Genomic DNA, 72089 nt, shown 5'->3' with positions numbered 1-72089 from the left:
CTTCCCTTTCCCTAGACACAGGGTTTCCCTTCCCTTTCGTGTTCATTTGGTACTTCCCCGTACCTAGCATGACACCCCCACTCTATATACTTGAAAAAGGAGCAAAAACGGCTTCTAAAGCACCAGCAAAGCACATACAACTCTTTGATTTCAGCAGCCACCATGCAATACTTCATTACCCTGCGGGGGCAGTGCTGAGGAGCTGAACACTTGCTCGATTTACTCATAAAAGTGATTGACCAAAGTTCCTTTAAGAACTAAAAAAAAATATTGATTGACGGCCATAAACACAGCAAAGTGATCCGTCCATCCCATTTTATTATTACCCAGCAAGATTGGATGGATCTGCGTTTATACGTGAAGTGCTTATACAGGAAGGTTACCCCTTCCCCCCTGGATTTCTATGAAGGGGGATACCTCTAAAATTGCACCCCTTTTTTAATATAGAGATTATGTTATTTTTTCAGTACGGTCTCGGCCATACGTGGGTTAATAGCACTTGGCACAGTAAGGGAAGCAGGTAATGGAGATTAGACGTAGATGAATAGTCCCGGAGGGGCCGGGCCGGTGGGCTGGCAATGTGTGGGCTGATCAGGACACCCCGCCTCGAGCTGCTGCAATACAGGGTTGGGGCGTTGGAGCTGCAGATTGAGCAATGTTGAGTCATCCATCCTCCCAGAGGACGCAGCAGAATCATTCAGCTCTTTCTCTGCATTGGCAAAACACGTGGCTGCGTTCTGCGGGAAGCACGGAGGAGAGCAGATCTGCAATCGCACTCCTAAGAGGTCCAATTACAGATCAAACACTCCGCGAATATGGGACCTCTAATATGAATTAGGGGAGACTAAATGGGGAGTGGGCGTCCGTCAGTTTACATGACAGCTCCCTGGGGTCATCAATTACCACAGGTTAATTTATAGGCTCTACTACGGCAATGTTCACCATCTCCAGTCCTCCAGGCCCACCAACACGTCATGTCTTCAGGATTTCCTTAGCAATTCACAAGGGTGGAATCATCGCCTGGGCAGGTGATTAATTTATCATCTCAGAGGCGTAGCTCGGGGTTCAGCTCAGGGGGGCAACATAACTGAGTGGGCCCCTAACCATGTAACCATGGTAACAACTACAGTGGGGCTGAGGCATAGCTCGGGGTTCAGCTCAGGGGGGGCAACATAACTGAGTGGGCCCCTAACCATGTAACCATGGTAACAACTACAGTGGGGCAGAGGCATAGCTAGGTGTTCAGCTCAGGGGGGCAACATAACTGAGTGGGCCCCTAACCATGTAACCGTGGTAACAACTACAGTGGGGCTAATGCGTAGCTCGGGGTTCAGCTCAGGGGGGCAACATAACTGAGTGGGCCCCTAACCATGTAACCATGGTAACAACTACAGTGGGGCTGAGGCATAGCTCGGGGTTCAGCTCAGGGGGGGCAACATAACTGAGTGGGCCCCTAACCATGTAACCATGGTAACAACTACAGTGGGGCAGAGGCATAGCTAGGTGTTCAGCTCAGGGAGGCAACATAACTGAGTGGGTCCCTAACCATGTAACCGTGGTAACAACTACAGTGGGGCTAATGCGTAGCTAGGGGTTCAGCTCAGGGGGGCAACATAACTGAGTGGGCCCCTAACCATGTAACCGTGGTAACAACTACAGTGGGGCAGAGGCATAGCTAGGTGTTCAGCTCAGGGGGGCAACATAACTGAGTGGGCCCCTAACCATGTAACCGTGGTAACAACTACAGTGGGGCTGAGGCGTAGCTAGGGGTTCAGCTCAGGGGGGGCAACATAACTGAGTGGGCCCCTAACCATGTAACCATGATAACAACTATAGTGGGGTCACAGGCGTAGCTAGGGGTTCAGCTCAGGGGGTGACATAACTGAGTGGGCCCCTAACCATGTAACCATGATAACAACTATAGTGGGGTCACAGGCGTAGCTAGGGGTTCAGCTCAGGGGGTGACATAACTGAGTGGGCCCCTAACCATGTAACCATGATAACAACTATAGTGGGGTCACAGGCGTAGCTAGGGGTTCAGCTCAGGGGGTGACATAACTGAGTGGGCCCCTAACCATGTAACTGTGATAACAACTACAGTGAGGCAGAGGCATAACTAGGGGTTCAGCTCATGGAGGCAACATAACTGAGTGGGCCCCTAACCATGTAACCATGGTAACAACTACAGTGAGGCAGAGGCATAGCTAGGGGTTCAGCTCAGGGGGGTGACATAATTTCATGGGCCCCTAATCAGGTAACCGTGGTAGCAACTACGGTGGGGCACCCTGATAATAGATACAGGGGAACCTCAGCAGATGACCAGACTATTACGAAAAACGACTATACAGTGCCTACAAGTAGTATTCAACCCCCTGCAGATTTAGCAGGTTTACACATTCGGAATTAACTTGGCATTGTGACATTTGGACTGTAGATCAGCCTGGAAGTGTGAAATGCACTGCAGCAAAAAAGAATGTTATTTCTTTTTTTATTTTTTTTTTTAAATTGTGAAAAGTTTATTCAGAGGGTCATTTATTATTCAACCCCTCAAACCACAAAAATTCTGTTTGGTTCCCCTAAAGTATTAAGAAGTATTTCAGGCACAAAGAACAAAGAGCTTCACATGTTTGGATTAATTATCTCTTTTTACAGCCTTTTCTGACTAATTAAGACCCTCCCCAAACTTGTGAACAGCACTCATACTTAGTCAACATGGGAAAGACAAAGGAGCATTCCAAGGCCATCAGAGACAAGATCGTGGAGGGTCACAAGGCTGGCAAGGGGTACAAAACCCTTTCCAAGGAGTTGGGCCTACCTGTCTCCACTGTTGGGAGCATCATCCGGAAGTGGAAGGCTTATGAAACTACTGTTAGCCTTCCACGGCCTGGTCAGCCTTTGAAAGTTTCCACCCGTGCCGAGGCCAGGCTTGTCCGAAGAGTCAAGGCTAACCCAAGGACAACAAGGAAGGAGCTCCGGGAAGATCTCATGGCAGTGGGGACATTGGTTTCAGTCAATACCATAAGTAACGTACTCCACCGCAATGGTCTCTGTTCCAGACGAGCCCGTAAGGTACCTTTACTTTCAAAGCGTCATGTCAAGGCTCGTCTACAGTTTGCTCATGATCACTTGGAGGACTCTGAGTCAGACTGGTTCAAGGTTCTCTGGTTTTATGAGACCAAGATCGAGATCTTTGGTGCCAACCACACGCGTGACGTTTGGAGACTGGATGGCACTGCATATGACCCCAAGAATACCATCCCTACAGTCAAGCATGGTGGTGGCAGCATCATGCTGTGGGGCTGTTTCTCAGCCAAGGGGCCTAACCATCTGGTCCACATCCATGGGAAGATGGATAGCACGGCCTACCTGGAGATTTTGGCCAAGAACCTCCGCTCCTCCATCAAGGATCTTAAGATGGGTCGTCATTTTATCTTCCAACAAGACAACGACCCAAAGCACACAGCCAAGAAAACCAAGGCCTGGTTCAAGAGGGAAAAAATCAAGGTGTTGCAGTGGTCTCCTGACCTTAACCCAATTGAAAACTTGTGGAAGGAGCTCAAGATTAAAGTCCACATGAGACACCCAAAGAACCTAGATAACTTGGAGAAGATCTGCATAGAGGAGTGGGCCAAGATAACTCCAGAGACCTGTGCCGGCCTGATCAGGTCTTATAAAAGACGATTATTAGCTGTAATTGCAAACAAGGGTTATTCCACAAAATATTAAACCTAGGGGTTGAATAATAATTGACCCACACTTTTATGTTAAAAATTTATTAAAATTTAACTGAGCAACATAACTTGTTGGTTTGTAAGATTTATGCATCTGTTAATAAATCCTGCTCTTGTTTGAAGTTTGCAGGCTCTAACTTATTTGCATCTTATCAAACCTGCTAAATCTGCAGGGGGTTGAATACTACTTGTAGGCACTGTACATAGGTTAACACTGATATTACCGCCACATGTTGACCGTATGGTGGTAGATACCAGTCCTTCAGAGCATGTAAGAGGTTACAGCACAGTATAGTGACTTACAGATGACGTTATTTATAATGGAGTCGTTCACTTGCCCCATTTTTTCCATCTGGCCCAGACCATCATAACAGCTCATCAAAAAAGACACATCTGACTTCTCACGTTTCCGGCACCGTCCCTGTCTAATCCTAAGGCTGATGTGTTAAAAATGCATATGTCCCTCCATGTGCTGTGATTCACAGCACACGTGTGAGTTATCCATGTTCTAACCGTGATCAGTGATCCGTCATCTGTGATAGCACATGGACGTATACTCACCTGTCCCGGCTCCTGCTGTCCGTGGTACTGAAGTCTTCGGCTCTGCTGTGTTTCCAGCCGCTGTTGACCCCCACTGCAGCTTCTTCCGGGTCGCGGTGCCGTGCATAAATGCATATGTATGAGCATAATGAGCCGGCCTGGAAGCAGCAGGCAGCAGCGGCCGGAGACAGCAGCGCTGGAGAAGGTGAGTATAAAATGCTTTTTATTTTCAATGTACGTGTTTCATGGATCGCACCATAGTGTGGTCCGTGGGACATCAGTGATGCCAGAAAAAAACGGATATGTCTCCGTGCGTAAATTATGCACACGTATGCCGCACTGAGACACGGTCAGTGAAAAATCACTGATGTGTGCAGACCCATTGATTATAATAGGTCTGCATATGTTCATGATTCTGGTACGTATAAAAACTGTCACATTCATGCCATGATCACTGACGTGTGAAAGAGGCCTAACAGGCACAAACGCCTCATCCTGCTCATCCCCCAATACTGAGCCGCCGCTGCCATATATGCCCCCATTACTGCTACTCCTAGTACCCCACATATTGCCGACCACTGTGCCTCTTACAAAGTAAAATGCCTCCTTTGTGCCCTCTAAATGGTAAAATTGCCCTGTTAGTAAAAATATTAATGCCCTGCGCAAGTGCCATATAAAACGGTGCCCACCCTAGAAACTAATAATGGCCCCGGTGTGCCCACTTCACAATTCACTGAGCCCCTATAACACTAAGAGTGCCCCCATATATAGTTCCCCTCTACACAGCATGATGCCCCCCACAGCTCCCACATACACAGTATGATATGTAGCTCGCTATGCACTACATGATGGGTCCCACAGTAGACCCCTCCCGCTGTATGATGGATCTAGTATCCCCCATAGTGTATGATGCCCCTCAGTAGCCACCACTATATCATGGCCCTCAGTAGCCCTACTCACACTCTATGATTTCCCTCAGTATTTCCCCCCACTGTAATATGACCCCTAGTATTCCCCCACACTGTAATATGGCCCCCAATATTTCCCCACATTGTAATATGGCCCCCAGTATTTCCCCCATACTGTAATATGGCCCCAAGTATTCCCCAGACACTATATTATGGCCCCCAGTATTCCCCCCACAATGTAATATGACCCCCATTATTTCCCCTCACTGTAATATGGCCCCCAGTATTTCCCCCACACTGTAATATGGCCCCAAGTATTTCCCCACACTGTAATATGGCTCCCAGTATTTCCCCCTCAATGTAATATGACACCGATTATTTCCCCCACATTATAATATGCCCCCAGTATTTCCCCCACACAGTAATATGGCCCCAGTATTTCCCCCACACTGTAATATGACCCCATTATTTCCCCACACTGTAATATGGCCCCCAATATTTCCCCCACACTGTAATATGGCCCTCAGTATTTCCCCACACTGTAATATGGCCCCCAGTATTTCCCCACACTGTAATATGGCCCTCAGTATTTCCCCCACACTGTAATATGGCCCCAGTATTTCCCCCACATTATAATATGCCCCCAGTATTTCCCCCACACTGTAATATGACCCCATTATTTCCCCCACACTGTAATATGACCCCATTATTTCCCCCACACTGTATCAAGGCCTCCAGTATTTCCCCCACACTGTAATATGGCCCTCAGTATTTCCCCCACACTGTAATATGGCCCCCATATTTGAAGGGAGGAGCAAAGGGATGGAGGCGGAGACCCCTGCCCTTTTCTAGTTAGTGTTTTATCTCACCGAGAGCTGTGCTGTATAATATCCTCTGTGCTGCTGCTTTTAAACAAAATAGTCACAAACTTTGCATAATTCAATAACATAAGGAAATTATCATATTTTAACAAAAATATGTATGCATCTTTCTCCACTTGTGAGCCACTTCTCATCCTCACTGTCTCCCAAATTCATCATTTACTCTGGAACACTGCTAAAATCCATTCTGGCCAAGTTAAGATGGACTCCCAACACGCTGATTGGTCAGGTTACAGTTGCCTTTTATAGTCTATGAGGAGTGGTGAAGGAGCTGAGTGAGAGAGATAGAGAAACATTTGTGCTGTTACTTTCTAGTAAGTGTTTTATCACACTCCAGAGCTGAATTCTCATCTACAATGCTCACTACTGCTGTATAATGCTTCTTTCTCCACTTATGAGCCACTTTTCATCACCACCCGCCTCCTGAATTCCTCGTTTACTCAGAAAAACCACTAACATCCATTTTGGTCAATAAAAGTTGGATTCCCAACACGCTGATTGGTCAGGTTACAGTTGCCTTTTGTAGGCTATGAGGAGTGATGAAGGAGCTGAGTGAGAGAGATAGAGAAAAAATTGTGTTGTTACTTTCTAGAAAGTGTTTTATCACACTCTGTAACGCTCGCGGCCAGTGTAGGGGCAGCGAGTGGAATTAGTGGACCCACTGGACCACAGGGGGGACCCGGGCTTACCCTTTAGTGGCAGGGGATTAACTAAATGCTCACCATGAGGCGAATGCCAGGCACCACTCCCAGGGCAGTGACCGGGACTTTTGCAGTTGACCCCCAAGGCAAGGGATGAACTCAGGAATGGACGGGTACAGGCACGGTGACTGAGGCAGGCTTAACAGGTGGGTGTGGCGCCCCTGACCTGGTCAGGCACCACTGAGTACTGCACCCATGCTGGGGACAGTACAACACAGGTAATCCAGAAGGCTGACCGAGGTGTGACTACACAGGCGCATAGTGATCAGGTCTCACACATGTACCTTTGAGAGGACCCCTGGGGATCCCAGGAGGGGGCAAAGCCTTCACCTTCACTGGAATAGTGGAGGGGGTAAAAAGCCTCCATCTCCACTCAAGGGGTGTGGTGGAGAGCCTGGTTGCTAGGTGGCGTAGGCAAGAACAGGAGAGGAGGAGCAGTGAGCCGGTTCAGTGTGCAGTTCAGGGGGAGCAGACGTCAGGAGCAGACCCCTGGGGCTGTTGCAGTCTGACAGCGTCCGCGCAGTGGCTACCGACGGGGGAGAACGGTCACCTAGTAGTGCTACCCGAAATCCATCTTCAGCTAAAGAGAGAGCAACGGAGTGGGAAGTAAGGAGACTGCTAGGGAGTTACCAGGCCCAAACGGGTAGTAGGTCCCAGTGCAGGGATAGATCCACCTTTCCTTGCCAAACCTGCTTGAGGGGGCACTTCACACCCCCAAGATCACACTACAAAGTCCGCAGCCACGTCGCCACAGTTAGGGCCCATAGTTCACAGGAGGCAAGCAGCCGGAGTGTCCTGGTCCAGGCTACAAGCAAACGGACAAAACGAAGGGGAGAGAGGCTTCAGCAACTTCCCTGGGTGACCCCCATAGGGACTAAAAGTCGGGGTTACCCCAAAACGCAAAGGGCTAAGGAAGGCGAGTCGGTAGTCACCCTCATCAGTCAGCCTGAAGGATACCTGGTTCCAGCCTGGTTCATCCCAGCTACGCCCGGGTTACTCACTCTGCCACCTTCTGTGAGTAAAACCCCTGAAAGACATTCTGCTTGTGTGGAGTTATTCTGCGCCTTGTGGTTCTACACACCTACACAGGGCCCTGGGGCTTGCCTCACTCTCAGGAGGCTATTACAACCGACGGCACCCACCATCAGCCCCAGGCGTCCCTTAATCTGCAGTGGCGGTCCCCACTGACCGCAATTCTGAGAGTGGCGTCACGACAAATAGAAGATTTCCTACCTGTGACAAGATCCAGCCGAGTGGAGTCCCTGAAGGTAATGCACCGACACTGCACTTGTGGGGCTTCACATCTGGCGTCACGAACAGGATAAGAACTAGACCTGTTCAGACAGGTGACCATGTGCCTGGGCGGTCCGCTTGAAAAATTGGAAGCGCCGCCATATTGCCACCATGAAAAGCGCGCTGAAAAACAACAGCAGCCCGCGCTGGGAGAAGTTACCGCCCACGAAGAGGTGTGGCTACCCAGAGATCCCCTGCAGAGTCCTGACCTCGCAAGTGAAGAGAGCGGAAGCGTTCAGAGACGTCGGGACAGAAAGGGAGCCAGAAGCCTGCTGCTAGAGGAAATGGCGTCTGAACACAGAGACCCAGAGCCAGGCTCCACTGCCTGGTGGTGTCGGGAGCTTGCCGAGTTCTGCGATCAACTGGAGGCCAGGGTCGGAAGGCAGATCAGAGAGGGACGTACGGAGTTTCTGGAAATGGCCGCGGCGGTTCAGGCCTATGAGGGGAGAGCCGCGCGCCGAGTGCCAGACCGGACGGTGACGACTCAGACCCCGATGCTGCCAACGATGGGTGAGTCCAGTGTTGCCCCTGCCAGCGCGAGTGCCCCGATCCCTGCTGCCATGCCCGCGGTCCCTGAAGAGGCGTCCGGCGCGGCGACGCTGAAGCAGGCCGCAGCCATGCCAGGTGCAGCCCGCCAAGCCCAGGCCGCCGCAGCGATGCCCTGCTCGGCCCACCGAGACCCGGTCCCTGCAGCAACGCCCAGTCCGGCCCGCAAAGATCCGGCTGCCGCCGCGACCCTTATCCACGCCGCAGGTGTGACGCTGACCCAGGCCGCCGCCATGCTAGGCCCGGCCCACCAAGCCCAGACTACGGCAGCAACGCCCAGCCCGGCCCGCCAAGAACCGGCCATAGTAGCGAAGCCCGCTAAGACGCCAGCTGCAACAGCGACGCTGATCCAGGCCGCCGCCATGCAAGGCGCGGCCCGCCAAGACCAGGCCGCCGCCATGCCAGGCGCGGCCCGCCAAGACCAGGCCGCCGCCATGCCAGGCGCGGCCCGCCAAGAAAAGACAGACGTACCATTGTTTAACCCGGCCTGCAAGGTCAGAGCAGACACCGCTCCCCAGTCTAAGGAAGTCCCTGCTAGGAAGTCCCTGATAGGTGCGGACCCCGAATACTGGAGACTGAAGGCTGACCTGGAGGCCAAGTTCCCACAGGAGATGGTGGACCGGTATCTGCTCCCTCCGCACACCCCCAAGGCGACTTCTGCAGCAACCACGCCAAAGAGTCCCCCGCCCGGGCCTGCTGATGAAAGTCCATCCCCAGCACTGCCACGACAGGAGTGTTCAGAAGAACTAAGGGGGAGGGGAGGCCAGAAGGCTGAGGAGCTGACTCCGGAGCCATCAGCAGTGGATTCATACCCCGAGCCAGAGATGTTGCCATACTCCCGCTGGGACGAGGAAGACCCGATACCCTCCGCTGAAGAAGATCTGCCCAAAAGCCTCACCTGGGAGCTTGTGAGCTGTACCTCGCAGAATCCAGTCCGCAAGACACGGCGCCGTAGCAGATCCAAGTTCGCCCCTGCACCACAGTCTCCAGAGCAGAAAGATGAAATAACGGCCAGAGACTTGGAGGAGAAACGGTTCCTGAGAAGGGCCAAAGCCCAGGTCAGAGGACCCCTTTGTCGAGGAGTAGTAGAAGATTTCAGCCTAAAATCAGGATACGGCTTTATAGTTGCACCTGGTATGAAAGAAGGCATCTTTGTCAATAGAAGGGACGTGAGAGCCCATTTGCCCAGAGGACATCCTGGAAGAAACCTACGGATGGGAGACTCAGTAGAGTTTACAATGCATCAAGGAGAAAGAGGCTGGTATGCACTAGATGTTACGCCATGTCCTAAAGAAAAAGAGACAGACACAGAGGAAGAAAGGAAAGACAGAGACAGAGAAAGAACAGACAAAGAACCCACTGATGAGACCACCACGGATGATGAAAAAGATCGAGAAACCAACAGGTGCCGCAGCCCTACAGGCCCAAGCCCTGGTATGGAGGAATCCAAGTAAAGCAAGAAAAGTAAAGATAGAAGTTACCAGTTGATAAGTTTTGAAAAGTTTTTTGCAACGTTCACAAGTTTAAGCAATGTGCCCACATAAACTAATGTGAGAAATGAACCTTAAGGCTATGAACTGGCTATAGCCACAAACTTTCGCAGTGTAAATAGTTACACCAGAGGGTACCACCACCAGAGCCAGCCTGTTTAGGGGCTTGGCTCGCCTGCAACCAGGGAGCACGTCCATTATGGGGCCTTGGCTTACCTGCAACCAGAGAGCATGCCTGTTTATGGGGCCTGGCTCTCCACCACAAAGAGGGTACCTGGTCAGCACCAACTGTGGAGGCCGCCTCTACATCCTGCCAGAAGAGGCTGAAGGCGCGGATCCACCAGGCCAGGTATACCCTGAAAACCACCAGACCATGAAAGCCGCCTCTACATCCTGCCAGAAGTGGCTGAAGGCGCGGCCAACGGGAGAGGCAGATTGGAGGAAAGGTCTGGGGAAGTAGATGGCCCAGATCTGGTTACCAAAAGGACCGGTGACCTGCCTCCTGAAAGGGTTTGGGTGGGTTAACGGACTTGTGGGTGGAGGGTGGTGATGTATGGTACCTGGTGGTTTAAAATGTTTTACCATGTTTTAATGTTTTATGCATTTTAAAATGTTGTCTTGCAGCCCGAGGACGTGCTGGTGATAACTAAGGGGGAATGTGGCGCCCCTGACCTGGTCAGGCACCACTGAGTACTGCACCCATGCCGGGGACAGTACAACACAGGTAATCCAGAAGGCTGACCGAGGTGTGACTACACAGGCGCATAGTGATCAGGTCTCACACATGTACCTTTGAGAGGACCCCTGGGGATCCCAGGAGGGGGCAAAGCCTTCACCTTCACTGGAATAGTGGAGGGGGTAAAAAGCCTCCATCTCCACTCAAGGGGTGTGGTGGAGAGCCTGGTTGCTAGGTGGCGTAGGCAAGAACAGGAGAGGAGGAGCAGTGAGCCGGTTCAGTGTGCAGTTCAGGGGGAGCAGACGTCAGGAGCAGACCCCTGGGGCTGTTGCAGTCTGACAGCGTCCGCGCAGTGGCTACCGACGGGGGAGAACGGTCACCTAGTAGTGCTACCCGAAATCCATCTTCAGCTAAAGAGAGAGCAACGGAGTGGGAAGTAAGGAGACTGCTAGGGAGTTACCAGGCCCAAACGGGTAGTAGGTCCCAGTGCAGGGATAGATCCACCTTTCCTTGCCAAACCTGCTTGAGGGGGCACTTCACACCCCCAAGATCACACTACAAAGTCCGCAGCCACGTCGCCACAGTTAGGGCCCATAGTTCACAGGAGGCAAGCAGCCGGAGTGTCCTGGTCCAGGCTACAAGCAAACGGACAAAACGAAGGGGAGAGAGGCTTCAGCAACTTCCCTGGGTGACCCCCATAGGGACTAAAAGTCGGGGTTACCCCAAAACGCAAAGGGCTAAGGAAGGCGAGTCGGTAGTCACCCTCATCAGTCAGCCTGAAGGATACCTGGTTCCAGCCTGGTTCATCCCAGCTACGCCCGGGTTACTCACTCTGCCACCTTCTGTGAGTAAAACCCCTGAAAGACATTCTGCTTGTGTGGAGTTATTCTGCGCCTTGTGGTTCTACACACCTACACAGGGCCCTGGGGCTTGCCTCACTCTCAGGAGGCTATTACAACCGACTGCACCCACCATCAGCCCCAGGCGTCCCTTAATCTGCAGTGGCGGTCCCCACTGACCGCAATTCTGAGAGTGGCGTCACGACAAATAGAAGATTTCCTACCTGTGACAAGATCCAGCCGAGTGGAGTCCCTGAAGGTAATGCACCGACACTGCACTTGTGGGGCTTCACATCGGTACGGACAGGAATGATGGCCATGGCAGGGATAGACACAAGAGTATCGGGACCTGACAACTAGCTAGCAGACTGGGACACTACCTAGGAGCATTGTACAGGCATCTCCTCTGAAAGGAGGGTGCCGTAAATACACAGGGCTTCTCAGCCATAGGCTGAGACTCATATCCTGGAAATTGTGTGCTGGCCCTTTAAGAAAAGGGCCAATTTGCACATGCGCTTCTTAGGTGTACTCCCAGGAACCCTGTGCGGCATGTACACGGCCCAGGAGAAGAAGGAGGCAGGAGAGCACGTGGGAGGCCGCGCAGCAGCTGGGGAGAGTGGGGCCCAGCCAGGGTGGTGAGTAAGTCGGCGCTACAAACTGCAAAGATGAATTCTCATCTACAATGCACAGTACTACTCTAGGATGTCCTCCATGTGTCTGATGCTTTTGAACATGTGTTACATAGAGACAGGAGAGCAGGAACTCCTCAGGTCTGTGTGTGTGCGGTGTATCAAGGAGAAAAACTGGAGAAAAACAGGTGGGGTGAAGGGGTTGTGACTGACACAACCCAATCAGGTGAGTGCACTACTCTTCTACCTTTCTACCCAGTAAATCGGGTAAGACCCTATTGCGCCTTTTTCTCTCCCATATTATAGCTCTGTGTGCAGTGTATAGGAGACATATTGGCAGCTAGTCTTCACCCACCAGCACAGAGACGAGCTGAATTCTTATCTACAATGCTCAGTGTTACTGTACAATGTCCTCCATGTGTCCAATGCTTTTGAACATGTGTTACATAGAGACAGGAGAGCAGGAATCCCTCATGTCTGTGTGTGCTGTGTATCGGAAATGTCTTGGCAGCAAGTCTTCCCTTACCAGCTCAGAGACGAGCTGAATTCTCATCTACAATGCTCAGTACTACTGTATAATGTCCTCCATGTGTCTGATGCTTTTGAACATGTGTTACATAGAGACAGGAGAGCAGGAATCCCTCAGGTCTGTGTGTGCGGTGTATAGGAGACATATTGGGAGCTAGTCTTCACCCACCAGATCAGAGACGAGCTGAATTCTCATCTACAATGCCCAGTACTACTGTATAATGTCCTCCATGTGTCTAATGCTTTTGAACATGTGTTACACAGGGACAGGAGAGCAGGAACTCCTCAAGTCTGTGTGTGTGTGATGTGTATGGGAAACATCTTGGCAGTTAGTCTTCACCCACTAGCTCAGAGACAAGCTGAATTCTCATCTACAATGCTCAGTATTACTGTATAATGTCCTCCATGTGTCTGAAGCTTTTGAACTTGTGTTACATAGAGACAGGAGAGCAGGAATCCCTCACATCTGTGTGTGCTGTGTATCGGAAACGTCTTGGCAGCTAGTCTTCACCCACCAGATCAGAGACAAGCTGAATTCTCATCTACAATGCTCAGTACTACTGTATAATGTCCTCCGTGTGCTTGTGTTACATAGAGACAGGAAATCAGGAATCGCTCATGTCTGTGTGTGCTGTGTATCGGAAACGTCTTGGCAGCTGGTCTTCACCCACCAGATCAGACACGAGCTGAATTCTCATCTACAATGCTCAGTACTACTGTATAATGTCCTCCGTGTGCTTGTGTTACATAGAGACAGGAAATCAGGAATCGCTCATGTCTGTGTGTGCTGTGTGTGGGAAACATCTTGGCAGCAAGTCTTCACCCACCAGCTCAGAGACAACTAAAAAATAGAGATAGAGCCTGCACTTTACACTGACAATTCAAGTGACCTGATATTTCTGCCACCTAAGAATATATTCAGAGGAGTTCCACTTTAAGATGAACGCAAGGAACAAGCTGTGTCTCCTTCCAGACCTCGGTGATGGCACGTGCAGGGAATAATGGTCTCTCTGCTGCAAGTCTACGGCCATTGATCACAGGATTTGCTTACTAAATCAAGACGTTCCTGTTATTAACATGCAGGAAAAAAAAAGATGCAGATTTATTTTCTGTGGCTAATTGCTGATCTGGCACGGCTCCAGCCTTACATTAGCTCCGCTGAGCTGCGCTATAGAATATGTTATCGTCATTAGGACAGCCGGCGCTGCGCTGGGTAGGGGAGGCTGAGAGGAAGACGTGGGGAAAGTTGTGTGCTGCTTTTACTGCATTGCGTCAGAGAGAAGGACCGTACTGCTCCGGAGCCGAGCCCCCACCATCACGGCTTAACTCCATCTCCCCCATACATCCTGCGGGTCATGTAGGTAGAGGGGCGCCGGGCACCATGGAGGACGGGGTCTGGTATTAACCCTCAATATATGAACTACTACACGAGATAGTCCGGATGTATGTACAATAGTAGAGACCCCCTTTATGGTACCGGGAGCGACTGGCCTCCGATTCCCCCTCCCCATTCTTGTTTTCTGGCAATGCAGTTTTTTTCCTGGAGACCTATATGGATATGACGGCAGCGTGGCACGTTCCCCCGGTCTATGGACATTTTATGACTTCTGCACCGCAATGGATACATTAAAGAGCATCTGTCAATAGGTTTTTGCTCTCCCATCTGTAGAGACAGAGACCCTGATTCCAGCGATGTGTCACTTACTGAGCTGTTTGCTGTCATTTTGATAAAATCAGTGTTTTCTCTGCTGCAGATCTAGCAGTTATACAGAGCTCGTGAATATGCTGGACTACCTGCAGCATGCCAAGTAGTCCTGTAATGATAATCCACTGCTGATTAAAGGGAACCAACCACCAATATTTTGCTATGTGAAATAAAGGTGGTGCCATACTGGCAGTAGGATGCTGAATCCAGGCATACCTTCTATTGAAAGATCGGATGCTTGGTTGCTGAAATATCTGTATTCAAAGTCACAGGAATGCCCTGCACTGTGATTTTGTGCGTCGGGTCCTCTGGCGTTCTCTATGGTTTGCACCTTTTCTTTATTTAAATATCCCGCTGCGCCATTGCTGCTGTTGGTGGCGCATGCGCATTGCCACAGTAATTATGTCTTCATTAAAATGGCACTGGAGTCCGCTCATGAATATACCGCGATCTTCAGCGCCATTTTATTGAAGACACTGTAGAGTGGACTATGAACGGCATCAGTGCATGCACAGATTTATTATTTTTTTTAATCTGCACATGCGCCCTTGCTGCTCATAGTCTTCTCTACCTATTACATGCTCTCCTGGAATTCTGACCCTCGGATTGTGACCTGACTTCGCCTCTGTTTACTCCCTGAACCTATTACATGATCTCCTGGAATTTTGACCCTCGGATTGTGACCTGACTACGCCTCTGTTTACTCCCTGAACCAGTGGCGTAACTAGAGTTTGATGGGCCCTGGTGCAAACTTTGGACCGGGGCCCCCCTCCATGTACACAACACTTAGGGTACGGGATAATGATGCTGACACTTGGCTTTTACCCACAGCACCCAGGTTTCCCATGATCTAAAATCCCTCTATCAGCACCCTGCTTTCCCATGTTCTGATATCCATCTTTCCCTCAGCACCCAGCTTTCCCATATTAGAGCATGGGAAAGCTGGGTGCTGAGAGATGTATAGCAGATCATGGGAAAGCTGGGTGCTGAGAGATGTATAGCAGATCATGGGAAAGCTGGGTGCTGAGAGTTGTATAGCAGATCATGGGAAAGCTGGGTGCTGAGAGTTGTATAGCAGATCATGGGAAAGCTGGGTGCTGAGAGATGTATAGCAGAGCATGGGAAAGCTGGGTGCTGAGAGATGTATAGCAGAGCATGGGAAAGCTGGGTGCTGAGAGATGTATAGCAGAGCATGGGAAAGCTGGGTGCTGAGAGATGTATAGCAGAGCATGGGAAAGCTGGGTGCTGAGAGATGTATAGCAGATCATGGGAAAGCTGGGTGCTGAGAGATGTATAGCAGAGCATGGGAAAGCTGGGTGCTGAGAGATGTATAGCAGAACATGGGAAAGAGCCCTTTTCCCTCAGCACAAAACATTCCCATCCCATACTTGTATCTTTTTCCTCCCTCGTATATAGTTCTCCAAATACTATAATGGCCCCCACATAGCCTTCCATATAGTATAAAGGGTCCCACATAACCCTTCATATATTAGAATGCACCCCCATAGTCCTCCATGTATTATAATGCATTTCCCATAGTTCTCCATATTTTATACTGCACCACAGTCCCCCATGCTTTATAATGCACCCCCACAGACCATGTGTAAGGTAGCCTCCATAGTCCTCCATATATTATAATGTAGCCCCCATAGTCCTATATGTATTATAATGCAGCCCCATAGACCTCCATGTATAATGCGCTGCTATAGTCTATGTATAAGGTGTCCTTCATGTTTATTATGCAGTCCCATAAACCTCCATGTATTATGCAGCCAGTCCCACCAGGGCCTCCATGTGTCATGCAGCCAGCCCCTCCAGGGTCTCCATGTGTCATGCAGCCAGCCCCCCCAGGGCCTCCATGTGTCATGCAGCCAGCTTCCCCAGGACCTCCATGTGTCATGCAGCCGGCCCCCCCAGGGCCTCCATGTGTCATGCAGCCAGCCCCCCCAGGGCCTCCATGTGTCATGCAGCCATCCCCCCCAGGGCCTCCATGTGTCATGCAGCCATCCCCCCCAGGGCCTCCATGTGTCATGCAGCCAGCCCCCCAGGGCCTCCATGTGTCATGCAGCCATCCCCCCCAGGGCCTCCATGTGTCATGCAGCCAGCCCCCCCCCCAGGGCCTCTATGTGTCATGCAGCCAGCCCCCCCCAGGGCCTCCATGTGTCATGCAGCCAGCCCCCCCAGGGCCTCCATGTGTCATGCAGCCATCCCCCCCAGGGCCTCCATGTGTCATGCAGCCAGCCCCCCCAGGGCCTCCATGTGTCATGCAGCCAGCCCCCCCCAGGGCCTCCATGTGTCATGCAGCCAGCCCCCCCCAGGGCCTCCCTGTGTCATGCAGCCAGCCCCCAGGGCCTCCATGTGTCATGCAGCCAGCCCCCCCAGGGCCTCCATGTGTCATGCAGCCAGCCCCCCCCAGGTGTCATGCAGCCAGCCCCCCCAGGGCCTCCATGTGTCATGCAGCCAGCCCCCCCAGGGCCTCCATGTGTCATGCAGCCAGCCCCCCCAGGGCCTCCATGTGTCATGCAGCCAGCCCCCCCAGGGCCTCCATGTGTCATGCAGCCAGCCCCCCCAGGGCCTCCATGTGTCATGCAGCCAGCCCCCAGGGCTTCTATGTGTAATGCAGCCTGCCAGCCAGCCCCACCAGGGCCTCCATGTATCATGCAGGCAGCTTCCCCGGGCCTATATGTGTCATGCAGCCAGCAAAATAAAAAAACAAGTACCTCTCCGCTCCTTCTGACCCCTGCGACTGCGGTAGTTATGCCCCTGCCCCCATATGTCACACACTCTGCTCCCTATACAGCCTGCACCCCCATATCACACACACACCCTGACCCACATATCTCACCCTGCCTGTACCCCAACTTACCCATCTCAAACACTCTGCACCCTTCACATGCTTCTGTCACAGTCTGCAGCCCTCATATCCCCCTCACCCTGCAGCCCCTCCCCTCATGTCCCCTCTTTTCTCATTACCACTCATGTGTTCGAAGTATCTTCTCCTGCTTTCTCCCCGGCCTCCTGTGTCTCCTCCCACACAGTCACATGGGCGTGACGTCATCGCAGGTCCTGGTAGGGATGGTTTCCGTCTGCCGTGCAGGAGCACATCTCCTCTGCAGCAGGTCAGGAACGCCTGGTGGCCTCTCCAGGTCAGGGGCCCCTCTGCCCCCTGCAGACACTGGGCCCCCCTGACTCACAGGCCGGCCCCCTAACGATCTCACAGTCGGCCACTACACAGCGGCACTACAGCGGCACTACACATAGGGGCCCGGCAGCCGGCTCTGCAGAGCGGCTGCCGGGCCCCTATAACCCTGCGGGCCCGGTCGCAGTGGCGACCTCTGCGACCGCGATCGTTACGCCCCTGCCCTGAACCTATTATATGACCTCCTGGAATTTTGACCCTCGGATTGTGACCTGACTGCACCTCTGTTTACTCCCTGAACCTATTACATGACCTCCTGGAATTTTGACCCTCGGATTGTGACCTGACTGCGTCTCTGTTTACTCCCTGAACTTATTACGTGCTCTCCTGGAATTTTGACCCTCGGATTGTGACCTGACTACGCCTCTGTTTACTCCCTGAACCTATTACATGATCTCCTGGAATTTTGACCCTCGGATTGTGACCTGACTGCGTCTCTGTTTACTCCCTGAACCTATTACGTGCTCTCCTGCAATTTTGACCCTCGGATTGTGACCTGACTACACCTCTGTTTACTACCTGAGCCTATTACGTGCTCTCCTGGAATTTTGACCCTTGAATTGTGACCTGACTGCGCCTCTGTGTACTCCCTGAACCTATTACATGATCTCCTGGAATTTTGACCCTCGGATTGTGACCTGACTGCGTCTCTGTTTACTCCCTGAACCTATTACGTGCTCTCCTGCAATTTTGACCCTCGGATTGTGACCTGACTACACCTCTGTTTACTACCTGAACCTATTACGTGCTCTCCTGGAATTTTGACCCTTGAATTGTGACCTGACTGCGCCTCTGTTTACTCCCTGAACCTATTACATGATCTCCTGGAATTTTGACCCTCGGATTGTGACCTGACTGCGTCTCTGTTTACTCCCTGAACCTATTACGTGCTCTCCTGCAATTTTGACCCTCGGATTGTGACCTGACTACACCTCTGTTTACTACCTGAACCTATAATGTGCTCTCCTGGAATTCTGACCCTTGGATTGTGACCTGACTACACCTCTGTTTACTCTCTGAACCTATTACATGATCTCCTGGAATTTTGACCCTCGGATTGTGACCTGACTACGCCTCTGTTTACTCCCCTGAACCTATGACATGATCTCCTGGAATTTTGACCCTCGGATTGTGACCTGACTACGCCTCTGTTTACTCCTGAACCTATTACGTGCTCTCCTGGAATTCTGACCCTCGGATTGTCACCTCACTACGCCTCTGTTTACTCCCTTTGATCATACGTGTCCTCTTGTTACCAGACCCCAGCTTTCCTGACCACTCTTCCGTCTATACTACCCGTAAGTAGTGACTAGCATCGCAGCTGCTTATAACAGATAATTAGCACCCTGTATCAAGACACAGATTCACTGTCTGGGGAGGACCACAAGTACCACCCACGCTCATGTAAAAAAGGACGGTGCCTGCGTCCCCCAAAATGAGATAGTTCAGACATGGACATAACAAATTCTCTGCTGGGCCTGTATGATCCAAGGGCGGACATTGGTGTAACCTGTAGAGCCGCACAGGAGCCCGAGAGGTCAGGGCTCCCATTACTATCTCCAAAGCAGGAGGACTTGTGCATTATGATGAGATATTGGACCACATATTGTGCCTGCACACGGCCTCTCCTGTGTCCGCCGGTGGTGTGATCGATCAGCGTCGTGGAGGAGCCCCGTGTCGTTAATGACTGTAATTAGCGGATATTTGCCTTGTTTGCTGTGGGCGTTTTGTTTTGTCGGGAGTAATTTCCCAGAGATAAGCCGTCATTTTCTTGGCCCTAAGGCCCCTAATCAAGGAAAATGATAAGACAGTGAATTTCTAATGAGGAAGAGTCCAGATATTGTGTGATATCGGCGTCCGGAGGACTCAGCAGGATTACAGCGAAGACCCGGTTAACTCTTCAAATCTGAGCAATAAAAAGGCCGCGCTTGACGTCACCTTCGGAGATTTAGATGAACGCACCCGCCATAATTTGCAAAAGTGGTGTAATGCCGATCAGTATATCAGGACAGAAGCGGGAGCTGCCAGATTCTGCCTCCATGACGGGGGCTCCGCTCATCTCACCGGGTAATAAAGAGGTGTCAGGAAGATTTAGTGAAGAAGCTGCAGTTCTGCTGCTGAGATCTTGTAAAACATAAGGAGCCTTAACCCTTTACTAACCTATTATATCAGGAGAGAATGTAGAGAAACAGTGCCCTTATCAGCAGACAGGGGGCAGCATACCACATCTATAAGGTCTGCTTTGAATGGGATTTCGCTGCAATACCATACACAGCCTGTTTGACAGTAGTGGCGCTGTTGCTGTGAAAAAAAAAAAAATTCAGATTATTCCTTTAAACTCGTACGCTCCTATCCATTAGCACGGAAATTAACAAGATTGGCACTGAAAAAATATGTGTGGAGTGTGCATGGTCGTGCACGTAATTTTGATAAGTAACACTTGTAGCTATACTTTTCTGAGGACAATTTATTCTCGCAGATTGAGGTGCAGTTACGTCGACCGGATGTACCCTCAAAGCCAGACCTTCATCATGACGGTCCATTTCTCAGATTTGTTTCATGACTCTTTGTAGAAGCTATACCGGCCATATAGTACAATACAAATTGAAAGGGAAAGGAATGACCTATCGCTGTGGAAAGGGGGAAGTGGTGACCCCTGACAACAACCTGCAGCTCACCCTCACTGCCCTCACCGACCCTATACAGGCTCCACACCTGTCGCTGTGCAGGAATACCTCAGCCATAGGCAAACCCTGATCTGAGCCCTAAGGATGGAAGGTATGAGCGCTTGTCAACACTACTAACACTAAAGGAGACAAAAGGAAACAATACAGGGGAAACACAATGCTACCACGTGAGCCCTCGAAGATAGCAAAAGTCAAACACTTATTGGAAACAGCTGCCACAGAAGTCTCTGGAACAACAAGAGGAAGACGACTACTGCAGACCACACACAGGAACAATTATAAACCACACCCAAACCACCCCAGGGTGAGGTTTATAAAGGAAGTCAGAGGCTGGCAACTGAGAGGAAAAACTAGCAGTTTCCCAAGGTCATGGAGTCCACTACTGCAGAAACAGGGAACTGTCAGATAACAACACGTGCTACCAATCTCTGGGATTTTCTAACACTCGCTGCCACTGGATTGGCAGCCAGCCGTGACACCTCTGTGACTCATTAGTTCTGAGAAAAATACTAATTAAAGCAGTATTTTGGGGAGTTCAGAGGTTGTGATCATGTCTGTGGTGCCTGTGGGAACCCATAAGGTCCCTCTGCCCCATATGAAGTGACCAGTTCTATAAACTGAAAGTGTTCTTATAAACTATTATTATTTAGTATCCATGTACCCAAATTTCTCAAATTAAACACCAATGCCTGCCATCATTAGTAAATTAAAATTGTGTAAAAAATGTTTACTCAAACTCTCTAGTGACACATTTCACAGTTAACTTAAAAATCAACTCCCAACCCTTTAATGAGCCTTCCATATGACTTAAGACATTCAGCCAAACGAGATAGAAAAATCCTTTGTCATTTTGCTGTAATTTCCTCCAGTAGATGGCATTAGAGAGACAGTTTTGTTCCTTCTGGAGGAGAGCTCATTTGCATAACTTTACAAAGAGCTTTACCTGGCTTATAAGTCTCACTATGCTAACTGAAGGCCTCCAGAAGAAGAAACAGTACCCCTTAGATCTGCAGTAACCTTATATCATCTGAATGACCACTGGACTTGATTTTCTGCACATTCCACAGATGATTGGGATCTGAGGAATTTGGAGACAAGTCATCACACCATTCATGATCATGTCTGTGTAACGCTTGTAGCCGGTGTAGGGGCAGCAAGCAGGATTAGTTGACCAACTGGACCACAGGGTGGACCCGGGCTTACCCTTTAGTAGGAGAGACATAACTAAGTGCCCACTGCGAGGTGGATGCCAGGTACCACCAGAGAAGTGACCGGGAATGTGGCAGCAGACCCCCAGGACAGGTGACGGACTTAGGTATAGAGAGGTACAGGGAAGGCAACTCAGGCAGGCTGGACAGGAGGGAATGAAAAGAAATTGTGGACACGGCAGGGATAGACAGGTATGGGAAGGCAAGTACTGGAGACAGACACTGGGATAACAGGACAGGAGCTCAAGACCTGACAACTGGCTAGGTAGCAGACTGACTGACTAACTAACTGAAGGTGTTGTGCAGGCACCTCCCCTAATGGGAGAGTGCCTTAAATACACAGTGCTTCTCAGTCATAGGCTGAAAATGGCACACCGACACTTTAAGATGAGGGCCGGTGTCTTAGGTGCACTCCCGGTAACCCTGTGTGGCATATACAGGGCCCAGAAGGGGAAGGAGGCAGCACATGTGAATGGCCGGTGGAGTGTGGGGGAGGATGTGACCCAGCCGCTGCGGTAAGTCGCCTCTGCAGAGACGCTGGCGCTACAGACTGCAGTGTAGCAGAAGCATTGTCCTTCAATAACACAGCTGCCATGATGGGGGGTATTTGTGAGGGCCAGGGAGGACTGGTAGGCCCAGGAGGTGGATCCACTGGACCGAGCGCCCCACCTGGAGGGCAGGGTACATGGTAGCTGGAGCACTAACGTGGCAGGAACGGGTGCAGGTATCAGGAAGCAAAGACAGGACCAGGTCACTAAGGTCACAGCGTACTTTAAGGCAGTAATAGGAAACAGGAACAAAGACCTGAGCACTGAGCTCACAAGACAAGGCATAGAAACACAAGCGATGATCAGGCGCCGCCCACATGGAGAGGCCAGTCTTATATACTCAGCACAGCCTCAGGTCATTTCCTGTTGCAGCAGTGCTGGGGCTATAAGACCAGGTGAGTGGGCGCGGCCCGGTCCTATACAGAACATTAGTCAGAATCAGACTCCTGAGACCAGGAACAGGACTCTGGGGAGCATGAGCGGGAGCGGCAGCCATGACCAGTGGACACGTGGACTGGATCAGTGGGTAAGGAGTGGTGCTGGGACACGGGGAGCGTGACAGTACCCCCCCCTTGAAGCCCCCCTCTCCTCGGCCGAGACAGGAAGGCGCACCGAAGAGAGGCAGCAACGTACTTCCGGGACAACCAGGACCGGGCCTCAGGACCGCAATCCACCCAATCGATCAGGAAGGACTGCTTACCCCGGACCGTTTTCATGGCCACTATGTCCCGTATCGGGGAACCCATGGCAGCGGCAAGGGAGGCAACGGAAAGGGAAGGACAGTCAGAAGCAGGACTGGAATGCTGGACGACAGGATCGGGCGTCTCGGACCGGGTATCAGACAATGTCTCATCCAGGGCAGCCGGTGGAGTCAAAGTCATATCTTCAGAAGATGGTGGAATCAAGGTCTCGGATGCCTGGGGCGGTGGAACGTCACTGGATAGCGTAGTCTCTTCCTCAGGATCCTGCAGCTTGACTGAGTCAAGTGCCAGGGGCTGAGGAACAGGCTGCAAGCAGGTTTCGTGGCACAAGGGACTCCAGCGGGTAATCGCGCCAGAGCGCCAACTAATAACAGGGTCATGGAGTTTCAGCCAGGGCAGGCCCAACAGGAGCTCAGGAGCCATCCTCGGGATCACAAAGAAGGCGATGGTCTCTGTATGCGAAGTGCCAACCTGGAGGTTCACGGGCTCGGTGGTATACCGGACAGGTTCGTAGAGCGGTTTGCCGTCTACGGAGGTGAACCAAAGGGGCTTCTTCAGCGGGGTGACAGGGACCTGGTATTTGTCTACCGTGGCCTGGTGGATAAAGTTGCCTGCCGCCCCAGAATCGGTGTGGGCCTCAGCTGAAAACCGTGTCCCCTCTGTCGTCACCCGGACAGTCTGTTTAACTGGAACCAAAGGGATTTCGGTGGCAAGGGTGGCGGTTCCCACTATCCCTTGGACCTGGAGTCTACCAGGTTTCTTAGGGCATGTTCGAAGCATATGTGACCCATCTCCACAATAGAAGCACAGGCCCCGAGCGAGCAGTTCTGCACGGTGTTGCTTGGCTTGGGTCAGACGGTCCACTTGCATGGGTTCTGGCGATAAGTCACGGAAAGGCAGGGACAAGGGAGTGGCAGACCTCTGTGGGGGCAAGATGTGGCGAGGTGGTCGCTTCTCCCGGACTACCTCCTGGGCACGCTCCTGAAAACGGAGGTCAATCCGAGTGGCCAGGGAAATCAAAGCGTCCAAGGTTCGTGGAACGTCACGGCCGGCTAGTTCGTCTTTGATGCAGCCAGAGAGACCTTCCCAAAAGGCCGCCGTCAAGGCCTCATTGTTCCAGCCCAGCTCAGAGGCGAGCATGCGGAACTGGATGGCGTATTGGCCGACGGTCAGGGTCCCTTGGCGTAGCCGGAGAAGCGGTCACTGCGGTAGTTCGTCCGGGCTCATCGAAGGTACTTCGGAAAGCTTGCAGGAACTCCTGGATGTCGGTGATCATCGGGTCCTCATTTTCCCACAGGGGGTTAATCCAGGCCAGGGCTTCGCCTTCCAGGTGTGACATCAGGAACGCCACCTTGGCCTGGTCTGAGGCAAACAAGTGCGCAAACAAGTGCGGGAGCAACTGGAAGTGCAAGGAGCACTGGTTCAGGAAGCCTCGGCAGGACTTGGGATCCCCTGCATAGCGAGGTGGAGCTTCGAGGCGAAGTTGCGAGGCCGTGGAGGAAACTGGTTCGGACCTGGAGACTGGTTGCTGCGTGGACTCAGACGAGGCGGCGGTCTGCAGCGTATATAACCGATGGTCCACGGACGCCAGGAATTTCAGCATCCGGTTCAGGGTTTCACGCTGTTGTGCCAGCTCCTGGCGCAGCTCAGCCAGCTCTGATGTTTGCGCTCCAGCGGGATCCATGGCCTGATCATACTGTGAGGGCCAGGGAGGACTGGTAGGCCCAGGAGGTGGATCCACTGGACCGAGCACCCCACCTGGAGGGCAGGGTACACGGTAGCTGGAGCACTAACGTGGCAGGAACGGGTGCAGGTATCAGGAAGCAAAGACAGGACCAGGTCACTAAGGTCACAGCGTACTTTAAGGCAGTAATAGGAAACAGGAACAAAGACCTGAGCACTTAGCTCACAAGACAAGGCATAGAAACACAAACGATGATCAGGCGCCGCCCACATGGAAAGGCCAGTCTTATATACCCAGCACAGCCTCAGGTCATTTCCTGTTGCAGCAGTGCTGGGGCTATAAGACCAGGTGAGTGGGCGCGGCCCGGTCCTATACAGAACATTAGTCAGAATCAGACTCCTGAGACCAGGAACAGGACTCTGGGGAGCATGAGCGGGAGCGGCAGCCATGACCAGTGGACACGTGGACAGGATCAGTGGGTAAGGAGTGGTGCTGGGACACGGGGAGCGTGACAGTATTGGATCTTTGTAATGCATAGGTAGGTGGGATGTGTCCCATCCACATGATCCCAGGACCTAAGAACATGACCCCATATCCTTGCCTCCGTGGCTCATCTTCTTCCCATACTTTATCCATCTCTTCCCAAGGAAGGGCCAAGCATGCACCCATTCGTCCACAAAATATAAAATGTGATTCATCAGACCCGACTGCCTTGCTTCATTGTCCATGTGGCCATTGCAGACACTCTCAGCCGTGGGCAGGAGTCAACAAGGGCAAACTGACTGGTCTGGGCCTATACATCACCGGACATACCAAGCTGTGATGCTCTGGGTGTCCTGACAACTTTCTATCACAGTAATGTACTCAGTTTCTTTTCTATGGGATCACAACACACACGAGTCTCCACTGCACATGGTCATCAATGAGCTGTAGGACCCTGTCATCATCTCACCAGTTCTCCTTCTTTGGACTATTTATGTAGGGTATTGGGTTTTCACATGGTCATCAATGAGCCATAGGACCCCTGTCATCATCTCACCAGTGCTCCTTCTTTGGACTATTTATATAGGGTATTGGGTCTTCACATGGTCATCAGTGAGCCTTAGGACCCCTGTCATCATCTCACCAGTGCTCCTTCTTTGGACTATTTATGTAGGGTATTGGGTCTTCACATGGTCATCAATGAGCTGTAGGACCGTCATCATCTCACCAGTTCTCCTTCTTTGGACCATTTGGGTCTTCACATGGTCATCAATGAGCCATAGGAACCTGTCATCATCTCACCAGTGCTCCTTTTTTGGACCATTTTTGATAGGTACTGACCACTATTATACTAGGAAGACACCATAAGATCCACCATTTCTGAGATATTGTGACCCAGTTGTCACATTTTCACTCTTCTCAAGGTCACCCAGATCCTTTTGTTGACAATTGTTTCCGTTTCCTCTCATTAACTTCAAGAACTGTTTTCTTACTGCCCAATATATCCACCCCCTGACATGCACCATTGTCACCAGAAAATCAATATTGTCCACTTATCCTGTCAGGCATTTTCATTTTATGGCTGATCAGGGTACAAGAAGGTAAAGAAGGTAGAAGGTGACTTGTTTGTGGTCGTAATGGTGACTATACAAGAGTTAGGCCGGAGTGTGTCCCACACTATAAACCTCATGGGCAGTGAAGGATGAGATCCATGGATCTGGTGATGGCTGCTGCCTCCTGCAGGGATTTATAGGATTCATTATGATCCAGAAGAACAGCACGTCTCCATATTACTCTACTTCTAAGAGTCATTTTACTTCATTAGAATTCATACAGCTCGAATCTAAAGGAACGAGGCGGATCAGATCATCCAAGATAAGTGACACTCCGACTGATGAAAGAGCTGCAGTGTCAGTGCTCCCCCGGGATATCGGTGGGAGGACGTCACCCCCGCTCCCGCTGACGACAGCTCGAGTCACCTCCCATCCCCCACTCCACAGAGAGATGAACCAGAACTTCTCCGCTATGTCCTGTCCTGTCCAACCGTAGAAAATAGAATGGAGGAGTTCTAAATTAACGGGCCATTGGGGAAACTCTCTGCTGAGTCAAAACCAATGTGGAAGTAGAGCCTCTTAGAGGAATTTGATAATTTTTGTTATTCTTTCCCTTATGGACCTAGTTATGATGGTGGTGCCCTTATTATCCTGTCCTGGATCCTCTATTTTTTCTTCTTACTATATAGCATTAAAATGTAGCCTTACCCACGAGGACGCATATAAAATACCAGGATATAGCGCAAACACTTATTACTTAAAGGGCCACTACAGTGGAATGTCATTAATTGTGTTATACCTGGGAAAGACCACCGGGGGCAGTGTAGGATGGTGATTCTCCCCTTATATATAAGCCTGAACCAGGACCTCAGGGGCAAGGATACTGATAGAAGAAATGGCATTTCCAGAAGCTCAGAAGGGTACGATTAGGATACTGTTAGAAGGAATATATTAGGGGGCTGCTATTTTGGAGGTGTTATCTATATATCCTCTTTTCTCCTGTACCTTGTTTATGATTATTGCACTTGTCCCTACTATGTGTACCCCTTTGCACATGTACAGCACCATGGAATAAATGGCGCTATAATAGTATATACCACTGCATGAAGCTAAACTGGTCATTGGATGTGAAGGGAACTTTCAGCACCCCCAGAGGAGAAGTTAGGTATTGCACCGCCTTGTAATGCATACACATGTTGGATCCTCTGAAGTGAGTGATCCTCTAATTGGGTTTTAAAATGGGCTTTTTAAAACTAAACAATCAATTTATAGGGGTTATGTAAGTTTCTAAGTTTTTTTAGTTTCTTCTGAAGCGCACCACTCCCTGCCCCGACTTCCTGCTTTACAGGGGAGCGGGGCGCTCCTGATGATTGACTGTTCGGATCAAAAGAATGAATGCACTGCTGATCCCAACCCTCCATGGATTCTAGCGGGGAATGTTTTGTGTCTTATCATAAAAGGATCCCTGAGGATGGGCAGATCCATCTTCCGAGCAACACTTCCGAAGCGCGTGCTCCTTACCTAGATAATCGGCCACTCTTGGACTGTAGAGGCGGTCGGGAACCAGGGCAATGAGCTATAAACTATAAAATTAAAAAATCCATCTGTTCTTCAGATCGGAAAGGATTTTAATGAGGGATCAATTACAAAGTTGTTTTCATAAGCAATTTTGACCATTTAAGAACTTAGGATGACCACTTTTAAGAAATGTGACATTTATGAGTGTTGATTTCTTAAATGGGTATTTCCAGCTCCAAGATCCTATCCCAATATGTAGTAGGTGTAGTAATAATAATAATATTAGCAAATGCCTCCAGTTAGAAATGTAGTTTAGTTCTCCTGATAAGTTATGTCACTTACCTCATGTGCGGGGCATTGCAGGACCATGGTTACAACCACGCATATAGTCAGAGTTAGTTGCTTGTAGTCATAACCATGGATAACTAAGATCCTGCAATGCTCTGCACATGAGGTAAGGGACATGAATATATCAGGAGAACTATACTACATTTCTAATTGGAGGTATTTGCTAATATTATTATTATTACACCTACTACATATTGGGATAGGATCTTGGAGATGGGAATACCCCTTTAAAGATATAATTAAACTTAGGAGAACCATGTTTGGGAGGAACTAGCTTTAAGTCAATGAACGGCACAGTTTCCTTAAGACATCTCAAGACAACTCTATTAAGGGTTTTGGTTTATATCAATATCAATTAGATCGATCAATATCATACCGATATCTGTGTTGGGGTGCAGAGGCGAACCCTCACTAATCTGATATTGGTGGCACATCTAAAAGGGTTGTCCCTATTTTAGCAAGTTATTACCTGTCCACATGCTAATCACTGGGGGGTCTTATCCTATCACTGGGGGTCTTATCCTATCACTGGGGGTCTTATCCTATCACTGGGGTTCTTATCCTATCACTGGGGGTCTTATCCTATCACTGGGGGCCTTATCCTATCACTGGGGGTCTTATCCTATCACTGGGGGCCTTATCCTATCACTGAGGGCCTTATCCTATCACTGAGGGCCTTATCCTATCACTGGGGGTCTTATCCTATCACTGAGGGTCTTATCCTATCACAGGAGGCCCTATCCTATCACTGCGGGTCTTATCCTATCACTGGGGGCCCTATCCTATCACTGAGGGTCTTATCCTATCACGGGAGGCCCTATCCTATCACTGGGGGCCCTATCCTATCACTGGGGGCCCTATCCTATCACTGGGGGTCTTATCCTATCACTGGGGGCCCTATCCTATCACTGAGGGTCTTATCCTATCACGGGAGGCCCTATCCTATTACTGGGGGTCTTATCCTATCACTGGGGGCCCTATCCTATCACAGATGCCCTATCCTATCACTGGGGGTCTTATCTTATCACGGGAGGCCCTATCCTATCACAGGTGCCCTATCCTATCACTAGGGATCTTATCCTATCACTGGGGGCCCTATCCTACCATAGGGGCCCTATCCTATCACTAGGGATCTTATCCTATCACTGGAGGCCCTATCCTATCACAGGGGCCCTATCCTATCACTGGGGGTCTTATCCTATCACGGGAGGCCCTATCCTATCACAGGGGACCCACTATTCCAAAAATGGCTCTGAGAAATGAAGTGGTCAGCTATCTCCAGCAGTCCCATGGAGAAAGAATGTGTCTCCACCACATTATTCCAAGGCTGCATTTTACAGCTCTGTTCTGAAGAATGGTGGGACCCTCATTGATCAGTTGCCACCTATCACAGGATAGAACATCAATACTGTAATCCCAAGAACCACCTATCACTAACAGAAATATTATTTACCTGCAGATATATGGTTAATCTGCAGGTAAAGGCGTTTAATCTTTGGGTAGATGGATTACTGGAGCAGCGGCTACAGGGAGAAAATGAACTTATTTTCTCTCTGCAGCTGTCTGCTTCCATTCATCGGAGCAAAGCAGGGAGCAGACATTTTTGTTTTTTTCATTTTATAAGATGCATGACAAATTTAGAAAAAAAAAAAAGTAAAAAAAAATATGGGGTCCACTTTATAATTCGGTAGTCTCTTACCGGGGGGGGGGGGGGGGGGGCGTGGCAGGCGTGATGGAGCAAGGTCACAGGAGGCAGTGGTGGTGCTGGATTAGGGCGATGCGTGTGTCCAGGATGCTCACTGCGGGCACTGTGAGGCAGGAACATCCAGAAACTGTTGGTGGTGTGGGCTTAAAAGAAATTGCGCCCGGATTCGGTGCGTGCACAGATTGAGCTGTCAGATCAATGATGAGCCGAGATCTTATCTGCGCACGCTCCACCTCCGGGCGCCATTTTCCTAAAGTCCGCTGCTGGCAGATCAATGTACCGGAGGCAGCGTGTGCGCAGATGAGATCTTGAGCCGAGAGCTCAACCCGTGCATGCGCTGACTCCAGCCACCATTAAACTTTTGTACCCTTGGCCTCACCCTGCACCCCCGCTCCCTAGATCCACCATATTAGTGTATATAGACCTCAATTGTCCCCTTTCTGTTCTCCGCCACACACAGCCAATAAATAAATGCGCACGCTATGACACGGGTCCAGTTTGCTGACTGGATGCTGTTTTGCCACTTTATTGCGATTACAGACACAGATCCACAAAAAGCCACCGACGAATTCATTAGCTGCATCTCTCCGTTGCCTTGCAGCCAGCGGCGCCCATGATGGAGGATGAGGTGACCCAAAAATAGAACTGCGGATGAAATCTGCCTGATTTAAAGGGAAAGTCATGGAGTTATCGGTATTGCTGTGGAATTTTCTGCTGGTTGACAGGCATTGGAGGGGTTAATAGTGTCAAAATGATGAAAAAAAGAAACAAAAAAATCACCCCTGCTGCACTGGAGAGAAGCTCTGGGGTCTGGACTCACCTGCAGTAACCATGCACAACCTGGGGAAGCTGGCCAGGGTGGGGTTGGGGTCTGCGAAAAGCGGGAGGGTCCGAATCTAAGGTTGGAAGGCAACACAACCATCGAGGGTGCGTTCCGGACCGGGACGGGGTGAGTGTATTGGAAGTGAGGAGCAATTACGAGCCGCAAAATCTTTTGTGTTCTGCAGGAATATTTATTTTTTAACTTTGGTTTCTTCCTCTGCGGCTTCTTCTTCCTCTTCTTCACCTTCACCTTCCTCTTCAGCCTCGCCTTCCTCTTCAGCTTCTCCTTCCTTATCCTCTTCTTCTTCTTCCTCCACTTCTTCTCCTTCACCTATGGAAAAATGTATCAAATATAATGGCGGTCGTATTTCTGCCCTCCAAAGAGCAGAAAGAGTCTCACCTTCTTCTTCGGCCTCTTCCCCTCCTTCCTCCTCTGCAGCCTCTTCCTCTTCTTCAGGAGGTTCTGCCTGGGCCTCGTCTGCTCTGGAGGACTCGATGGTCTCTTCTACGTCGAGCTGTTCTTCTTGGACGTGACTGGCGTAGTATGAGGGGAAGGAGCGGGTGGACATGTAGGAGCTGCTCTGGAGGCTGTACGCGGAGCGGCCGAACACGGGAGCACTCTGCGTGTAGCCGCTGGTGATGGCGCCGACTCCGGAGAAACTCAGCCTGGTCTCCTCACCCTCAAGTAACTTTCTGCGTGAACAGGTAGAAGAAACTTAGAGGAGGCCATGATGTCAAAGAGGAGACAAAAAGGAACCCAACAGCTTTACCCAGAGCGTGGCCATGACAAGAAGGAACCCAGCAGCTTTACCCAGTAGGAGGCCATGACAAGAAGGAACCCAACAGCTTTACCCAGTGGGAGGCCATGACAAGAAGGAACCCAACAGCTTTACCCAGTGGGAGGCCATGACAAGAAGGAACCCAACAGCTTTACCCAGAGCGTGGCCATGACAAGAAGGAACCCAGCAGCTTTACCCAGAGCGTGGCCATGACAAGAAGGAACCCAACAGCTTTACCCAGTGGGGGGCCATGACAAAAAGGAACCAAACAGCTTTACCCAGTGGGAGGCCATGACAAAAAGGAACCCAACAGCTTTACCCAGTGGGTGTCTGGCATTATAGATACACTCAGATACTGTAACCGACCCCCTCATCCTGGTCCATCTTCCTCTCCATGATCCCAGCCAGGGAAATTACCTGTATGCTGCGATCTCTATATCCAGCGCCATCTTGACATTCAGTAAGTCTTGGTACTCCTTCAGGTATCTCGCCATCTCACTCTTCGTATTCCTCAGCTCGTCCTCCAGATTGTTAATGGCATCCTGTGGGTGAGAGAAGAACACAATGATGGCAGTGTCGGTGCTCCTCTATCATCGGAGGCTTTACATCTGCATTCAAAATGAAATTTCTACTACCTTGGTGACCTCTAATTTTTTACACCCAATCTCAGACTCTGTCTTCTCCTCTGTCCATGGTGCTGAACTTTCCACCAGCAGTCCGGCATTGCACAGAGGTTTCCATGAAAGTTACCATGTACCCATCATTTTCATCTCTAGACCTGCACCCGCTGCTCTGATCTGTCCAAGGTGCTTAACCTTTCACCCCTAACGCTACCCCAACCTCCCTGCTCCTCTGAGCATCTAACACCCAGGTGGGATTTCTCCACCACGCTCCTCTCCCTGCCATCTTGTGTCCTCCACTCCTGCCCTGCATCCTGTAAAGGTTGCAGACCGGAGCTGGGCACCACACTGACCCTCCAGGCTATAGGACATACAGTATATACTGACCCTCCAGGCTATAGGACATACAGTATATACTGACCCTCCAGGCTATAGGACATACAGTATATACTGACCCTCAAGGCTATAGGACATACAGTATATACTGACTCTCCAGGCTATAGGACATGTATAGTGACCCTCTAGGCAATATGAAATATATACTGACCCCCCCCAGGCTATAGGATATATATATACTGACCCTCCAGGCTATATGACACATATACTGACCCTCCAGGCTATAGAACATATATTCTGACCCTACAGGCTATAGGACATATATTCTGACCCTACAGGCTATAGGACATATATACATGCCCTCAAGGCTATAGGACATATATAGTGACCCTCTAGGCTATTATATGACATATATACTGACCCTCCAGGCTATAGGACATATATAGTGACCCTCTAGGCAATATGAAAAATGTACTGACCCCCCCAGGCTATAGGATATATATACTGACCCTCTAGGCTATAATATGACATATATACTGACCCTCCAGGCTATAGGACATACGTATATACTGACTCTCCAGGCTATAGGACATATATAGTGACCCTCTAGGCAATATGAAAAATATACTGACCCCCCAGGCTATAGGATATATATACTGACCCTCCAGCCTATAGGACATACAGTATATACTGACTCTCCAGGCTATAGGACATATATAGTGACCCTCTAGGCAATATGAAAAATATACTGACCCCCCCAGGCTATATGATATATATACTGACCCTCCAGGCTATATGACACATATACTGACCCTCCAGGCTATATGACACATATACTGACCCTCCAGGCTATAGAACATATATACTGACCCTCCAGGCTATAGGACATATATAGTGACCCTCTAGGCAATATGAAAAATATACTGACCCCCCCAGGCATAGGATATATATACTGACACATTCGGAATTAACTTGGCATTGTGACATTTGGACTGTAGATCAGCCTGGAAGTGTGAAATGCACTGCAGCAAAAAAGAATGTTATTTTTTTTTTTTTTTAAATTGTGAAAAGTTTATTCAGAGGGTCATTTATTATTCAACCCCTCAAACCACCAGAATTCTGTTTGGTTCCCCTAAAGTATTAAGAAGTATTTCAGGCACAAAGAACAATGAGCTTCACATGTTTGGATTAATTATCTCTTTTTCCAGCCTTTTCTGACTAATTAAGACCCTCCCCAAACTTGTGAACAGCACTAATACATGGCCAACATGGGAAAGACAAAGGAGCATTCCAAGGCCATCAGAGACAAGATCATGGAGGGTCACAAGGCTGGCAAGGGGTACAAAACCCTTTCCAAGGAGTTGGGCCTACCTGTCTTCACTGTTGGGAGCATCATCCGGAGGTGGAAGGCTTATGGAACTACTGTTAGCCTTCCACGGCCTGGACAGCCTTTGAAAGTTTCCACCCGTGCCGAGGCCAGGCTTGTCCGAAGAGTCAAGGCTAACCCAAGGACAACAAGGAAGGAGCTCCGGGAAGATCTCATGGCAGTGGGGACATTGGTTTCAGTCAATACCATAAGTAACGTACTCCACCGCAATGGTCTCCGTTCCAGACGAGCCCGTAAGGTACCTTTACTTTCAAAGCATCATGTCAAGGCTCGTCTACAGTTTGCTCATGATCACTTGGAGGACTCTGAGACAGACTGGTTCAAGGTTCTCTGGTCTGATGAGACCAAGATCAAGATCTTTGGTGCCAACCACACACGTGACGTTTGGAGACTGGGTGGCACTGCATACGACCCCAAGAATACCATCCCTATAGTCAAGCATGGTGGTGGCAGCATCATGCTGTGGGGCTGTTTCTCAGCCAAGGGGCCCGGCCATCTGGTCCGCATCCATGGGAAGATGGATAGCACAGCCTACCTGGAGATTTTGGCCAAGAACCTCCACTCCTCCATCAAGGATCTTAAGATGGGTCATCATTTCATCTTCCAACAAGACAACGACCCAAAGCACACAACCAAGAAAACCAAGGCCTGGTTCAAGAGGGAAAAAATCAAGGTGTTGCAGTGGCCTAGTCAGTCTCCTGACCTTAACCCAATTGAAAACTTGTGGAAGGAGCTCAAGATTAAAGTCCACATGAGACACCCAAAGAACCTAGATAACTTGGAGAAGATCTGCGTGGAGGAGTAGGCCAGGATAACTCCAGAGACCTGTGCCGGCCTGATCTGGTCTTATAAAAGACGATTATTAGCTGTAATTGCAAACAAGGGATATTCCACAAAATATTAAACCTAGGGGTTGAATAATAATTGACCCACACTTTTATGTTGAAAATGTATTAAAATTTAACTGAGCAACATAACTTGTTGGTTTGTAAGATTTATGCATCTGTTAATAAATCCTGCTCTTGTTTGAAGTTTGCAGGCTCTAACTTATTTGCATCTTATCAAACCTGCTAAATCTGCAGGGGGTTGAAGACTACTTGTAGGCACTGTATATAGTGACCCTCTAGGCTATTATATGACATATATGGTGACCCTCCAGGCTATAGAACATACGGTATATACTGGCCCTTCAGGCTACAGGACATATATACTAACCCTCCAGGCTATTGGACATATATACTGACCCTTCAGGCTACAGGACATATATACTAACCCTCCAGGCTACAGGACTCACAGTTTATCATAAATGTAAGTACACCCCTCACATTGTTGTAAATATTTTATATCTTCTCATGGTACAACACTGAAGATCTGATCTTGTGATACACTGTACAGTAAATTTGGTGTCCTCTAAATAACTGAACACACAGCCATTAATGTCTAAACCGCTGGCAACAAAAGTGAGTACACCCCTAAGTGAAAATGGCCAAATTGTGCCTAAAGTGTGAACATTTTGTGTGGCCACCATTATTTTCAAGCACTGTCTTAACTCTCTTGGGCATGGAGGTCACTAGAGCTTCACGGGAGCCGCTGGATCCTCTTCCATCCTCCATGACGACATCACAGAGCTGGTGGATCTTAGAGACCTTGCGCTCTTCCACCTTCTTTTGAGGAGTCTCCACAGATGCTCCATTGGGTTTCAGTCTGGAGATGCTTGGCCGGTTAAGCACCTTTACCCTCAGTTTCTTTGGTAATGCAGTGGGCGTCTTGGAGGTGTTTGAGGTCATTATCGTGTTAGAATACGAAGGAAGGGCGAATCATGTTCTGCTTCAGTATGTCACAGGACATATTGGCATTCATGGTTCCCTCAATGACCTGTAGCCCCCACAGCAGGCAGCACTCATGCATTCCCAAACCATGACACTCCCACCACTATGCTTGACTATAGGCATGATACACTTTTCTTTGTACTCCTCACCTGGTTGCCGCCACACACGCTTGACACCATCTGAACCAAATAAGTTTATCTTGGTCTCATCAGACCACAGGATATGGTTCCAGTAATCCATGTCCATAATATGCTTGTTTTCAGCAGACTGTTTGTGGGCTTTCTTGTGCATCATCTTTAGAAGAGGCTTTCTTCTGGGATGACAGCCATGCAGACCAATGTGATATAGTGTGCAGCGTATTGTCTGAGCACTGACAGGCAGACCCCCACCCATGTAACCTCTGCAGCAATGCTGGCAGCACTCATACGTCTATTCTGAAAAGACAACCTCTGGATATGACTCTGAGCACGTGCACTCATCTCCTTTAGTCAACCATGGCAAGACCTATTCTGAGAAGAACCTGTCTGGTTAAACTACTGTATGGTCTTGGCCACTGTGCTGCAGCTCAGGCACATGGTGCTGCCAATCTTCTTATAGCCTCAGCCATCTTTATGTAGAGCAACAATTCCTTGTTTCAGATCCTCAGAGAATTCATTACCATGAGGAGCCATGCTGAGCTTCCAGTGACCAGTATGAGAGAGTGTGTGAGAGATAACACCAAATGTAACACCCCTGCCCCTATTCACACCTGACACCTTGTAACACTAATGAGTCACATGACACCGGGGAGGGAAAATGACTAATTGGGCACAATTTGGCCATTTTCACTTAGGGGGTGTTCTCACTTTTGTTGACATTAATGGCTGTGCCTTGAGTTATTTAGAAGGCACCAAGTTTACACTATTGTACAAGCTGCACACTGACACTGCACATTGTAACACGGGGCAGATATGCAGTGCTGTCCCATGGAAAGATATAATGAAATATTTGCACAATTTTGAGGGGTGTACTCACTTTTGTGATGTACTGTATACACTGACCCTCCATATACAGCCCTGTGCACATCAATAACTGAGTGATGTCTCTGATTACTGACTGATCAGGCTCCACGCTGCCCCCAGTCCGTCCATGCAGGCGATATCCCCTCCCCCCAGTACCTCCCTGCCAGCGATCTCCCCCTAGTGCCTGCATGCTTGCGATCTCCCCTCTTCCCGCAAGCTCGCGGTCCCCCAGTCCCTCCATGTCTGTAATCTCCTTTCCTCCCAGTACCTGCATGCCGGTGATCTCCTCTGTCCCCCCATGCCGGCGGTCCCCCAGTCCCTTCATGTCGGTAATCTCCTTTCCCCCCAGTTCCTGCATGCCAGTGATCCCCTCAGTCCCTCCCTGACAGTGATCTCCCCCCAGTACTGGCATGCCGGTGATCTCCTCTGTCCCCCCCATGCCAGCGGTCCCCTTGTACCTCCATGCCTGCTATTTCACCCCAATACCTGCATGCCAGTAAGCTCCCAGTCGCTCCATGCCTGCGATCTCCCCTGCCCCCAGTACCTGCATGCTGGCGGTCTCCCGGCATTCTGCCCTCCCCCCAGTACCAGCATGCCGGCGATGTTCCTTACCCCCAGTACCTGCATGCCAACAGTTCGCTCAGTCCCTCCCTGACAGCAAACTCCCCCCTCTCCCTCCATGCAGGTGATCACCCCAGTGCCTACATGCCTGCTATCTCCCCCCCAGTACCTCCATTCCAGCGGACCCCAGGACCTGCATACCAGTGATTTCCCCCCCAGCATCTGCATGCCGAAATTCCCCCTCCCCCAGTGCTTCCATGCAGGTGAACTCCCACTGTACCTGCATCCCGACAATCTCCACCTCCCCCCAGTAATTGCATGCCGGTAATATCCCCCTCCCCCAAGTACCTCCATGTCTGCTATCTCCCCCTCCCCCCAGTGCCTCCATGCTGGTGATCTCCCCCCTCCCCCATGCTGGTGATCTCCCCCCTCCCCCATGCTGGAGATCTCCCCCCTCCCCCAGTGCCTCCATGCTGGAGATCTCCCCCCTCCCCCAGTCCCTCCATGCCGGTGATCTCCCCAGTATCGGCATGCCGGCGATTTCCCCCAGTTCCTCCATGCCCTTCTCCAGTCCCTCCATGCCGGCGATCTCTCCCCTCCCCCAGTCCCTCCATGCCGGCACTCCCCCCAGTACCTGCATGCCGGCGCTCTCGCCCCTCCCCCTCCATGCCGGCGCTCCCCCCAGTACCTGCATGCCGGCGATCTCGCCCCTCCCCCTCCATGCCGGCGCTCCCCCCAGTACCTGCATGCCGGCGCTCTCGCCCCTCCCCCTCCATGCCGGCGCTCCCCCCCAGTACCTGCATGCCGGCGATCTCGCCCCTCCCCCTCCATGCCGGCGCTCTCCCCAGTACCTGCATGCCGGCGCTCTCGCCCCTCCCCCTCCATGCCGGCGCTCCCCCCAGTACCTGCATGCCGGCGCTCTCGCCCCTCCCCCTCCATGCCGGCGCTCCCCCCAGTACCTGCATGCCGGCGATCTCGCCCCTCCCCCTCCATGCCGGCGCTCCCCCCAGTACCTGCATGCCGGCGATCTCGCCCCTCCCCCTCCATGCCGGCGCTCCCCCCAGTACCTGCATGCCGGCGCTCTCGCCCCTCCCCCTCCATGCCGGCGCTCCCCCCAGTACCTGCATGCCGGCGATCCCCCCAGTACCTGCATGCCGACACTCCCCCCAGTACCTGCATGCCGGCGCTCTCGCCCCTCCCCCTCCATGCCGGCGCTCCCCCCAGTACCTGCATGCCGGCGATCTCCCCGCTCTGCTTGTCCTCCAGCTCCTGGATCTGCCTCTCCAGCGCATCGTTCACCCCCCGGCAGCCGTCGATCTCCAGCGCTTTGGCTTTCAGCAGCCGCCGGCTCTCGGACACCTCGTCCTTGGCCGTCCGCACCGCGTCCGTGTTGCGCGCCGCGCTCTGGGTCAGGACGCTGAAGCGGCTCTTGAACCACTCCTCCGCGGACTGCATGTTCTTGGCCGCCAGCTTCTCATACTGCGCCCGGATGTCGCGCAGGGCAGAGCTCAGGTCGGGCTTGGACACATCGACCTCCAGCGAGATCTGCGCGTACTGGACCTGCGACTGCAGCTGCGCCAGCTCCTCCTCGTGCACCTTCTTCAGGAAGGCGATCTCGTCCAGGAGGCTGTCCATCCTCTTCTCCAGCTCCACCCTGGCCAGGGAGGTCATGTCCGCCTCCTTCCTGATCTCCAGCAGCCTGGCCTCCGCGTCCTCCCTGCTCAGCGCCTCCTCCTCGTAGCGCGCCTGGATCGCCCGCAGCGCCTCCTCCAGCCGCTCCCGGTCGCTGCGCAGGGTCTGGCGGTCCCCGATGGCGTCCTCCTGCGCCAGGCGCAGCTCCCGCACCTCCTGCTCGTACAGGTCGCGCAGTCGGGACGGCTCGCTGTGCTTCTGGCGCAGGAGGAGCAGCTCGGCTTCCAGCACCTTGTTGCGCTTCTCCAGCTCGTGCACCCGCTCGATGAAGTTGGCGAAGCGATCGTTCAGGTCCTGCAGCTGCGCCTTCTCCTGGGTGCGCACGATCTTCAGGTCGCTGCTGATTGCGGCCACTTGGGTGAGATCCAGGGAGTCCGCGCCGGCCATCAGTGTGGAGGATGAGGAGGACGAGGAGGCATAGCTCCGGCGCACGGAGGACAGCGCCGGGGAGTAGCTGCTCCTGCTCGGGGACGCATAGCTGCTGCGGATGTGTAGTCGGGGCGCGCTCTCCACCACCCTGCGCTTGTACGAGCTGCTGTAATACGGGTCATAGCTGTAGGAGCTCATGGTGCCGGCTGCGAGCAACTCCGGGCTGCACATCTACTTATAGGACGGGGCACAGAGCTGAGCATGCGCACTGCGAGCCCCAGCACCAAGGACAGCAGCAGAGCACTCCCCAGATCCGCACACAGGACAGCCCTCTGCAGCACAGGGACAGGCTCCCCCTGCAGGACACACGAGGGACACACAGCGCCGAGAGCAGCCTGCGGTCAGGAGCCGGGACAGTGCGGAGAGGACGAACCGAGGCCACAGCTATGGGGGAGGATATAGTATAAAAGCTGCAAATCAAACGGATCAGTGTGATCAAGGGCTTAGAAAAGCTGCAGGTAATACGCCTCAAATGTACTAGCCAAGAGAGAGATAGAAGGATAGATAGATAGATAGATAGATAGAGGGATAGATAGATAGATAGATAGAGGGATAGATAGATAGATAGAGGGATAGATAGAGGGATAGATAGATAGATAGATAGATAGATAGATAGAGGGATAGAGGGATAGAGGGATAGAGGGATAGATAGATAGATAGAGGGATAGATAGATAGAGGGATAGATGGATAGATAGATAGATAGATAGATAGATAGATAGATAGAGGGATAGATAGATAGATAGATAGATAGATAGAGGGATAGATAGATAGAGGGATAGATGGATAGAGGGATAGATGGATAGATAGATAGATAGAGGGATAGATAGATAGAGGGATAGATAGATACATAGATAGATAGATAGATAGAGGGATAGATAGAGGGATAGATAGATAGATAGATAGAGGGATAGAGGGATAGATAGATAGATAGATAGAGGGATAGATAGATAGATAGATAGATAGATAGATAGATAGATAGATAGATAGAGGGATAGATAGATAGATAGAGAGAGAGATAGATAGATAGATAGATAGAGGGATATAGATAGAGGGATAGATAGATAGATAGATAGATAGAGGGATAGATAGATAGATAGATAGTGGGATAGATAGAGGGATAGATAGAGGGATAGATAGATAGATAGAGGGATAGATAGATAGTGGGATAGAGGGATAGATAGATAGATAGATAGATAGAGGGATAGATAGATAGATAGATAGTGGGATAGATAGAGGGATAGATAGATAGATAGAGGGATAGATAGATAGATAGATAGATAGTGGGATAGATAGAGGGATAGATAGATAGTGGGATAGATAGATAGAGGGATAGATAGATAGATAGATAGATAGATAGAGGGATAGATAGATAGATAGAGGGATAGATAGATAGATAGATAGATAGATAGATAGTGGGATAGATAGAGGGATAGATAGAGGGATAGATAGATAGATAGATAGAGGGATAGATAGAGGGATAGATAGATAGATAGATAGATGGATAGATAGATAGATAGATAGATAGAGGGATAGATAGATAGATAGATAGATGGATAGATAGATAGATAGATAGATAGATAGATAGAGGGATAGATAGATGGATGGATAGATAGATAGATAGATGGATGGATAGATAGATAGATAGATAGATAGATAGAGGGATAGATAGATAGATTGATAGATAGATAGAGGGATAGATAGATAGATAGAGGGATAGATAGATAGATGGATAGATAGAGGGATAGATAGATAGATAGATAGATAGATAAAGAGAAAGATAGAGGGATATATGGATAGAAAAAATAGATAGAGGTATAGATTGTATGATCACAGTGCACATACAGACATTTGCTGATATTACAGAATTCCACTGTCTATTTATCCTTACTCACTTCCCACCATCCTAATATGTATATTAAATAGCAGCTTGATATAATCACATAGGTCGGTCCCAATTCATCAAGACCAGAGTTGTTTTTGCCATCGTTGATGCGGGGGCGCAGTGGAGTCTGAGCCGTCTGATTTGCTACAGGGGTATTTCTCAAGTTGCCTCTTGAGCAGCTCGCAGCTCTGCAGTCTCCTCACCTCCTGGTTCTGGCGGCGGCTCTCCTTCTCCCTGACTGACAGCTCTGGTGATAGCATTAGTAGAACTATAAAAGTTCTGCTATAAGGCATTCAGCTATCAGTGAGTCCACTCTGTTATCATTGTTTTTACATATGGAGATATTAGAACAAGAGCACGACTGAGGACAGTGAGAGCCAAAGCTGTGATTAGGAGACCTGCTTTTGGTGCGAGTTGGTGATTTTGCAAGAGTTATAACAGCAGCTCAACAGGAGCTGAGAGATAGGGGGGATGAGCAGCAAACTGCTGTATAGAAATCAATGGGCAGAAAAAAGGTGGCTGGTATGTTAGGAAATATCCCCACCCCTGGAATGTCGCCTACTCTGCAGCTCCATGGAACCTAGCTGTACACTATGTAAGATAAAAGCTCTCATTGCAGGAGTATTACAGCAGATAGAAAAAGAAAGTCAATTGCAAACTTGCCTATTTTTATAATGGCTCACTAATTAAAATCACTTAAGAACACCCGTTTATGAGGTGCACTGCTCTTAATGAATCGGGTGCGTCTTAAAAATGGTGTGGACTGTCAAGATTTGTAGCGTAAGGTACACAACAGCTTGAATACGACAAGTGAGCATCACCATGCCCCGTTCTGCCCCTGTCCCACCCCAGCTCCATCCATTTTGGCGCAGTTTGCCAAATCTAGCATGAAAACAACAAAACTCGCAAAAGTTTGCATTTTGTAAAAATGTTATGACTTTTCAAAGTGTTAAACTTTGATGAACCAGGGAATAGTGTAATATTGGAGGACCAGTTGGAGGACCCTCTGTTACTCTGGTGGGCCAGTCTGACCCCGTAAATTTCCTCTGCTGCACATGGTTGTGGGTAACACCGGAGCCCGCACTACTTCCCCTCTGCTGCACATGGTTGTGTATAACACCGGAGCCCGCACTACTTCCCCTCTGCTGCACATGGTTGTGTATAACACCGGAGCCCGCACTACTTCCCCTCTGCTGCACATGTTTAGGGACAACACCGGAGCCCGCACTACTTCCCCTCTGCTGCACATGGTTGTGTTTAACACCGGAGCCCGCACTACTTCCCCTCTGCTGCACATGGTTGTGTGTAACACCGGAGCCCGCACTACTTCCCCTCTGCTGCACATGGTTGTGTATAACACCGGAGCCCGCACTACTTCCCCTCTGCTGCACATGGTTGTGTATAACACCGGAGCCCACACTACTTCCCCTCTGCTGCACATGGTTGTGGGTAACACTGAAGCCCGCACTACTTCCCCTCTGCTGCACATGGTTGTGTATAACACCGGAGCCCGCACTACTTCCCCTCTGCTGCACATGATTGTGTATAACACCGGAGCCCGCACTACTTCCCCTCTGCTGCACATGGTTGTGGGTAACACTGAAGCCCACACTACTTCCCCTCTGCTGCACATGATTGTGTATAACACCGGAGCCCGCACTACTTCCCCTCTGCTGCACATGGTTGTGTATAACACCGGAGCCCACACTACTTCCCCTCTGCTGCACATGATTGTGTATAACACCGGAGCCCGCACTACTTCCCCTCTGCTGCACATGGTTGTGTATAACACCGGAGCCCACACTACTTCCCCTCTGCTGCACATGGTTGTGGGTAACACTGAAGCCCGCACTACTTCCCCTCTGCTGCACATGGTTGTGTATAACACCGGAGCCCGCACTACTTCCCCTCTGCTGCACATGATTGTGTATAACACCGGAGCCCGCACTACTTCCCCTCTGCTGCACATGGTTGTGGGTAACACTGAAGCCCGCACTACTTCCCCTCTGCTGCACATGGTTGTGTATAACACCGGAGCCCGCACTACTTCCCCTCTGCTGCACATGGTTGTGTATAACACCGGAGCCCGCACTACTTCCCCTCTGCTGCACATGGTTGTGTATAACACCGGAGCCCGCACTACTTCCCCTCTGCTGCACATGGTTGTGTATAACACCGGAGCCCGCACTACTTCCCCTCTGCTGCACATGTTTGTGGGTAACACTGAAGCCCACACTACTTCCCCTCTGCTGCACATGGTTGTGGGTAACACTGAAGCCCACACTACTTCCCCTCTGCTGCACATGGTTGTGGGTAACACTGAAGCCCACACTACTTCCCCTCTGCTCACATGGTTGTGGGTAACACCGAAGCCCGCACTACTTCCCTTCCGCTGCACATGGTTGTGTATAACACCGAAGCCCGCACTACTTCCCTTCCGCTGCACATGGTTGTGTATAACACCGAAGCCCGCACTACTTCCCTTCCGCTGCACATGGTTGTGTATAACACCGAAGCCCGCACTACTTCCCCTCTGCTGCACATGGTTGTGGGTAACACCGAAGCCCGCACTACTTCCCCTGTGTTGCTATATCTGAGCAGTGCACAGCACGAAGGCTGGAAAATCTTACTGTATTCTACGAGGAGCAATCCACCACACTAATACATTATGGGGTGTTCCTTAATGCTGAGCATTGGTTACGGGTGTGTCACGGTTGACAGACAGTCCTGTGGTGTCAGACTGTAGAAAGTCGCATTGTTTGGCTACACAAAGTGCTCCCTGACATTCTATTCTTACTGCTGTGGTATAATTGGTATTATATGTATCTTCTTTGCTTAGGGTTAATCCCTTTCCTTTGAGGACCCTGCGGATATCTTCACCTTTCGGCTGTTAATCATCATCATTTCCTTTGGTGTTTGCTGGGGATAGAGTTATATATCTATACGGGCCTTGGGTTCATCTGAAGAATCATTGTTGTATGTTGCTGTTCGTCTCCCTCAGTCTTCTTGGAGATAAGTTATTCTATCACTTCCCCTCGTTTGTGCTCCCTGTGTCTTCCTTAGAGCTTAGTGGGGTTGACTAAGCGCTCATCCCATCCGTTTCTTTCATAGAGCACAGTTCAGGGTCAGCCAGTGTCAGGTATCCTGCTCGGCACATAGGTGCGGACCCTATCTAGGGTGGTAAGGTAAGCCAGGGGACGGTTAAGGGTCAGTGAGGGTCAGGTATCCTGCTCGGTGCATAGGTGCGGACCCTATCTAGGGTGGTAAGGTAAGCCAGGGGACGGTTAAGGGTCAGTGAGGGTCAGGTATCCTGCTCGGTGCATAGGTGCGGACCCTATCTAGGGTGGTAAGGTAAGCCAGGGGACGGTTAAGGGTCAGTGAGGGTCAGGTATCCTGCTCAGTGCATAGGTGCGGACCCTATCTAGGGTGGTCAGGGGAGGTAGGGGCCAGCGGAAGGTTTAGTCAGGGGTCACCATCTCTCCCTTCCCTAGACACAAAGATTCCCTTCCCTGTCGCCGTACGCGTGGTGCTGCTCCATACCAAGCGTGACAGCATTACTCTATGTTGCTATACCCACCCAACATTTAGAGCAACGTAAAGGCTGTGGACACCTGTGACATGAAGAAAATTATTTTTACCGTTTTTATTTTCCGTTTGCAATCTTCCTTTCTTCATTCTGAGACGCCTTGGTATGCAGTTTTCAGGCTGATGCAAGGTTTACATTTTTTTTTCCGGTGGGAGTTTCCCTCACTGTGATACAGGCTGGATGTGAGCTTTGTATGTATCCAGGGTGCTGTGCTTTCATATATCAGCACAGACCCAAAACCTCACTTATTTCCTCTTTACTTGCCCTCCTCCTGGTCTATAAACTTTATTGTCTGCCCTCCCCGAGAAGCTTCCTCCCCTCTCCGCTGCTGATCTATGTGCATCCTTATTTCTGCTGCTTTCTCTCTAACGTCTGCAGCATTTTTGCTGCATATTTTATGCAGAATATTTTGAGCTTTGCAGCATCTCAATTTTTTCAGCTTTTTTGCAGAACTTTTAAACCATCAAAATAAAAACATTAAAAAACACTTAAAAATGCACAAAAAAGCACAACACAAACGCTTATTATACGCAGCGTTTTAAAACAACCTGTGTGCTGCAACATAGCTACATCGTGCCATAGTAATCAGCAGAAATCATGGAACATGAAGAACAGAAGGGATGAAAAAATAGATGTAGGCTGACATTTTTATCAGGATTTATAGTGTATAGGAGTAGGCCAACAGGAAAAAGAAAAATTGGGCATGTTGAATATCAGTATGCCCCATCCTTTTCTTATCTGCAGGTAATCGTCAACCAAATATTTCTGGCAGTGCAGTGAAGAGCGCCCTCTGCTGGATAGTATAACAAATCATTAAAGCACCACTTCAAGGTTTTTTTTCTCTTTTCTTGAAGTAGTGCCTTAACACTAGAAGTCCCAGAGAAGGGTCATTTAACATTTCTACCTTTGAAACCCAGGGAGCTTGAAATTTCTGGGACTTCTAGTGTTAAGGGGTACTTTACACGTTGCGACATCGCTAGCATTAGGTAGCGATGCCGAGCGCGATAGCCCCCGCCCCCGTCGTACATGCGATATGTGGTGATTGCTGCCGTAGCGAACATTATCGCTACGGCAGCTTTACACGCACATTTCTGGTTGGCGCCGTTGCGGTGACCGCCGAACAATCCCTCCTTCAAGGGGGAGGTGCGTTTGGCGTCACAGCGATGTCACCGCCATGTCACTAATCGGCCGGAGGGGCGCAGATGAGCGGGACATAACATCCCGCCCTCCTTCTCCCTTCCGCATTTCCGTCGGGACGCAGGTAAGGAGATGTTTGTCGCTCCCGCGGTGTCACACACAGCGATGTGTGGAGCTGCAGGAACGACAAACAACATCGTACCTGCGGTCGACCCGACATTATGAAAATGACCGACACTACACAGATCACCGATTTTCGACGCATTTGCAATCGTTTATCGTCGCACAAAGGATTTACACGTTGCAATGTGGTTACCGGCGCCGGATGTGCGTCACTAACGACGTGACCCCGACGATATTTCGGGTGCGATGTCGCAACGTGTAAAGTACCCCTAAGGCCTCGTGAACATGTTGAGTATTTGGTGAGTTTTTACCTCAGTATTTGTGGCCAAAACCAGGAGTGGGTGATAAATACAGCAGTGGTGCCCGTGTGTTTCTATTATACTTTTCCTCTGATTGTTCCACTCCTGGTTTTGGCTACAAATACTGAGGTAAAAAACTCACCAAATACTCAACGTGTGCTTTATAAGCATTACTCCCAATTTTTAGGCCATGTGCCCATGTTGAGTATTTCATGAGATTTTTACCTCAGGATTTGTAGCCAAAACCAGGAGAGGAAAAGTATAATAGAAACACGAGCACCTCTGCTGTATTTATCACCCACTCCTGGTTTTGGCCACAAATACTGAGGTAAAAACTCACCAAATAACAATGTGTGAACGTGGCCTCAATCTAAGTCCCCTGCCCCCCGTCTTATACTCACCTTACGGCATTATCTGCTATCGCCTCTGCGATCGGTCATCTGTGGTTTGTGATTTGCCGGCAACTCCAGTGTTTTAAGGAGTAATCCAGTGTTTCATGGACACAACTCAATACAAGTCTATGAGAGCCTCATTCTTGCCTTGTTCTGGCTCTTATAGAGTTGCATTGAGCGTTTGTGACGTAACGTCTGACTTCCAGCCAGTCACAAGTTATGGGCACAAGTTGACGGCACAGAACTGGGGCGACGGCAAAAAAACCTGAAATTGCCTTAGCATGAGTAAAAGACTGGAGACAGGGGACTTAGATTTAAGCTCCACTCCAGGAGTGGTGCTTTAACATGATAGATAGGGCAATGCACTGAGTCCCTGAGATCTCCTTTTCTGGCTACACACGAAATAAAGATCTGGGACGTCAAAATTAAGCTAGGGCCACACGAGCGTATGGCATGCAATGTGAGAACATCGGATGTGATATGCCAGCTGTGGAGGAGAGGGAGGGACTAATCTCCCTATTTCCTCCATTATCAGCTGGTGCAATTATCGCACTGCACTCCGGTGACATCCGCGTGCAGTCCAATGTTTCACTCGCACCCATAGACTTGTATGGGTGCGAGTGAATATGGGTTGGATTTCCCCCGCAGCACGCTGCAACTGTTTTTGCGGTCCGATTAGGGCTGAGAAAAAAAATCTCAGATGTGAACTGCCTCATAAAGTAACATTGGTCCCGAGTGGAATGCAATTTTTTATCGCACTCCACTCGGCCCATTTTACTCGCTGTGTGTCCTTACACTAAGCATCTAAATTTTCAGTTTTTACTCCCCCAACTAATTATTGAAGAACTGTTCTTTGTAAGTTCAGTTAGTAATCTAATGTATAGATGTAGCGGAGCTTAAAGGGGTTGTCCCAATACAAAGTTGATTTTAATAATTAGATCTTGAAATAATAATAATTTCCACAATTGGATGTGTTTAAAAAAAATGTTCCTGTGCTGAGATAAGCTTTTATATGTGTCCCTGCTGTGTACTGTGTAATGGCCGTGTCTGACTGTACAAGGACATGGTCTGATCATACCACATCTCCTAGGCTGGTGAGGACACAAAAAAAGTACCGGTATATAGACATTAGAGCACAAGATCACAAATAATTCTTTCTGTGAGGTAAAACATTTTTAAAAACCAGGCAGAAAAATGTTTTACCTCACAAAAAGAATCAGTAATGATCACATGCTGTAATGACTTTATAATCTTTAGCATCCTCCCTTGCCCAGGAGCTGTGGTATGATCAGACCATGTCCCTGTACAATCAGACACAGCCATTACACAGTACACAGCAGGGACACATATATAAGATTATCTCAGCACAGGAAAAAAATTTTAAACACATCCAACTGTGGAAATTATTATTATTATTCCAAGATCTATAGATTAAAATTAACTTTGTTCCCGGGACAACCGGTTTAAATTGTGATTACATTCACGTACAAATCTAAATTTATAAAGAACCTGTCACGTTGGAAAAAACTATTTACCTGCAGATATAGGGTTAATCTATAGGTAAAAAGTGTTAAAATGCACTTTGATTAAGAAATGACAGTGCAGCACATCTGTTCAGAGCGAGCTGTCAATCAAAGTGCGGGCGTGCTTACATTGGTAGGAAGGAGAGAGAAGAGTAACTATAGATTGGGAATAAAAGAAGAAAAAATAGATTTATGGATGAAAGAGGGAAAGAAAGAGGGAAAGGAAGAAGGAAGGAAAGAAAGATGGAAAGAAAGAAGGAAAGAAAGAGGGAAGGAAAGATGGATGGAAGGAAAGAAAGAAGGAACGAAGAAAGGAATGAATGAAAGAAAGGGAAGGAAGAAAGAAGGAGAAGGAAAAAAAGAAGTAAAGAAAGAGGGAAAGAAGGAAAGAAAGAGGGAAAGAGAGAAGGAAGGAAAAAAGGAAGGAAGGGAAGAAAGATGTAAAGAAGGAAAGAAAGAAGGAAGGAAAGAAAGAGGGAAGGAAAAAAAGTTGTAAAGAAGGAAAGAAAGGGAAAGAAAGAAGGAAGGAAAGAAAGAGGGAAGGAAAGAAAGATGGAAGGAAAGAAAGAAGGAACGAAGAAAGATATGAATGAATGAAAGAAAGGGAAGGAAGAAAGAAGGAAAGAAAGAGGGAAAGAAAGAGGGAAAGAGAAGGAAAGAAGGAAGGAAGAAAAGAAAGAAGGGAAGAAAGAAGGAAGAAAATAAAGAAGGAAAGAAAGAAGGACGGAAAGAAAGAGGGAAGGAAAGATGGAAGGAAAGAAAGAAGGAATGAAGAAAGGAATGACTGAAAGAAAGGGAAGGAAGAAAGAAGGAAAAAAAGAAGAAAGAGGGAAAGAAGGAAATAAAGAAGGAAAGAAAGAGGGAGAAGTAAAAAAAGGAAGGAAGGAAAGAAGGGAAGGAAGATGGAAAGAAGGAAAGAACGAAAGAGGGAAAGAAAGAAGGGAAGGAAAGAAAGAAGGGAAGGAAAAAAGAAAGAAGAAAGAAGGAAACAAAGAAGGAAAGAATGATGTAAAGAAGGAAAAAAGAGGGAAAGAAAGAAGGAAAAAAGAAAGCAGTAAGGAAAGAAAGAGGGAAAGAAAGAAGGAAGGAAAGAAAGAAAGAAAGAAAGAAAGAAAGAAAGAAAGAAAGATACAACTCTGTCATGATTCAGCGGTCTGCTATCACACGTAGTGACTGCTGTTTTTTGTGTCAGGGCTGTAGAGCCCCTTATACCGGGACCTCCGATGATGTTTTGGCCTAAAATTATTTAAATTCGTCTGCACAATCCCTCTCGGTGATAGAGATTGTCCTGAGCGATGACGGGCGATCCCAGTGTCATCTCGCCGCTGTCCAGGGAGGGTGCCTCTGCTGCATTGTCCGCAGCATCTCCCCTCCCGGCAGATCAGGCAGAAGTGCACACAGCTCTATAGTGTCCGGTCCTCAGAGGGCAGCGTCTGCACTAATCCCGGCCGTCAGCACATCTCCAGCAATGCAATAGGGCAGAGATTGCAGGGGAATTGGAGAATGCTCGGCTTTCCTCGGGGAGGGTCCGGCCATGCTGCAGGACGGTGCTGCAGTGTATCTGGCTGATATTCAACACTGCAGCAAGTTCAGATAGGAATGAAGGAAAAGGCTGCGATCCTCCTGAGGAGAGGACGAGAGGAGGCTGGGGAGGACGAGAGGAGGCTGGGGAGGAAGAGAGGAGGCTGGGGAAGAAGAGAGGAGGCTGGGGAGGAAGAGAAGAGGCTGATAAGGAAGAGAGGAAGCTGGGGAGGAAGAGAGGAGGCTGGGGAGGACGAGAGGAGGCTGGGGAGGAAGAGAGGAGGCTGGGGAGGAAGAGAGGAGGCTGGGGAGGTAGAGAGGAGGCTGGGGAAGAAGAGAGGAGGCTGGGGAGGAAGAGAAGAGGCTGATAAGGAAGAGAGGAAGCTGGGGAGGAAGAGAGGAGGCTGGGGAGGACGAGAGGAGGCTGGGGAGAACGAGAGGAGGCTGGGGAGGAAGAGGGGAGGCTGGGGAGGAAGGGAGGAGGCTGGGAAGGACGAGAGGAGGCTGGGGAGGAAGAGAGGAGGCTGGGGAGGAAGAGGGGAGGCTGGGGAGGAAGAGGGGAGGCTGGGGAGGAAGAGAGGAGGCTGGGGAGGAAGAGGGGAGGCTGGGGAGGAAGAGAGGAGGCTGGGGAGGAAGAGAGGAGGCTGGGGAGGAAGAGCAGGGAGAGGGCGAGAGAGGATGACGCCAAGGTCACAGCCTCCAACACACCCAACATCTACAGAGCAATACTCATTATCACTAATGTATGTGTGACGCCCTGGGCAAGCCAGGGGTCACAGGTCATGACACCACCACACCCTACACCCCGGTTAGGTACACCAAAGCTACACAAAAATCCTTGTTGCCTTCCTCCAGGGGCTGATGTCCACACCAGGGGGTGGGCCAGGCGGTTGGCTCTGCCCACCGAGGAGTTCACAGCCCTGGAGGCGGGAAAACCAGGCAGTCAAGCTAGGGAAGTGAAGAAGTGAAGAGAACAGTTAGTGAAGTTGAAGTGAAGTGGTAAAGGAGCAAGGGAGAGGAGTAAGGTGGAAGAGAAAGTGACAGTTGAGAAAGCCTGAAGTTGGTCCGGGTGTGTGCCCCGGACTGAGAACAGCAAGGTCAGCAGACGGCGGTGACTGTCTGCAGGAGGGGCTGCTTGGAGTTGCCGAAAGGACCGTGGACGGATGGTGGCCCGGCGGTATCGCAGCGGTATCCAAAGAGAAGCCAGCACCATTGGCAGGGGCCTTTCAGATCCCGGCAAGGCTAGGAGTCACCGTGAATTTGCCAAATCCGTCAGTGAAGGGGACCTCTGGGTCTCCCAACAACCAAGTCCCGATTGAAGGCAACAGTCCAACCGTTAGAGAGAGACACCGCCACCGCCAAGGCACCAGTTTCTCAGGGCCAGCGCCTGCGGGCAAGAAGGGGCTCCTCCGGCCCATATCCAAGCCAAGGAGCGGGTTACCGGTGGGAACCCATCGCTACCAACATCATCTTAGGTGCAGGAAAAGGGACCGTCACCGTCAACTACTGGGGAAAAGCAACAGCAGCCGTCCGTGGGAACCGTCTTTCCAGCCGTGTGTTTTACCGAGAGCTGTGTCCCCGTCTCAGGCTGAGTGAGTACCACAGCGCTGCCCCCGCGTCCCTGCACCCCACCAGGCCCTGCACCGGCCCCGCCATCCCTCATCACCCACCCCATCACTGGGCCCCGGGACAACTACCCCCTACCCACGGAGGGGAGAACTAACAACTTTGCTGCTCCCTGTCACCGCTCCCGGGATCCCCATACAGAGCAGCGGTGGTGTCCACACAATCACCACAACCGTGGGTGGCGTCACGGACAATAAACAATCCCAAAAACCAATCCCTTTTCACTCACGGGCGAGGAGCGCCGCTCGAGTCCCCGGGATCCGGCCCACCTCTTGAGCCACCGAGCAGCAGCAGGCCGCAGCAGCAGCGGCAGCCGGACCCGAGCAGTGGGAGAGCGCGGCGTCCCCTCCCCCGCCCGCGACATATGATCCTATCACCATGACCGACTAGTCATCCATCTGTAACATATAGGAGGTGTATACTGAGATGTGTGATGATGATAGAGAAATAGATCATGTATGGCATATAATAGAGGCTTTATAGATAGGTACGAGATAGATAGATAGATAGATAGATAGATAGATAGATAGATAGATAGATAGATAGATAGATAGATAGATAGATAGAGGGATAGATAGAGGGATAGATAGATAGATAGATAGATAGATGGATAGATAGAGGGATAGATAGATAGAGGGATAGATAGATAGATAGATAGATAGATAGATAGATAGATAGATAGATAGATAGATAGATAGATAGATAAGAATGACATATATAATGTCCCACTTCCCAGCATTTTCTAAGCTGGCACCCTTTATTGCCTTTCTTGTGGCACTAAAGGATGCTTAGCCTTGTATTTAGCCAAAAAATAAATAAATCATTAAAAAAAACACGTGGGGTCCCCTAATTTTGTAAAGCAGACAGCTGCAGCCTGCAGACCACAGCTGGCAGCTTCACCTTGGCTGGTAATCCAAAACAGAGGGCACCACACGCTATAATTTTTAATTAAATAAATAATTTAAAATAAAAAAAACGTGGGGTCACCCCCAAATTGGATCACTAGCCAAGGTAAAGCGGACAGTTGTGGTCAAGTATTCTCAGACTAGGGAGGTCCGCGGTTCTTGGACCCTCCCCAGCCTAAGAATAGCAGGCTGCAGCCACCCTAGAAGTGGCGCATCCATTAGATGTGCCAATCCTTGTGCTTTGGCCCAGCTCATCCCGATGCTCTGGTGCGTTGGCAAACAGGGTAATATTTGGGGTTGATACCAGATGTGTAATGTCACCTGGCATCAAGCCCTGGGGTTAGTGATGTCACGGTGTCTATCAGATACCCGACATCACAAACCCAGTCAGTAATTTAAAAAAAATAGACGACAAACTTTTTTTATTTGAAAAAAACACTCCCCAACACATTCCCTCTGTCACCAATTTATTGAAAAGAAAAAACAAATCTGGTCCAGTGTAATCTAATAAGGTGGTCCCACGACGACGATCCATACTCACTGTCCCAGGCAATGAAGAACAGAACATTCCCCATTGTCTGGGAGAGCAGTGCAGTGACCTGAGCTAACATCATGAGGTCAGCCCAGGTCACTGCAGGGAATGACCAGCGCTGACTTTAGGAGGATAGCTAGGTGCATTACCTACAGTGATGGAAGTCTCTGCACTCCTGACAGCGCTGGTGACTGAGTTCTATGCCTGCCGCGTTCTTAGATCACGTCTCGCGAGCAGCCTGTGACGTCACCGCTAGTCACAGTCTCGGGCCGCCCACAAGAGGTGATGTGAAAACACGGCTGTCAGTGATGAGCACTGACGTCAAGAGTGCAGGAGATCATCACCGCAGGTAATAAACTTTACTAACCTCCGGACGGCAGCGCTCATCATCCCCGCAGCTGCTCGCACTGCAGTGCAGGCAGATGCTGACACACTGCAGTGCGGGCATATGCTGACACACTGCAGTGCAGGCATATGCTGACATTACAGTGCGGGCTTATGCTGACAAACTGCAGTGCGGGCATATGCAGACACACTGCAGTATGGGCAGATGCTGACTGCAGTGCGGGCATATGCTGACACTGTAGTGCGGGCATATGCTGACACTGTAGTGCGGGCATATGCTGACTGCTGTGCGGGCATATGCTGACACTGTAGTGCGGGTATATGCTGACATTGCAGTGCGGGCATATGCTGACATTGCAGTGAGGGCAGATGCTGACACACTACAGTGCGAGAAGCCGCGGAGCTGGAGTGGGAGCGGGACACAGACCGCACGGACACCGACGGAAGTCACACGGAACTGCTTCCATGCGGCTTCCGGGGATTTTGCAGGCCCATTGACTTGTATTGAGTCACGGTCCGTTATTACGGAACAGAATAGGACATGTTCCATAATAACGGAGCGGACATACGGCATCCGATGTGTTTTTTTGTAGGATCGGATGCACACGGAGTTCTTCCGTGTACCATCCAATCCTACACAAAAGACATTGCAAAGATGGTCCTGTCCGTGGGTCCGCAAAAAACAGGAACTGAACAGGACAGACGGAACGGTCATGTAAATGAGCCCTAAAGAGAACCTATTATCCGTGGTCCGCTTTTTGCTTTCATATTATTCCCGCTGCTCCCTTCAGTATTCCATATTGTTTTCTAACCCTCCATACAGTTCAGGGTCTTTTTTTTAGTGCTAAAGTTTATAATCTTATCCAAGGGAATGTGGCTCACAGGGTAATAATGCATAGGAGTCTAAAGACACGCCCCTGCGGATCCTCTGAGACACGCCCCTGCGGATCCTCAGAGACACGCCCCAGATGATCATCTGAGACACACCTCTGAGATGCCCCCCTGAGGATACTCTGAGACACGCCCCTGCGGATCCTCAGAGACACGCCCCAGAGGATCATCTGAGACACATCTCTGAGATGCACCCCTGAGGATACTCTGAGACACGCCCCGGAAGATCCTCCGAGACACGCCTCTGAGACACACCCCTTTGTAAATACCATAAACACTAGTGGCAAATAAAAAGATTCATATCAATGGAACCGTATAACAGATATATAAATAAAAGAGAACATTCTTCAATATTTTGGAGGCATCTAGAGATTTAGGAGGGAGGGGTGAAAGTGCCCACCCCAGAGAAGACTCTGAAGAAACGCCCTGTTGTGTTGGAAGCAGAAATTTCCCATACTGTGCTGCAGAAGACACAAATGTGAATATCTCTACATGTTTCAGATCACCATACCAATTTAAATATTACACAAAGAAAACACAAGGAAACACCAAATGCAGTTTATAAATGTAGGTCTTTATTATTAAAGGAAAAAGAAATCCAAACCTACAGGGGCCTGTGTGAAAAAGTGATTGCTCCCTAAACCTAATAACTGGCTGGGCCACCCTTAGAAGCAACAACTGCAATCAAGAGTTTGTGATAACTGGCAATGTGTCTTTTACAACGCTCTTGAGCAATTTTGGCCCACTCAACTTTGCAGAATTGTTGTAATTCAGCCCCATTGGAGGGTTTCCGAGCATTCCGACCTCTTTAAGGTCACACCACAACATCTCAACCGGACTGAGGTCAGGATTTTGACCAGGCCACTCCACAGTCTTAATTTTGCTTTTCTTAAGCCATTCAGAGGTGGACTTGCTGGTGTGTTTCAGATCATCAGCTTGAGATCACAAACAGATGGCCGGACATTCTCCTTCAGGATTTTTTGGTAGACAGCAGAATTCATGGTTCCATATACCACCGCAAGACTTCCAGGTCCTAAATCAGCAAAACAGCCCCAGACCATCACACTACCACCACCATATTTTACTGTGGGTATGATGTTCCTTTTCTAAAATGCTGTGTTACTTCTATGCCAGCTGTAATGTGATGGACACCTTCCAAAAAGTTAAACTTTTGTCTCGTCAGTCCACATAGTATTCTACCAAAAGCCAAGATGTTTTCTGGTAAAAACTGCGACAAGCCTTTATGTTCTTTTTGCTCAGCATTGGTTTTCGTCTTGGAACTCTGTTAGACAGGCTATTTTTGCCCGGTCTCTTTCTTATGGTGGAGTCATCAACATTGACCTTAACCGAGGCAAGTGAGGCCTGCCGTTCTTTGGATGTTGTTGTGGGGTTTTCTGTGGCCTCTTTGATGAGCCGTCGCTGCGCTCTTGTGGTATTTTTGGTCGGGCAGCCACTCCTGGGAAGGTTCACCACTGTTCCATGTTTTTGCCATTTCTGGATAATGGCTCTCCGTGGGGTTCGCTGGAGTGCCACAGACTTAGAAATGGCTTTATAACCTTTTTCAGACTGATAAATCTCATTTAGTTTGTTTCTCATTTGTTCCTGAATTTCTTTGGATTGCAGCATGATATCTAGCTTTTGAGGATCTTTTGGTCTACTTCACTTTGTCAGGCAGGTCATATTTAAGTGATTGAGAACCATTGTGGCAGTAATCAGGTGTGGGTGCGGCTAGGGAAGTTGAACTCAGCTTCCCAAAGATGTGATGAACCACAGTTAATTTTTGTTTTAAGGGGTGGAGGGGGCAATCACTTTTTCACGCAGGCCCCTGTAGATTTGGATTTCTTTTTCCTTTAATAATAAAGACCATCATTTATAATAAACTGCATTTTGTGCTTATTTGTGTTATTGTTGTCTAATATTTACATTTGTTTGGTGATCTGAAACATTTAAGTGTGACAGACATGCAAAAGAATAAGAAATCAGGAAGGGGGCAATCACTTTTTCACACCGCTGTATATGTGACACACGATGAGTCCCAGCATCACTTATCACCTCTGTCACTGACATTACGCTGCAGTCTTTTGATTTCTCCTTTTCAGTATATGAACACGAGAAGTTTCCACCGTGAAAAAATCTGCAGAGACAGAAAACAATATATGACGCTATAATGTGTCTGAGCTATATGTAATACATTATATATGTACTGCAGTCTAATGTATACAGCTCAATTAGTAGCAACACTGATTAACATGCAGATCTATAGATAATAACATGGCTGCTATGGAAAACTCATCCCCTCTGTTATCTCATCTGCCGCAGACCCTCAGAGCGGATTTGTCCTCATTATATACATAGATTTAAAGTTTCAATCACACGGCAAAATCTATATAAAGACACTGAGCCCATACAGCTCTGTAGTATAGATCTATAGGCATTGTGTGTGCCAACAAATGGGTAGAGAGACAATAGATAGAGAGATACAGTGGGGGGAAAAAAGTACCGTATTTTTCGGATTATAAGACACACTTTTTTCCCCCCAAATGTTGGGGGAAAGTGGGGGGTGCGTCTTATAGTTTGAATGTAGGTCTGCGGGGATTGAGGGTGCTGCGGTGGAACGGGTCATCGGCGGCACGAGCAGGCTGTAGCAGCCTGCCGTGACCACGTGGACCCGCTCATTTAATATGCACGCCCATCCTCCCGCCCATCATCTCTCAGCGCTGAAGCCGGCGCTGACAGGTGGGCGGGGTGATGGGCGGGGAATGCGAGCATATTAAACAGCCTGCCCGCATGATCACCCCGGGCAACTACAGCCTGAAGTGATCATGTGCGGCTGTATTCCCTGCTCCCCGCGCATAATATTCAGCGCGGGGTGCAGTGAATCAATATAACTCACCGGCCACGATCCCTGCAGCACAGCGATCTCCTCCTGTCTGTGTCGGCCGTGCTGTGTGGAGACTAGCGGTGCGCACAGCGATGACGTCATCGCTGTGTGCACGTGTCCACACGCAGCAGCAGCCAGCACAGACAGGAGGACATCGCGATGCTGCAGGGATCGTGGCTCCACACTCCAGCTCTGCTGCTGACACAGATGGAGGAGGAGCGATACTGCAGGGAGTGAGGTAAGGGGAGTATGAACGTTTTTTTTTTTTTATGTGCCACAGGATGTGGGCCGTATACCAAGATGGGGGCGTATAGCAGGCTAAGGGCATATAGCAGGATGGGGGAATATTATGATCAGGATGGGGGTATATGAGCAGGATGGGGGTATATGAGCAGGATGGGGGTATATAGCAGAATGGGGCCATATGCAAGGATGGGGGTATATAGCAGGATGGGGTATATGAGTATATGAGCAGGATGGGGTATATGAGCAGGATAGGGGTATATGAGCAGGATGGGGGTATATGAGCAGGATGGGGGTATATAGCAGGATGGAGGTATATCGCAGGATGGGGCCATATGCAAGGATGGGGGTATATAGCAGGATGGGTTATATGAGTATATGAGCAGAATGGGGTATATGAGCAGGATTGGGGTATATGAGCAGGATGGGGGTATATGAGCAGGATGGGGGTATATAGCAGGATGGAGGTATATAGCAGGATGGGGCCATATGCCAGGATGGGTTATATAGCTGGATGGGGCCATATGCCAGGATGACGGTGTATAGCAGGATGTGGGCTATACCAGGATGAGGGACATATACTGTATATACAAGGCAGGAGGATTATTACCAGGCTGGGGTACCTTAGTAGAGAATTTGGGGACATTACCCCCATAACAGTGTCAGCAGCAGATCCTCGTCCCATAACAGTGTGTCATGACCACATTTTTTGCTTAAAATTTTATTTTCCTATTTTCCTCCTCTAAAACCAGGCTGCGTCTTATGGTCTGGTGCGTCTTATAGTCCGAAAAATAAGGTATTTAGTCAGCCACTAATTGTGCAAGTTCTCCCACTTGACAAAATGAGAAAACAAATCCAGAAAATCACCTTGGCTGATATGGCAAGATTTGTTTTCTAAATTATAGTGGAAAATAAGTATTTAGTCACCTAAAAACATGCAAGATTTCTGGCTCTCACAGACCTGTAACTTCTTCTTTAAGAGGCTCCTCTGTCCTCCACTCATTACCTGTAGTAATGGCTCCTGTTTGAACTTGTTATCAGTATAAAAGACACCTGTCCACAACCTCAAACAATCACACTCCAAACTCCACTATGGTGAAGACCAAAGAGCTGTCGAAGGACACCATAAACAAAATTGTAGCTCTGCACCAGGCGGGGAAGACTGAATCTGCAATAGGCAAGCAGCTTGGTGTGATGAAATCAACTGTGGGAGCAATAATTAGACAATGGAAGACATACAAGACCATTGATAATCTCCCTTGATCTGGGACTCCACGCAAGATCTCACACCGTGGGGTCAAAATGATCACAAGAACGGTGAGAAAAAATCCCAGAACCACATGGGGTTACCTAGTGAATGACCTGCATAGAGCTGGGACCACCGTAACAAAGGCTACCATCAGTAACACACTACACCACCAGGGATTATTGAGAGTATTTCATATGGTCTGATGAAACCAAAGTAGAACTGTTTGGTAGAAACATAAGTCGTCGTGTTTGGAGGAGACAGAATGCTGAGTTGCATCCAAAGAACCCCATACCTACTGTGAAGCATGGGGGTGGCAACATCATGCTTTGGGGATGCTTCTGCTGTTTCTCTGCAAAGGAACCATGACGACTGATCCGTGTACATGAAAGAATCAATGGGGCCATGTATCGTGAGATTTTGAGTGCAAACCTCCTTCCATCAGCAAGGGCACTGAAGATGATACATGGCTGGGTCTTTCAGCATGATAATGATCCCAAGCACACTGCCAGGGCAACGAAGGAGTGGCTTCGTAAGAAGCATATGAAGGTCCTGGAGTGGCCTAGCCAGTCTCCAGATTTCAACCTCATTGAAAACCTTTGGAGGGAGTTGAAAGTCCATGTTGCCCAGTGACAGGCTCAAAACATCAATGCTCTAGAGGAGATCTGCATGGAGGAATGGGCCAATATAGCACCAATAGTGTGTTGAGGATAAGAATCAAGTAACCAAATATACGTAATTCAGCCATTTCACAGACCCAAATATATAGTTTAGTTGATGTAGTCTAACATATTTATGAATCCTTTTGTTTCTTACTGACACATTATATATATACATACAGTGCCTACAAGTAGTATTCAACCCCCTACAGATTTAGCAGGTTTGATAAGATGCAAATAAGTTAGAGCCTGCAAACTTCAAACAAGAGCAGGATTTATTAACAGATGCATAAATCTTACAAACCAACAAGTTATGTTGCTCAGTTAAAAGTTTAATAAATTTAAATTTTCAACATAAAAGTGTGGGTCAATTATTATTCAACCCCTAGGTTTAATATTTTGTGGAATAACCCTTGTTGGCAATTACAGCTAATAATCGTCTTTTATAAGACCTGATCAGGCCGGCACAGGTCTCTGGAGTTATCTTGGCCTACTCCTCCATGCAGATCTTCTCCAAGTTATCTAGGTTCTTTGGGTGTCTCATGTGGACTTTAATCTTGAGCTCCTTCCACAAGTTTTCAATTGGGTTAAGGTCAGGAGACTGACTAGGCCACTGCAACACCTTGATTTTTTCCCTCTTGAACCAGGCCTTGGTTTTCTTGGCTGTGTGCTTTGGGTCGTTGTCTTGTTGGAAGATGAAATGACGACCCATCTTAAGATCCTTGATGGAGGAGCGGAGGTTCTTGGCCAAAATCTCCAGGTAGGCCGTGCTATCCATCTTCCCATGGATGCGGACCAGATGGCCAGGCCCCTTGACTGAGAAACAGCCCCACAGCATGATGCTGCCACCACCATGCTTGACTGTAGGGATGGTATTCTTGGGGTCGTATGCAGTGCCATCCAGTCTCCAAACGTCACGTGTGTGGTTGGCACCAAAGATCTCGATCTTGGTCTCATCAGACCAGAGAACCTTGAACCAGTCTGTCTCAGAGTCCTCCAAGTGATCATGAGCAAACTGTAGACGAGCCTTGACATGACGCTTTGAAAGTAAAGGTACCTTACGGGCTTGTCTGGAACGGAGACCATTGCGGTGGAGTACGTTACTTATGGTATTGACTGAAACCAATGTCCCCACTGCCATGAGGTCTTCCCGGAGCTCCTTCCTTGTTGTCCTTGGGTTAGCCTTGACTCTTCGGACAAGCCTGGCCTCGGCACGGGTGGAAATTTTCAATGGCTGTCCAGGCCGTGGAAGGCTAACAGTAGTTCCATAAGCCTTCCACTTCCGGATGATGCTCCCAACAGTGGAGACAGGTAGGCCCAACTCCTTGGAAAGGGTTTTGTACCCCTTGCCAGCCTTGTGACCCTCCATGATCTTGTCTCTGATGGCCTTGGAATGCTCCTTTGTCTTTCCCATGTTGACCAAGTATGAGTGCTGTTCACAAGTTTGGAGAGGGTCTTAATTAGTCAGAAAAGGCTGGAAAAAGAGATAATTAATCCAAACATGTGAAGCTCATTGTTCTTTGTGCCTGAAATACTTCTTAATACTTTAGGGGAACCAAACAGAATTCTGGTGGTTTGAGGGGTTGAATAATAAATGACCCTCTGAATAAACTTTTCACAATTTAAAAAAAAAAAATAAAAAAAGAAATAACATTCTTTTTTGCTGCAGTGCATTTCACACTTCCAGGCTGATCTACAGTCCAAATGTCACAATGCCAAGTTAATTCCGAATGTGTAAACCTGCTAAATCTGCAGGGGGTTGAATACTACTTGTAGGCACTGTACATATATATATTCAGTGATTTTCCTTAATACAAAATGCCAGCACATGTAACTTAAAGATAGCTTCTACATCCTGGACAACAGACAACGCCCAAGAAGATGAGAAGCAGAGGAATTCCCAAAGTTTGGAACAACCAATCCAGTAGAGACTATGGAAATTCCTATACGTCCTGAGCCCGACTTGTGATACTTGATTGGACTATATTTTGTCTACACCCTTTACCCCTCTAGAACTATAAAGGCTTTATAAGAGAAATAAACGAGCAGAATTCACTGGCGTCGGTCATGAGAGAAAGTCATAAGTGACTTGTAGTCCGTTATTTTATTCTCGAAGTGCACACATGACATTATATTCTAAACACGGCAGTCAGACCTTAAGAGACCCATTGTAGTCTCACCTCAACAAGTGTTTGCCAAACTTGTGAAGGCTAAAGCCCGCTTTACACGCTGCAATATATCTTACAATCTGTCGGCGGGGTCACATCGTAAGTGATGCACATCCGGCATCGTAACGTACATTGCAGTGTGTGACAGCTACGTGCGATTGCGATTGAACGGTAAAACGTTCATCGCATATACATCGTACCTTTCTCTAGAATTGCACGTCAGATTGTTCATCGTACCCGGGGTAGCACACATCGCAGTGTGTGACACCCCGGGGTAACGATGAACAGATCTTACCAGCGTCCTGCAGCTCCCGGCCCACAATGCGGAAGGAAGGAGATGGGCGGGATGTTTACGTCGCACTCAGCTCCACCCCTCCGCTTCTATTGGCCAGCTGCCGCGTGACATCGATGTGATGCCGAACGTCCATCCCACTCCAGGAAGTGGACGTTCGCCGCCCACATCGAGGTCGTATGGAAGGTAAGTACGTGTGACGGGGGGTAATCGTTTGTGCGGCACGTTCAACAAATTGAACGTGCCACACATACGATGGGGGCGTTTCAAATCGCATACGATATCGTTTGTGAAATTGCAACGTGTAAAGCAGGCTTAAGGGTATGTGCCCACGATCAGGAGTGACTGTGTCCTGGATACAGCGGCTCCTGACCTGCTGGGCCGCGCGTCTCCTCCGCAGGAGAACGCAGGAGACCGCAGCTGCTTGTACCAATGATCAGCGTTCAGAGTGCTGCGGTTTATTGCTCATGTTCTCCCTACAGAGGACGCATGCGAATCCACAGCAAACAATTGACATGCTGCGGTATGGAAAGTCGCACCACAGGTCAGTGTTTGCTGCGGAAAAAAAAAAGCATAGTGGTCACGGGATTTCTAAAAATCAGGTCCACTATGCTTCTACTGTACACAACAGCGTTTTGGACGCAGTGAAAACACGCTACATCCAAAACGCTGCAAAGGCTGATTGTGGGCACGTCCTAGGTTATGGGTGCTCCACACTCGGGGTCAGCTGCAGAGGGAACATGGAGCGGGTAGGAGCTATGTCACATGATAAAGCCACAACTTGTGAAGGAGATTGCCTCTGCGACTGAATTGGTGGAAGATTGCTGCCTGTAAGGAGTGGAGGAAGACAAAACTTTAGTAGAAAACCAAGAGCAGAGGAAGAGTAAAGGCCTGATCTAGTGTCGCAATGGCAGAGCGAGGGCGCCGCATGGGAGAGGGAGAATAAACTAACCCTCGAGGAGATGGAATGGAGTCACCAGTAGAGAGGTGAGAGACCACAGGGTATGGGACCACAGAATGATCACAGTGCCAGGACGAGGGCTGGCGGTGAGAGACAAAAGGTGTACCGGCGTGCTGTGGAAAAGAGATAAGCTGACCGAAGTGTGGACTGAAGGAAGAAGGGTCTGGAGTGGATTCTGAGGTCGAGAGGGGTCTGTGTAAAAAGAGTAAGAGCCTATATATAACTTGCTGAAATGTTCAATTGATAGCACCTCATCTGAAGTGAAGGTACCCTTGTTACAGAAAGCTGTTTCCTGTCAGTGCTTTCATATCGCCCTGAGAGGGGAAATTCTCAGCCAGGAACGGTAATGCAACATATTCAAGGTTGTGGTCTACCATGAACATTGGCGCAGTTCTCATAAGCCTCATTCCCCTGTGGAGACCCGAAATATTGGTGGTACACCATCACATTATGGGTGTCAGGTCTGAGCATTCCTACATGAACAATGTCCTGCAAAGTGGATTGGCCATCGTGGGCCAGTTGAATGGCCACCAAGGTCTCCCGATCTGACCCCCTTAGACTTTTATCTTTGGGGATATCTGAAGGCAATCGTCTATGCTGTGAAGATACAAGATGTGCAGCATCTAAAACAACGGATACTGGAAGCCTGTGCTAGCATTTCTCCTGCGGTGTTGCGATCAGTGGAAGAAGAGGGTTGCATTGACAATCCAACACAATGGGCAGCACTTTGAACACATTTTATAAGTGGTCATAAAATTGTAAATAACTATTGAACGAATAAAGCTACAATAAAAACCAAGCACACCATTGTTTTTTTTTGTAAAATTCTCAACAAGTCTGATGTGTTACATGACCCTCTTCCCATTGGAAAAAATAAAGTTGGATCCAAAATGGCCGACTTCAAAATGTCTCCCATGGTCACCACCCATCTTGAAAAGTTTCCCCCCTCCCATATACTAATGAGCCACAAACAAGAAGATATCACCCACCATTCCCATTTCATTTAGGTGTATCTATATAAATAGCCTGCCCTGTAAAATAATACTACAATGCAGAACCTAAATAATATATTTCTACTCTCATATAGTGCCCGTATAAATTTTCTACACAATTCTGCTGTTCAATGGCCAAATCAAATTGCCATTCAGTTCCAAGATAATACTGCCAAACAATTGCTAAATAATACATTAATACAGTAGCCTAACAATCTAATATAGAGTATAAAGCTGAGTGTATGTATGTGTGTATATATGTGTGTCCGCTAAAGGAATCCGCACCGTCGCATTTACAATCACGAAATTTTGCACAGACGCCTCATGTAACCCAGGGAACGTCATAGACTATGTTTTGACAGGAAAATGTAATCCTGCGCTTTACAGTTACTCTCCAAAATCCTGCCTCCATTAAACTGAATACAGGCTATTAATAGCAAATGTCAGTGGTTGCTATAGGAACAAAATAAACTGTTAGTATAAGAAGCTTATGTGTGAGGTAATATGATGTCAGTGGGGAGACAGAGAGACATAAAGAGAAAGACGAGTAAAGAGACAACGAGCAAAGAGACAGACGGGCAGAGACAGACCTGGAAAGAGACAGACGGGCAATGAGACAGCTGGGCAAAGAGACAGCCCTGGAAAGAAACAGCCCTGGAAAGAGACAACCGGTCAAAGAGACAGCCCTGGAAAGAGACAGCCCTGGAAAGAGACAGACGGGCAAAGAGACAGAGGGCAAAGAGACAGACCTGGAAAGAGACAGCCCTGGAAAGAGAAAGCCCTGGAAAGAGACAGCCAGGCAAAGAGACAGCCAGGCAAAGAGACAGCCCTGGAAAGAGACAGACAGGGAAAGAGACAAATGGGGAAAGAGACAGATGGGGAAAGAGACAGACGGGGAAAGAGACAGCCCTGGAAAAAGACAGCCAGGCAAAGAGACAGCCGGGCAAAGAGACAGCCGGGCAAAGAGACAGCCCTGGAAAGAGACAGCCCTGGAAAGAGACAGACGGGCAAAGAGACAGCTGGGCAAAGAGACAGCCCTGGAAAGAGACAGCCCTGGAAAGAGAAAGCCAGGCAAAGATACAGCCCTGGAAAGAAACAGCCCTGGAAAGAAACAACCGGTCAAAGAGACAGCCGGGCAAAGAGACAGCCCTGGAAAGAGACAGCCCTGGAAAGAGACAGACGGGCAAAGAGACAGAGGGCAAAGAGACAGACCTGGAAAGAGACAGCCAGGCAAAGAGACAGCCAGGCAAAGAGACAGCCCTGGAAAGAGACAGACAGTGAAAGAGACAAATGGGGAAAGAGACAGATGGGGAAAGAGACAGACGGGGAAAGAGACAGCCCTGGAAACAGACAGCCAGGCAAAGAGACAGCCGGGCAAAGAGACAGCCGGGCAAAGAGACAGCCCTGGAAAGAGACAGCCCTGGAAAGAGACAGACGGGCAAAGAGACAGCTGGGCAAAGAGACAGCCCTGGAAAGAGACAGCCCTGGAAAGAGAAAGCCAGGCAAAGAGACAGCCCTGGAAAGAAACAGCCCTGGAAAGAGAAAGCCAGGCAAAGAGACAGACGGGCAAAGAGACAGACCTGGAAAGAGACAGCCCTGAAAAGAGAAAGCCCTGGAAAGAGACAGCCGGGCAAAGAGACAGCCAGGCAAAGAGACAGCCCTGGAAAGAGACAGACAGGGAAAGAGACAAATGGGGAAAGAGACAGATGGGGAAAGAGATAGACGGGGAAAGAGACAGCCCTGGAAAAAGACAGCCGGGCAAAGAGACGGCCCTGGAAAGAGACAGCCGGGCAAAAAGACAGCCGGGCAAAGAGACAGCCCGGGAAAGAGACAGCCCTGGAAAGAGACAGACGGAGAAAGAGACAGACGGGCAAAGAGACAGACCTGGAAAGAGACAGACGGGTAAAGAGACAGACGGGCAATGAGACAGCTGGGCAAAGAGACAGCTGGACAAAGAGACAGCCCTAGAAAGAAACAGCCCTGGAAAGAGACAGCCAGTCAAAGATACAGCCGGGCAAAGAGACAGCCCTGGAAAGAGACAGACGGGCAAAGAGACAGACGGGCAAAGAGACAAACCTGGAAAGAGACAGCCCTGCAAAGAGACAGCCGGGCAAAGTGACAGCCGGGCAAAGTGACAGACCTGGAAAGAGACAGCCCTGGAAAGGGACAGACGGGGAAAGAGACAGACGGGGAAAGAGACAGACGGAGAAAGAGACAGACGGGGAAAAAGACAGCCCTGGAAAGAGACAGCCGGGCAAAGTGACAGCCCTGGAAAGAGACAGCCCTGGAGAGAGACAGCCCTGGAAAGAGACAGATGGGGAAAGAGACAGCCAGGGAAAGAGACAGCCGGGGAAAGAGACAGCCCTGGAAAGAGAAAGCCGGGCAAAGAGAAAGCCCTGGAAAGAGACAGACGGGGAAAGAGACAGCCCTGGAAAGAGACAGCCCTGGAAAGAGAAAGCCGGGCAAAGAGAAAGCCCTGGAATGACACAGACGGGCAAAGAGACAGACGGGGAAAGAGACAGATGGGGAAAGAGACAGATGGGGAAAGAGAAAGCCCTGGAAAGAGACAGCCCTGGAAAGAGACAGACCTGGAAAGAGACAGCCCTGGAAAGAGACAGCTGGGCAAAGAGACAGCCGAGCAAAGAGACAGACAGACGGGGAAGGAGACAGACAGACACACACACACATATAGAGACAGACATAGAGAGAGAGACAAACAGACACAGAGATGGAGACAGACTGATACAAATATCAGAGAGATAGAAACAGACAGACAGAGGCATAGACACAGACAGACAAAGAAAGAGACAGACAAAGAGACAGACAGACAGTGACACACAGACAGAGACTGGGAGAGAGACAAAGAGACAGTTACTATCCTGGGCTACGTGCAGGTACTACAGCTAGTCTAATATATAAAGCTCAGTGTATGTATGTATGTATGTATGTATGTATGTATGTGTGTATGTGTGTATGTGTGTATGTGTGTATGTCCGCTAAAGGAATTTGCACCATCGCATTTACAATCACGAAATTTTGCACAGACAACCCATGTGACTCAGGGAACGTCATAGACTAAAGCGGGCTTTCCATGCTGCAACATCGCTAGCATCGGCTAGCGATGTCGAGCGAGATAGCACCCGCCCCCGTCGTACGTGCGATATTGTGTGATCGCTGCCGTAGCGAAAATTATCGCTACGGCAGCGTCACACGCACATACCTGCTCTGCGATGACGCTCTGGCTGGTAAATCGCCTCCTTTCTAAGGGGCGGTTCGTGCGGCGTCACAGCGATGTCACACGGCAGGCGTCCAATAGAAGCGGAGGGGTGGAGATGAGCGGGATGTAACATCCCGCCCACCTCCTTCCTTCCGCATTGCCGGTGGAGGCAGGTAAGGAGATGTTCGTCGCTCCTGCGGTGTCACACACAGCGATGTGTGGTGACGCAGGAACGAGGAACAACATCGCTAATAAACAGAAAACGATTTTTTTGTTTTAGGACGACCTCTCCGCGGCAAACGATTTTGACCACTTTTGCGATCGTTAAAGGTCGCTCATAAGTGTCACACACTGCGATATTGTTAATGACGCCGGATGTGCGTCACAAACACTGTGACCCCGACGATAATTCATTAACGATATCGTAGCGTGTTAAGCCCGCTTTAGTTTTGATGGGAAAATTTAACTCCGTGCTTTACAGTTACTCTCCAAAAAATCTGCCTCAATTAAAGTCAATGGAGCTGCGAGCTATTAGGTTATTAATAGGAGCTGTAATTGGTTGCTATAGGAACAAAAGACATTGTTAGTATAAGAAGCTTATGTGTGAGGTAATATGATGTCGGTGGAGAAACAGATAGAGAGAGACAGAGACAGAAAGAGACAGACAGGGAAAGAGATAGATAGAGAGAGAAAAGAGACAGACGGGGGAAAGAGACAGACGGGGGAAAGAGACAGACGGGGAAAGAGACAGATGGGGAAAGAGACAAACAGGGAAAGAGACAGACGTTGAAAAAAGAAAGACAGACGGGGAAAGAGACAAACTGGGAAAGAGACAGAGACAAGGAAAGAGATAGAGACAGATGGGGTAAGAGACAAACGGGGAAAGAGACAGACGGGGAAAGAGACAAAAGAGGAAAGAGACAGATGGGGAAAGAGACAGAAGGGGAAAGAGACAGACGGGAAAAGAGACAGACGGGGAAATAGATAGAAAAGGAAAGAGACAGACAGACGGGGAAAGAGACAGATGGGGAAAGAGACAGAGACAAGGAAAGAGACAGCGACAGACATGGAAAGAGACAGACGAGGAAAGAGACAGACCTGAAACGAGACAGATCTGGAACGAGACAGACCTGGAATGAGACAGACGGGGAAAGAGACAGCCCTGGAACGAAACAGACCTAGAACGATAAAGACCTGGAACGAGATAGATGGGGAAGAGACTGACAGACAGAGAGAGATAGACAGACACAGAGATAGAAAGAGACAGACAGATAGACTGATACAGAGACAGACAGAGACAGACATGAGACACAGACAGACAGAGACTGGGAGGGAGATAGAGAGACAGTTACTATCAAGGGCAACGTCGGGAGCTACAGCTAGTATTATCATATAGTGCACATATGTTACTATCATTTAAGTATCACAGAATGCTGCCAATCAATGTCCAAATAATACCGCCACATAATGCCTAAGGAAGAGAGTCACACAATATCAAAATAATACTATTATATAGTATCCATATGTTATCGTTATATAGGTGTTACAGAGTTCTGCCATTCAGTGCGAAAATAATACTGCCATGCAATATCTAAGGAATACATTCATGCAGTATAATACTATCTATTGCCATGATTTACTTCTTGCACAAAATGCTGCCATTCAGTCCCCAAGTAATACCTCCATGCAATACCGAAACAATATTGACCTGCAATGCCTTAATATTATCTATAAAAAAATATATATATAATTATACAGGATATTATTACAGGATAAGAAAATACCATCATATAAATCCCATGTAACACCATAATTACAAATAAAACTGCGCAAAATAAAACTGCCATCCAGTGCCCCAAAAATACTCCCATACAATGTGTACATGGTGAAAAGTTAATTGCAAAGTCCCTGGTGTTCTGGGTATGGAAGATTTACATGATCAAGTCTCACGATACGTCTGAGGGTCCAGTTCATGGGGTGCCGCTATAAAACAGCACAATTTCCCAATTGCCACCCTGTTAAACCTGGCACATGATTAAGATGTGTTTGCAACAGCAAAAGTCCACAGACCCTAAACAATGGCGCAGAGTGTCTTCAGGACTTCATCACTGGGATATTGTTATTTTTATTCTGAGAGGTCTAAACAGTAGATATGCGCCGATTTGCAGGTTGCTTGTCAGTAGCTACTCAGTAGTCCGTGGCCGAAGAACGGGAGCCCTCCAAACTCCATCCTACCTGTCAGCATCCTTGGTGCTTTTTCTGAGTTGTAGTCTTGCCTCAAGGTCATCAATGAGGTGAGACGCACACATGATGTCGTGCCAAGCCGGCAAATCAAAAGAAGAGTCAGGGAGCTGGTCTGCAGGGCTCCCATCCCTCGACCATAGACCACTGATGTAGCCGCTGTACAAGTGTCCTGGGAATGTGTAAAGGGTACTTTACACGCTGCAATATCGGTATCTATATCGCTAGCGAGCGTACCCGCCCCCGTCGGTTGTGCGACATGGGCAAATCGCTTCCCGTGGCGCACAACATCACTAACACCCGTAACACGGACTTACCTTCCCTGCGACATCGCTCTGGCCGGCGATCCGCCTCCATTCTAAGGGGGCGGTTCGTGCGGCGTCACAGCGACGTGACACGGCAGCCGTCCAATAGCAAAGGAGGGGCGGAGATGAGCGGCCGGAACATGCCGCCCACCTCCTTCCTTCCTCATTGCCGGTGGACTCAGATAAGGAGATGTTCGTCGTTCCTGCGGTGTCACACATAGCGATGTGTGGTGCCGCAGGAACGACGAACAACATCGTACATGCAGCAGCAACGATATTAAGGAAATGAACGACGTGTCAACGAGCAACGATTTTTCACGTTTTTGCACTCGTTGATCGTCGCTCATTGGTGTCACACGCTGTGATGTCGCTAACGGCGCCGGATGTGCGTCACTAACGACGTGACCCCGACGATATATCGTGAGCAATATCGCAGCATGTAAAGTACCTTAGGTAAACAGAAGATGCCCACACCCAACATCCCACAACAATTGTGGAGGAACCCCGCCATTTGACTGTGGGTTAGAACCAAGAGGACTTCGAGTGTAAGGAACATGTGCCTTCAAGGTTAAAAGTTAGAAGGGAACATTGGGTCAGGTGACAGCTGTACCGCAGTTGCAAAATATAAAAAAATGGGCCTGCAGAAAAGAGGCAGATTGGTGCCATGATTAAGAGGGGAGTGGAGATGCACACAGCAGAGCTGGCTCTTGTCGTCTGGAGTGGAAGTATCCAGAAGCAGATTGCGTTCAAAGAAGACCTGAGTCCCATTGCCTCCAGAACCCGAAGACCGAACACTGAATACCATCTCGAGAGGAACCCAAAGACTGAATACCGTCTGGAGAGGAACTCTAAGACCAAATACCATCTCTAGAGGAACCCGAAGACCAAATACCATCTCTAGAGGAACCCAAAGATCAAATATCATCACCATAGGAATTTGAAGATTAAATACCGTCTCCAGGGGAACCCGAAGACCAAATACCATATCCAGAGGAATTCAAAGATTGAATATCATCTCCAGAGGAACCCAAAGACCGAATACTGAATACCATCTCGAGAGGAACTCCAAGACCGAATACCGTCTCCAGAGGAACTCCAAGACCAAATACCATCTCCAGAGGAACCCAAAGACCAAATATCTCCAGAGGAATTCGAAGACCAAATACTGTCTCCAGAGGAACCTGAAGACTGAATACCGTCTCCAGAGGAACCCAAAAACTGAATACCGTCTCAAGGGGAACCCAAAGACCAAATTCCATCTCCAGAGGAATTCGAAGATTGAATACCATCTCCAGAGGAACCCAAAGACCGAACACTGAATACCATCTTGAGAGGAACCCAAAGACTGAATACCATCTTGAGAGAGTATAACTAATTTATCGGAGTTGGACTGTTGCCACAGTCAAGATTAGTGTGTTATTGGAATAGAAAATCGAATACTGTGACTAGAAGAAAGGTGACACTGACTCTCCCCTGACAGAAAGATCCGGATTGTGTTATCGTTAGTGTAATTTGTTAATCAAAATCTCAAGTGATTACATGCAACTGAATTGTCGATTGTCACCGTGTATATTGCCAACTGTGACTTGATTGGTCTAATTTGTATTTCCATGTTGCCTACTGTTTAGCCATCCCTTTGCTTTCCCAGCTCCCTGTTACCGCACAATGAAAACCTGTTTGGAGTCACCACTGAGTCGCCTTTATTGTGTGTTGCATTTCAGGCAGCACGCTGACACAATTAATTCTGCTGTAGAGCAGGGAGACATGATCTCCCCGCACAACCAGTTTTCGTTATGTAGACCGCAGGATATTGAAGGCCATATTTCAGTAACTCAGCGCCATGATACAGTGTGTGGGGATACTGCGGGTGATATCACAATCTGGGGAAAATATTCAGGGTCATGATACAATGGGGGGGTATTGGGGACCATATCACAATGTGGAGGAAATACTGGGGGGGGGGTCACATGACAGTGTTGGGAAAATATTCAGGGCATGATACAGTGTTGAGGAAATACTGGGGCTCATATTGCAGTGTGGAGGAAATACTCAGGGCCATGATACAGTGTGGGTGGTTTGGTGGGGCCATATCGCAGTGTGGGGGAAATACTGGGGTCCATGATACAGTGTGGGGAAATATTAAGGCCATCATAGAGTGTGAGAAGGGCTACTGAAGCCAATTATATGGTGGGGGGGTTACTGGGGGCCATCATACAATAGTATAGGCTACTGAGGGCTATTATACAATGGGGGATACTGGAGGCCATTATACACTGGCAGGGAGCTACTGTGTATAGAGAGCTGTGTATCTATGTGGGAGCTGTAGGGGGCATTATGCTTTGTAGAGCGTAACTATATATGGGGGGGGGGACTCCGGAGACAATACTAAATGTTAAGTGGACACTTACAAAGAATTATTGTTATAGAAACATTTATTGTATTGTGATTGTGAAATTGTCACATTAGGGGCCATTATTACTTTCTAGGGGGCAAAATATGGGCACTGTTTTCTAGGACACTTGCAAGGGCATTGATATTTTTATTAATGGGGCAATTTTACCATATAGTGGGTGTGGCGCCCTGGACAAGCCAGGGGCCACAGAGCACAACACCCCACACTCCTAGCAGGCACACCGAGGTCAGCCACCACCGGAACCGGTGGCAATCCTCTGGGGGTTTCAGGGGTTTCCCATGGACAGAACCGCTCGGGCAACTTGTGCTGGACTGGGGTCAAGGGGTGCTGCCTGTTTGCTTACGGGCAGCATCAGGGCCAGGTTGCTTGGGTGGGATAGAGAGGAAGCCGTAACCGTTACGCAACGTTTAAGTAAGAGTACCTCCCGATGTGGGAAGATGTTATTATAATTGTATGTCTGTTACCGTTTTTTTATCTTTTTCAGTTGGTGAAAATAAAACCGGTGATGGACGGGCAGCCCACGGACGGTCTGCATTTAACTAAGGGGGAATGTGTGTCCCTGGACAAGCCAGGGGCCACAGAGCACAACACCCACACACCCCACACTCCCAGCAGGCACACCGAGGTCAGACACAAAACCCTTGTTGCCTTC

At 49.2% G+C, this 72089-nt stretch overlaps 1 protein-coding gene across 1 annotated transcript; it reads right to left on the bottom strand.

Moving 5' to 3' along the window:
- Positions 1-30092: 30092 nt before the first annotated feature.
- NEFL (neurofilament light chain) lies at positions 30093-39218 on the bottom strand. Its single transcript, XM_075346468.1, has 4 exons — positions 38163-39218; positions 31619-31743; positions 30823-31115; positions 30093-30753 (listed from the first exon to the last, which is right to left on the bottom strand). Exons 1-4 carry the CDS (start codon positions 39192-39194, stop codon positions 30614-30616), a joined length of 1590 nt encoding a protein of 529 aa, XP_075202583.1. The 5' UTR covers positions 39195-39218; the 3' UTR covers positions 30093-30613.
- Between the last annotated feature and the right edge of the window lie 32871 nt (positions 39219-72089).

Source organism: Anomaloglossus baeobatrachus, chromosome 4, assembly GCF_048569485.1.
Source record: "Anomaloglossus baeobatrachus isolate aAnoBae1 chromosome 4, aAnoBae1.hap1, whole genome shotgun sequence".
Taxonomy (NCBI): domain Eukaryota; kingdom Metazoa; phylum Chordata; class Amphibia; order Anura; family Aromobatidae; genus Anomaloglossus; species Anomaloglossus baeobatrachus.
The sequence above is the reverse complement of the archived record's forward strand: the minus strand, read 5'-3'. Positions and strand labels throughout refer to the sequence as shown.

Coding starts and splice junctions, on each gene's coding strand:
- NEFL (XM_075346468.1), bottom strand. CDS start 39,194: ATGAGCTCCTACAGCTATGACCCGTATTACAGCAGCTCGTACAAGCGC. Junction 31,744..38,162: donor GGGAGATCGCCGGCATGCAG/GTACTGGGGGGA, acceptor TCTCACCCACAG/GATGCCATTAACAATCTGGA. Junction 30,754..30,822: donor GGAAGAGGCCGAAGAAGAAG/GTGAGACTCTTT, acceptor ATTTTTCCATAG/GTGAAGGAGAAGAAGTGGAG.